At 37.8% G+C, this 72089-nt stretch overlaps 2 protein-coding genes and 2 non-coding genes across 4 annotated transcripts; 1 reads left to right on the top strand and 3 right to left on the bottom strand.

The window, feature by feature from the left end:
• The first annotated feature begins 24006 nt into the window (after positions 1-24006).
• Positions 24007-24113, top strand: LOC141649998 (small nucleolar RNA R71). Its single transcript, XR_012546064.1, has one exon. It is a non-coding gene; the product is annotated as a small nucleolar RNA R71 (small nucleolar RNA).
• Positions 24114-28530: 4417 nt separating this feature from the next.
• On the bottom strand, positions 28531-28637 carry LOC141650267 (small nucleolar RNA R71). The gene has a single exon (XR_012546310.1). It is a non-coding gene; the product is annotated as a small nucleolar RNA R71 (small nucleolar RNA).
• An 18601-nt stretch (positions 28638-47238) lies between these two features.
• LOC141648899 (uncharacterized) lies at positions 47239-48552 on the bottom strand. The gene has a single exon (XM_074457607.1). The coding sequence runs from the start codon at positions 48550-48552 to the stop codon at positions 47239-47241; it is 1314 nt and encodes a 437-aa protein (XP_074313708.1).
• A 1026-nt stretch (positions 48553-49578) lies between these two features.
• Positions 49579-50070, bottom strand: LOC141648901 (uncharacterized). The gene has a single exon (XM_074457608.1). The coding sequence runs from the start codon at positions 50068-50070 to the stop codon at positions 49579-49581; it is 492 nt and encodes a 163-aa protein (XP_074313709.1).
• Between the last annotated feature and the right edge of the window lie 22019 nt (positions 50071-72089).

The following is a 72089-nucleotide window of genomic DNA, read 5'->3' on the forward strand; positions in this document are numbered from 1 at the left end:
CTAGAACAAGTCTTTCCTTAGATTCAATTAGGAGTAGATTAGAATAGATTGCTCTTTAATCTTTCCACAAATTACACATTAATCTTTCCTTAATTATTGTTCAAGTTTGTTACTTTTGGGTAATTGAAGATTATTGGGTTATTATTGGAGGATTGACAACCCTTTATCAATCAATCAAGTTCTCTTCTTTTATTCTTTGCTTTATTATTTTGGAATCTCCATAGGTATAATTCTCTTAATCCTTGCTTTAATTTTTGTTAATCTTTATTACTTGTTCATCATGTTTGGCTTTGTTAGTATGATTGACAACCTTATTAACATGTTAAACTTGATCATGAGTGAGTAGTTACTTAACTAGGATAAGTGGGTAATTTGGGGAAACAAACATTGGATTAATCATGCTTAATCTAATATGTTCACATGATTAAATTGCTTGCTTGTTGTGATGTCAACTTTATGCACATGTTATGTTTGATGAAATGCTAAGCCTATGAATCCTTGCATTGACAACCATCTCCTATCTACTCAACTTGACTTGTAAGATATAAACCAACTCGAGTCTTGTTAGACCATGCATAGAAGTTGAATAGGAGGAAAGTAAGTCGACTTGTAGGTGTTGTACAATCTAATCGATTCGGCTCTGGGACCCAACTCTTCCTATGAACCGTAAGACATAAACCAACTCGGTTCCTCCACAATATTAATTGCTTGCAACTTTGTAAACATGTTTGTATGATCAACGCCATGAATCCCCTATGACCCCATGACATCCTAGTGCCTTTAATCATTTGTTTGCATCTTTCCTTTTATTGCTTGATTTATTTTATTGCTTTTATTAGTCTAGAACACAACTACAAACTCCATCAATTGTGACACTAGCATAAATTGAGATAGATAGACTTAGAACCCAAAGCACACCGTCCCATGGATCGACCTCGACTTACCGCTAACTAGTTGTATGTTGAGTATTATAAATGTGTTTTGACTGGGTGTGACCCGACGACACCGCTTCCACATCAAAAATGGCGTCGTTGCCGGGGATGGTGCTATGTGATTATGTTCTTACTTTTTTGTCTATTTTGATTTTGCTTTCACCTTGAGGAACTTGTTCCTCAAGGATTGTTCTTACCGTTTTGTGTAGTTTCCATGCTTGTAGTTGTTTCCTTGTCTTAGCTATGATGGCTCAAGACTTGACATATGGAGTATGTGGTGGATTCTTTGAGTATGACTATGGGTATGGGGAGTTTGAGGAGCAAGTCAACACAAACCTACCTTACTATTTGTGCAGAGAAAATCCTAACAACTACCCCAACTTTTCCCACCAAAATCACCACATCCAATATCAACAACAACCACCCACCCAAAACTCACTTTGCAACCAATTCTAAATGCCACAATATGAGCACTTTCACACCCACCCACAACAAAAAGATGAGCCTAACTTTGACATCCAAGATATGGTTCTCCAAATGATGGGAGACCAACAAAATTTCTTCACACAAATTCTAGAGGAGAGCCAAAATAGGAACAATGTTCTCCAAAGCATTGTTACCCATGGTGAGGAGTTGGCAATTAAAATTGCCCAAATGAAAGCAACCCAAACAAACACTCCCCACCAATCCTTGAGTATTGAACATGAATGTGAATTTGATGCAATGACCTTTGATGAAGAAGATGTGAAGTGGGAAGAGCCAATCTCCTTGAGCTCTTGTGAGTATGAAAGTGTGGTATTTGATGATGAAGACATGAGGTTGAGTAAGCCAAATACTCTTACCCTTTGTAAGTATGAGAGTGTGTCCTTTGAAGTGAATGTTGAGAAATTGGAGAAAGAGTTAAATGAAGCCCCTATTTATGATTCTTATGAAGATAGCAACAATGATGATGAGCCTAAAGGATGGACTCGTAATATCACCTTGCTTGAGGAGCCTATCCTTGAGACATTTGAGATACCCTATCATGAAGAAGAACGTCCTTCCCCTATTCCTCATGAAGACTACTTGACACCTATCATGGAGCCAATAATCATTGAAGAGGATATGGTGGACCTTCTCCAAAAGGCCAAGGTATCATACAAAAGCTACTTGGTGAAAAAGCTCAAGGAGAAGCTCGGTCGTGAAGCTACTTGTGGAGATTTGGCACCCACAATGTCAACTTCTAAGGAACTCGATCATCAAAGCCATGAGAATTCTCCTCCCACCTCGGAAGGATTGAAAAATCAAAATGCTATCATCATCACCGGAATTGAAGAAGAAGTTGGTGAGTGTAAGTCTACGGATGAAAATGAACCATACTTCATGCCTAGTATTGACAAGAATCATGGGCTTGTTTATTGGAAACATTGAGAAGGCTCTAATGCCAAGGACAAAGCAAAAGAAAGAGCATTTTACAAGCTTCCTTGGCCAAATTTCATGTTCAAATGGAGCAACCCATACTTGTGTCTATTTGGAGCTTGTTCACAAGCTTTTGATCTCTTGTTAAGAGCCTTGAGTTCTATGGACAAGAAGTTCTACAAATTGAACTAGTTTGGTGGAGTCCTATCTCAAACCACCATTTGTATGATATTTCTTGGACCCTTTTTCTTTGTATAATATTGTACATTCTTGCATTTGCATTTGGTTTCTTGCATGAGAGTAGTGAGAGAGAGGGTCATCTTACGTTTTTATTGAGCAAATTTCAGAAAAAGATAAGGAGGAATAGCAAATCAATGAAAGGGCATGATTGTGAAAGGAAAAAGAAAGAAGAAGAAGAAAAGAAGCTGAAGACGGCCGTCCCGAGGCCCGGACGCTCGTCCAGGGCCCTCGTCAAATAACTGGTTGGCACTGTCTCAGAATCCGGGCGAATTCACCACGAGACGCCCGTCCTGAACGAAGGCGCTCGTATTCTCCGAGGGCCGCCCGTCCTGAATGTCATCTGAAATAAGGTTTTGAAACTGCCAAGAAATCTGAGCGTATTTCGGACAAAAAGCCCGTCCCGAGCAAGACGCCCATCTCAACACACAAGACGCCCGTTTTCTTCCTGCTCCCAAAATTGCTGAACCCCTGTCTTAGAATCCGCAAGGCTTTTGAAGGAAGACGCCCGTCTTCTAATGGCACAAGACGCCCGTCCCGCATGAAAGACGCCCGTATTTCTGCCTTTTTCTCGAATAATCCGGCCGGGTCCCACCCTTATCCGCTCGGATTCCCCCTTCTTCTATAAAATCACCCCCTTTCTCCCTCATTTCTTCACCTTATCAAACCCTAAAACACTCATCTCCTTCCTCAACAACACTCCCCTCACATCAAAAGCCAACAAAACCCTCATTTCCTCAACTTCAAGATGATGAACCTCAAAGGCAAGGCCAAGAAGTTGGTTGAATCCACCGGAAGGAAACGCAAGGGATCATCCTCCTCAATTCCGCGAGAGGTAGCGCTACCAAGGAACTTCCGTCTCTTAATGAGAGGAGGAATTAAACAACTTGAGTACTTCCAAGAGGTGCTTTTTGAATCCGATGACCACCGCAAGAACTTTGTCAAATTGCTAGGTAAGAACTATGAACCCACTCAATTCATAGATACTAGGGTGTTGGAAATCCTTAAGATAAGGTACCCTACCGAGAAGTTCTTTGATGGCCTTGGGATTGGAAAACTTTTCCATGCCTATGAGGAGACGTACCTTAGTCTCAACCTTGAATTTTTGAGTAGCTTTCGCATTGTAACGAATACTCGTACAACTGTGGGCATGGAGTTTAGGTTGTGCAACCTAGACTATAGTCTTTCCCTTGATCAATTTGCCTACATTTTTGGTCTTGAAGTGCCCACCAACTATACCGATAAACCCGATAATTTCGATGTGGAATATCTTTGGAGGGCTATTTCCGGGAGGAATTTTACCGGTTTAAAGCAATGCTACACCTTCGCCATCCAACATCCGGTGATTCGAATCACCAAGCGCTTTGTGGCCGGTACCATCAATGGGAGGTACGAACAAGAGATAGGTGTACCCTCATTGATTTAACTTTTCTTGAGTCCTATTTGAATGTTCGAGGGACGAGGCGCTATAACTTCAACACTCCCCTTGAGATACTTACTAGGTTCAATGATTTTGCTCAAGGGACCACCCAACTCAAGACCTTCGTAATGAAAGGTCTAATTACTATTTTGGCCAACAACCTTTGTCCCGGGTTCAATGCCCAAGGGACCTATACTCCTCTTGAGGGGAGAACTTTGATTGATGAGCACACCGTCTTCAACCATCACCGGTGGTGTAACTACACGCAAGACGAGAGTGTAGAATGGTACACCAAAGGATGCACCTCAATCATCCTTGAGGGTTGGAAGATACCGGGGATTGACCCAAGGTTGAGTTCATACTCGCCTCCACCAAGCTACCTCCTTGACATCCAAATTCTCGACAATCCCCCTCAAAGGGAGGAACCCCCCCGCCAACAAGTACCTCGTGGGACACCGGGAAGACCTATTTGCCCACCCTCCTATGTACCCATCCCACCATACCCTACCCCATATACCGAATTTGAATCGGCAATCCCCAATACCCCGGGCATTAATGATTTGATGGCGCTCATGAATAGAGTGGACCTCGGGGTATATGAAGGGAGGGTCGACAATTACTTGGCCCTTTATCCCCAATACTATAACATGGCTCAACAAGGGTATGTTGACCCCAATGGTCCTAAGCCCTCTTGGGCCCAACCACAACACTTGTTCCCCAATCAAGGGAACCAAGCTTGGGATCGCGACGGCGGAGGGCATTCTAGCCAAGGTGGAGGGTACTCGGGTCAAGGAGGAGAATTTGACCAAGGAGGGTATTGGGGCCAACAAAGAGGGTATGACCAAGCCGGGAGCTCTCACCAATATGGCTACCAAGATGAGGAGGATGACGAGTAAAAGAGGCCTACCTCACCACCTCCATTTGTATGATACCCATCTCTCCCTCTCTCTTTTGTATATACATTGCATTTAGTGTAGTTTTCGCATGCAATTGTATCATATTTCATTTGCATTAGCTAGTTCATATAGTATAGTTGCATTGTAATATATTTCACATGATTCATGTAGATAGTTGCATATAGATTAGAATTCATGCATAGTTACTAATGGCCAAACCTATTCATTTCTACACTAGAAATAGTGTTTAAATCGGTTTGGGGAGGTTTGATCATAGGTGACCATAGTAGATTAGAAAACATGCATCATATAGTATAGTTTAAATTGCATTCATTTGTTATATATATATCATATAGAATTGCATTTAGCTAGAACATGCATTCATTCATATCATATCATTGCATTTGTACTTTATTTCAAAAAATCAAAAATCCAAAAACATGTTTTTCTTTTTCATTCCTACTCCTACATGTACATTGAGGACAATGTCCAAAATAAAGTGGGGGATGGGAATCTATATTCCAAATGCATAAAAATTGAAAAATTTCGAAAAAATCACTAAAATATGTCTTTTAATTTCATAAAACAAAAACCCATAAAAATTTGAAAATTTGAAAAATCAAAAACATGTTCTTTAATTTAGTAGTGTAGAATTGTATATAATTGTGCTTTTGTTCTCTTCTCACATAGATACAACACTACATTTGAGGCATTAGCAAGGGAAAATGAAGACCGCTTGGTATGATCGCTCTATTCTCTATTTCCCTTCCATTTCTTTTTCATTATATGAGGAGGATGGGCTTACATGTCAAGGAGGATGTGGTGTAGGGTTGTTGCGGTTTGTGTATCTATGTGTTGTTAGGAGTTTCATTTAGTTTATATGGCATACTAGTTGGTAGAAGCATATGCATTAGGATGTTTATATGCTAGTTGCATCATGGCATGTAGTTGCATGTTAGAAAATTTTGTGAAACCGTCTACTTGGGAAGCTTGACAAGTGTATATAAGCCCTAGTAGATGCTTTTTCTTCTTAAGACTTTGTTTATTAGAATACTTGTAAAACACCCTAGGAGGTGTCATGCTAGTATCCTTTGACCCATGGATTAAGGCCTAGTCAAGAGTACCTTGTGGTGTGATAACTCCTTGGCTACCGTTTATTCCAAGGTGACCCTTGAAACCATGCATCCATCCATCCATGTTCTACCACATTTTTGTCATCAAAGGGAATGGGCACAAAAAGAAATCAATTTGAGTTCAATGAAATGAAAAGTGAAAGAAAGTTTGCAAAAAAATGCATCAAATGAAAAAAGGAGCAAAAATAGAACTCCTAAAGCTTAAAATATAAGCCACCCTCACTACATATGGGGTGACTTTGAAAATGTTCAAAAGAAATGCAAAGAAAAGTTGAAAGTTGTCAAGAGTTGAAATGACAAAAATCAAAAAGAAATGGCCAGAAAGTGTTCTCAAATGTTATATGCCACAAGAAATTGGGGGGAAAAAACAAAAATGAAAGCAAACTCCCAAAGTGAAACTCAAATATCTATCGAACCCTTAATCCATCGTATCCATTTTTGTGCATGGTAGAGAGGGGACGACCCTTCTTCTTGTCTAGGCAAGAGGGGGAATTCCGCGATCCTCCAGTGTTTCTAACACCATAGGGAGTCTATTCTTGACAAAAGCATTTAACGATTGAGGACAAAGGTACCCTAGCTCGACACAACTTGGAGGTGATTTATTGGTATCCTTCTAGGGTTAGTAGTTTGAAGAAATTGCATCTATGAAGGAGTGTGTACCCTTATATTACTTCCCTTGTAGATAATTTCTGCCACTTATATGAGGAAATTGGCTATTCTTTTGTAGATGCATCCATTACTTGATTTTGTGTGCTTAATGATTGGATGTGTCGCCATTTTGGCAAGACCCACCTTGCCTTGCAAGAAGGCATCCTACCTCATGGTTCTATTGTTGTGAGTTGAAGGGGCGGAGTGAGACCCGCTAATTGTCTCATATCGGTTATATTAGTAGGATAGTTTAAATAAAGGTCTAGTTTTTGTCACCTCTTTACTCGGGCGAGTAAAGGTTTGGTTTGGGGATATTTGATTTGAACATTATATGCGCACATTTAGTCCCCTAATTTAACTTATTTTTGCATACTATTATAACATTCTTTGGCCATTCTATCCGTCAAAACCTTCCTATTGACTTTTCTATCGCATTTCATATGATTTGTACGAAAGAAGATAATAAGGCGGAAATTCCCGTCTTTCGTGCGTATTCGGAAGCTATTTGACGATGTTTGATGGAAAAGTATGAAGAGGAAGCAAGAACTAAAGACCAATCCCACAAGAATAAAAAGGAAGTGAAGATATAGGATGCTGCCACAGAAGTCGAGCGGCTTACCCACAAGACGCCCGTCCTGAAGTGACAACCCGTGCGTCCCAGCCACAAAGACGCCCGGATTCCTCCAAAGAATCCGACCGGATTCCCACGAAGACGCCCGGGCACCACCTCAACAATCCGCCCGTCATCCTCCTTGGACGCCCGGATTCCCTTACAAAAAATTTCGTTTCTTCAAGCTTCAAGAAAGATGCCCATCCTTCCAAAAAGACTAGCGTTTCCCTGCTCTAAACTCAAAAGTGTAATTACTAATTTAGCCTTAGTTAACCTAATGAAATCCCTACTATAAATACCCCATTTGTAGTAATTAATGGGGAGATCTCTCTTAGCTAGAACAAGTCTTTCCTTAGATTCAATTAGGAGTAGATTAGAATAGATTGCTCTTTAATCTTTCCACAAATTACACATTAATCTTTCCTTAATTATTGTTCAAGTTTGTTACTTTTGGGTAATTGAAGATTATTGGGTTATTATTGGAGGATTGACAACCCTTTATCAATCAATCAAGTTCTCTTCTTTTATTCTTTGCTTTATTATTTTGGAATCTCCATAGGTATAATTCTCTTAATCCTTGCTTTAATTATTGTTAATCTTTATTACTTGTTCATCATGTTTGGCTTTGTTAGTATGATTGACAACCTTATTAACATGTTAAACTTGATCATGAGTGAGTAGTTACTTAACTAGGATAAGTGGATAATTAGGGGAAATAAACATGGGATTAATCATGCTTAATCTAATATGTTCACATGATTAAATTGCTTGCTTGTTGTGATGTCAACTTTATGCACATGTTATGTTTGATGAAATGCTAAGCCTATGAATCCTTACATTTACAACCATCTCCTATCTACTCAACTTGACTTGTAAGATATAAATCAACTCGAGTCTTGTTAGACCATGTATAGAAGTTGAATAGGAGGAAAGTAAGTCGACTTGTAGGTGTTGTACAATCTAATCGATTCGGCTCTCGGACCCAACTCTTCCTATGAACCGTAAGACATAAACCAACTCGGTTCCTCCACAACATTAATTGCTTGCAACTTTGTAAACATGTTTGTATGATCAACGCCATGAATCCCCTATGACCCCATGACATCCTAGTGCCTTTAATCATTTGTTTGCATCTTTCCTTTTATTGCTTGATTTATTTTATTGCTTTTATTAGTCTAGAACACAACTACAAACCCCATCAATTGTGACACTAGCATAAATTGAGATAGATAGACTTAGAACCCAAAGCACATCGTCCCATGGATCGACCTCGACTTACCGCTAACTAGTTGTATGTTGAGTATTATAAATGTGTTTTGATTGGGTGTGACCCGACGACACCGCATCCATGTCAGTCGTCCACTATCCAAAGTTTCTGAGTAAAAGGTGAAGGTACATATTGGGAAGCCCTTTAGTAGGACACCCAATCCCGCCCGCGGTAGCGCCCTCTACTGTTCGATCTCGGTTGGTTAAATGCAAAAGTTGATAAAATGGGTAAATGCTTGAATGCGCATCCACAAGTTTAAACCTAACATGTGAGCTTTCTATGTCGGTTGTTTATCCAAATAACAAGTAATTGTTGTCAAATTGGATTTAGTGTTGATTTGCATGCAAGACGGAAATTAAACATCCATTTACCGAGTTAGGTTTATGGTGCATAATGTGATCCATTTGTCTTAGAAAGGCGTTTTACAAATACAAAGTAAAAGGGCAGTCTTGCCATCTGATCCGTCATGTATTCGGGTTAACCGAAGTCGGGATCATCCTAGACAAGTGTTGGAAAGGAAGCAGGACCTGCATCATGCAGCCTATTGAGGCGTGAGCCATCAGGCGATGCAAAGGGGCATGTCATGGTTTGAAAACTAGAAAATAATTGGCCTGTTTAGGCGTGAGGCAGCTGACTGTCCAAAGGACGTCTTCTGACTGTTGAAAACGTTTGTAAAATGGTTTGTAAAGGGGGTGTTTGAACCCGTCTTTGTTTGAAAAGGTCGTTTTGACCGCTTTTGTGTTAATGTTGGAACGGGACTCGAATAATCATCATTGTATTTGACGATATTCGATGTCGGGTTCGGTTTATAAGCTTGACATGAATAGTTTTGACAAATGATTATGAACTAATTGTATTAAGTTCATTTCTTTGTAATTAGTCAATGTTTATCATCGTAATTGGGTTTAAAAGCGACATGGAATGTGGAACCAAGGGTGAAAATGATTTATGGTTAAAAAGTTTATCATAAAAATGATTTGAAATGGTAAAAACCGGTTGTAAAATTAAATGAAAATGGAAAGAATGAACTCAAAGATGTTGAGTTCTGACCTGGACACCTCATTGAGGCGCGAGGTACCTAGTGATGACTAGGGCCTTCTGTTTCCGGTCAAAACTCGGTTTTGGCTCATACGATCCGTATTTTGGACCATGTTATGCAAGTTTTAGCATGTTAAGGTCATACAAATAGATAAAAATACATGAAAGAAGAGGATTATTACACCCTGATACTTATATGCTAGGTTTGAGACAAGAAATCGACGGAATTGTAACAACTTGTTAGGTCGGAAAACTCGTTTGAAAACCGTTTTTGCAATGTAAAGAGTGTTTTGTTTAGTTTAGTGAGTGTGTAGTTGGTCGAGATGGTCGGTTAATTGATTTAATGCACGATGACGGTACCAAAAAAATGTGTATGGCTTGTATTTTCGATCGGTAGGTCGAAAACACGTGTCGGTTTGTGACTTAAGAAGTCGTGTCTAGAATTTTAAGGAGAAATTAGGGGGCGGACACTCGAGTACCTTCAAATGGTGGAATTTGAGGGGTATTTATAGAATATTGGGTTGTGTGCGTTTTGAGCGACGTGGCCGCATGGGCTACCTGAAGAGGCGCGAGCCATTTCGCGGGTCTTCGAGCTGTCTTGTCAGTATCACGCAATTGAAATCATGATTTGTTCTATCCTAGGTTTTGGATGGCATGATTGTAATACTTGACCATTCAAGTATACTGGGTATACTTAACATGGAAGCTTTGTGATGTTTGTTTTTTGTGTTTGACTCGGTTTGACTCGTTGTTGGAGTCAGGGTTTGAATTTTGAGTCGGTTTTTGGTTTGGTGTCGGTTTTGACTCTAGTTAGTGTCATTACGACCCCGTCGTCGTGCATTAAACACTCCAGGTACTTTCGAAAAGTTTTTGAAATGTTTTGTTTTCGAAATCGTTTTGAGTTTTCCGACGTATAGTTATACAAAACTGTCGAATAAACGTATCGATTCCTAAGCATGTAGTAGTCCGATAATCATCGGGTGTTTGTTGGGGAATCAACAGATACTAGGTATCTACAAATTGATTGCCACAACTAAGTCATGTTCTTATACTTTATATTGCAATACATGTGATAACAAGACGGTATACACTTGTTTTCATCATATATGGTTACTAAATTCCTTAAGTATCATTCTAAACGGTCGTTAAGTTTATATAGTTGTTGATAATAATTTCAAGATAGTTATGTTGAGTAATCATATTTTCGTAATGTCACATAAACAATTATTTTACTTTTCACATATATTGGTTTCGTATCGCTACGCATAATCTAATCATTTTGTATGTTATTTTATTCATTGTACCCACATGCATACATGATATAAAAGTAATGTCAAAGAGGGTTAGATTTTACTTGTTGGTTTCATCATGTGTTGATTCATCTCGTAATGTCAAGGTTAGGTGATAGTTTTCATTGTTTTTCTTGTAATATTTCTAACTCGCCTTAAAGGTGAACTTCGGGGACAAACTTCCTTTTAAGAGGAGAAGAGTAATGTCGCTAGTGAAAAATGCCTAAAATATCGTCTTTTAAGTACTTCGTTGGTAATTTAATTGTTATTTCTGTTGTATAATTCAATTGTTGTTCAAGTAATTTAAATATTTGATTAAGTAATATAATTATTGTGTGAATGATCTAAACGAGCATTGAGTAATGTAGTTGGTTGTGATAAATTTGTATAACGTTGTATGTTGTTAGATTCGTCTGGTAAAATGGAAGTGATAGTTTGTGTTTGTGTATCTTTTAACTGTTAGCATGCGAGTGATGGCTTGGAAGAGGAGTTGTGTTTGATGGTCATATTCGTGGAAGTAGATGATGATAAGTTGTCGGCATGGGAAGTGAGTGGTATGTTGGGTATGGCTATAAGAGTTCTCCTCAAGTTAAGTTGTGTTAGTTGCCTTGGCTTACCATACACCTTAGGTTGCGGGAGATGATGAGTTGAACTTCGGGTATGATGTTCTTTTTAAGGGGGGAAGACTGTAATACCCACCCCGTTAGGGACCCGTTGACTAGTAGTTTACTGACCTTAGCCATATGGTAGACCTTTGAGAACCTTTCATACAAACGAACTTAGCACTTGGTGACCTTTAGATGTGAGGAACTCGATCTAGCTAAGGCTACTCAATCGAGTAGTCTAGTAACTCGATCGAGTAGAGGCCACTCGATCGAGTTAGTCCCATACTCGATCGAGTACGACGGTTTGAGCGGTAAGTTATAAATCGTGAGGTCGTAAACCCCAAATCAGTTTTTCAATTCTTTTCTTCCTAAACCTAATCGACGACACTTCTCTCATTCACCCACCTTCAACCTTGAGATTTCATTTTCACTTGGAGACACCATGGGGATGGATACTTGAGTCGGGTAGCGGTCTTGTCGCCGGAATGCCGAGTATAGGTAAGTCGTCATCTATCATCATACCAAGATTTTTTATGGTTATGGTTATGGTTGTTAGTAATAGGGTTTTCCCAACCGTTTTGATAAGTGTCTATGGTGGTTGCGTTGTCTTCATACGATTGTATGCGGTGTTTATGGTGATTGCTAAAGGTAGGTTTTCCTACTCAGTACTGGCGATTGTTTGTCTTGTGTGATGTATGGTATCATTGATTGTGATTGTGATGTTGTGTTTGTATACGGGGTGCGTCCTTGGCTAAGTGGAGTCATCTCGGTAATGGCTTCACGCCCATGATTTTCCCCTTGTGGTTCCAACCACAAGGGGGATGTGCACATTAATGGACATGGGTTATTTGCTCGATGGAGATGAGCGGGGCTTAGGTGGGAACGAATACGGTGCCCCACTAGCGGTGTGGAATATATGTTGCGATGGATATTCTGGCAGGACTTTACCTTCGGGTTAGTCAGATATTGATGGTTGATTGGAGTTGGGGATGGTTGTGTGTATGTTGTATCTTGTGTTGTCTATTGTTCTTCAGTTACTGACCTTGTGTGGTGTTGTTGTCTTTCTTCCTGTTATGTGTCTGTCGTGATCCATTATGGTGAGCAGTCAGTCTTAGCAGGTGCTGATATGTGGAGTTTAGCTGGGTGCTCTGGAGGGACGAGTCTATCACTGAGTCATGGCATGGATAGTATCACCGTATTTGATAGTTGTGGTTATCAGTTGTATCTTTTCTTTTTGTTGAGTTAAACTTGTAACAAACTTAATTGTTCTCTTATTGACGTTATGATAGTTAATATTCCTCGGGTAACCGAGATGATAATGCCCTTATCTGCTAGGGAAGGTCTTGGTAAGGCTCCTTGGTAGATGGGGGTGTTACAATGTGCTTTGGTTGTATTGACATGCTACACTTTGAGCTTGTTCGAACTCAAGCTATTCCGAATGATCCTAAATGGATACCATCTTATCAGCGCCGGACAACAAAAAGGGTTATAGGTCTGGAGAATGTGGGTCCCAACAAAGGATATAAGGGAATGCAATCCCTTGGATTTGTCAGGAAGCCTCTCAGTGATTTGAAGAGTCAAATGAATATTCCTGAAGGACGTGGTGTTCTTGTCATTAAGAGTTAAAAGAAGAAGCATGCTAAGGCGCTGGCAGCAAACGCTAGGGCTAATGTGGAAATGCAGCTAATGCAAGAAGCCATGGTAGCAGATATCAGGATCCAAGACCAGGAGGTCACAAAGAAAAAGGAGGAGGATACTATTATTGAAGCTTGTGTCAATGCCATCGATAAATTGAGTGATCAGGTGATGGGCGCTGATAAGGAAAACGAGGATTTAGGAGATTTCTTTGACTCTGAGTTGTACTTATTGGTGACTAATGCTGCCAAAGGAATTCAGCGCAAAAGGAGCATTGTCTGTAAGCTCAGAATCGCCAGGATCAAGTATCCCTAATTGTTTAATTGCAAGTAATTTTATTCATAATGACGCTCTTGACAGAGATTTGACCAACCAGGAGGTAAATGGGATTATTAAGGCTTTGTTCATAAGACAGGGTGTGGATAATGAACATTGTAAACCTTTATATATTAAAGTCAAATTAGAAAATCGTGTGTTTAGTAGAGTCTTAATTGATAATGGGGCTATTTATAACATTGTCCTAATTGTTATTCTTCAGTTAATTGGAAAAATAGAAAAGGATATAACTCCTTGTAAAGTGCCAGTGACTAGCTTCGTTGGAACCACATAATGTTGCGAGAGAACAATATCACTAGCGATTAAAGTAAGGTCGTGTACAAAAACGACGCCTTTTCACGTGGTTAGAAGCATAACTACCTATAATGTTTTGTTGGGGAGGAGTTGGTTGCATAAAACTTACACTATTCCTTCCTCATGCATCAATTATTGGTTATGTGGAATGGTAGAAAGTATGAAATCATTTATGCTGACATTCCTACTGTTGAAGTAAATGCCACTAACTTGGATAATGATTCTAAGGAACAGGTGTCAGATCCGCGGGTGGAAGCGCTTGATCAATGGCAAATAGTAGATATTGAAGAGCATAATCTCTTCGACAAAATTAAAGAAATTCGCATAGAAGAATTAGAGGACATTCCCGAAGAAGGTCCAGTAGTAGCAGTAGCAGACGCTCACGAATTGAGCCTATTCCCTTTTAATTACTAGAATGTAGTAATTGCTATGTATTTTCTTTTTCTACAAGTATTATAATGACTTTTGAATTCAATAAGAATTATAATTTAGAAAATAATGATTTTTCTATAGAAACAGTTGATGAATTATGTCCAAATAAAAATGGAAATGGTAGTAAAGATCCAACATTGACATGGGTAGAAAGACCATGGGTAAAAAATGATTATATTAGAAAGGAATTACAAGATCCTCTAGAGGGAGTGAATTTGGGAACCGAAGGAGCGCCCATGTCCACATATATGAGTCAAAATTTATCTTATGATGAAAAATAGGCAATGAAAACAATTCTGTTTGATTATAGAGATTGTTTCGCTTGCTGGGAGCGTCATGAAATGCCAGGCGTTGATCTGAGTATTGCTAGACATCGCTTACCGATTAAACCCGGTTCCAAACCAGTAATTCAACAACCTAGAAGAATGTCGTCAGAAATCATTCAGGCTGTAAAGGATGAGGTTGACAAACTCTTAAAAGCATTTATCCGTCCCGTAAAATACATGGAGCGGATTGCAAATATTGTTCCAGTCATTAAGAAAAATGGGAAGATTGCGGTATGCATTGATTTTCGAGATCTAAATAAGGCTACTCCTAAATATGAATATTCCATGCCTTTGGCTGATGTACACATTGATGCTACCAAAAGGCATAGATATCTGACCTTCATGGATGGATATGTTGGGTATTATCAGATAAAGATTGAAGAAAAAGACTGTTATAAGGCAGTGTTAAGGTGTCCTGGTTCTTTGGAAACGTTCAAATGGGAAGTTATGCCATTCGGTCTAAAGAATGCAGGCGCTACGTATCAACGGACTATGAATTGTGTTTTTCACGATTTAATATAGGATTCAACGGCCATCTATATTGATGATGTCGTTGTCAACTCCAACAAGTTTGATAAATATTTGTTTCATCTTAGACAGGCATTTGAAAGGATAAGAAAGTTTAATCTTAAAATGTATCCTTTGGAGTGCGATTTGGTGTCAGCGCTGAAAATTTCCTTGGTCTTTTTATTCACCGGCGAGGAATTGAAATTGACAAGAATAAGGCAAAAGCAGTAATAAATGCTAAACCGCCTTCTAATAAAACGGAATTGCGGCGTTTCTTGGGGAAGTCAATTATGTTAGACGATTTATTGCCAATTAAGCTGTAAAAACTAAAAATTTTCTCTGCTGCTACGATTAAAAAAGGAAGATGCTTTTGTTTGGAATAAGAGCCATAAGGAAGCGTTTGATCAGGTTAAGAAATATTTGATTAATCTGCCTGTTTTGATTTCTCCAAAAGTAGGCAAGATGCTTAGGCTTTATTTGTCGGCCGCTGACCAGTCAATTGGTTGCATGTTTTCTGAGGAAAATAAGCAAGGCTTTGAACAAGTGGTGTTTTATTTAAGCCGCGTAGTCGTGTTCCCTCGATGGGGTTTAGTTTTCGGTACTTGTCATTAGGAGCACCTAGACCAAAACACAATTTAAAACTTCACAAACAACTCTACAATTAGTAAAGAGACAAGTAAAGGTCGGATCCCAAGAGACGGGAATTGAGATGATATTTTCTATTGTAACTAGTGATGTCTAAGGGTGTCACAAATTGGGGTTTAAAGTAGAAGATCACTAAACTAAAAAGCAATGAAAGTAAACAAGCAAGATGAATTTAAAGGGATGTAAACAATTGATAAAAAGCACTAGGGTGTCATGGGGTCATAGGGGATTCCTGGTAATTGATCATACAAACATATTCTCAAATTATAAGCAAGCAATTATTGTTGTGATGGATCGAGTTGGTTTATATCTTACAATCCTAGGAAAGTTTGGGTCCCGGAGCCAAATCAATTAGATTGTACAACACCTACAAGTCAACTTAATCTTCCCTACTCAACTATATTCATGGTCTAATGAGACTCGAGTTGGTTTATGTCTTAAAAGTCTCATTGAAAAGATAGGTGATGGGCAAAAAATGTAAGGATTCATAGGCTCACATTTCATCAAACATAACATGTGCATAAGTTGAGATCACAACAAGCAAGCAAATAAACTATGAAAACATATTAATTTAAGCATGAATCATCCCCCATGTTGGTTTCCCCTAATTACCCATTAACCCTAGCTAAGGAAACTACTCACTCATTATCATGTTGAACATGCTAGCAAGGTCGTCAATCATACCAACAAAGTGAAACATAATGAATAAATGAAGATAATTAACAATAATTAAACAGGGATTAAGAGAATTATACCTACTAATGATTCCAATAATAAAGCAAAGAATAATAGAAGTACTTGATGATAGATTGGAAGGTTGTCAATCTCCCAATAATAACCCAAATAGTCTTCAATTACCCAAAGCAAAGGATGAACAAGAGAGAGATTAAGGAAATGAAACTTGTATTAAAACTTGAATAAATGTTGATTACAAGATTAAAGAGAGATTTGATTGATATTAACTACACTAAAGATTGCTAAGAAGAACATGCTCTTCTAATTAGACTAATGGGGTATTTATAGTGGGGATTAGTTGCATAAATTAGGGTTTACTAAGGGCTTAAATGACGATTAAGTCCTTGAGGAATCGCCGGTCTCTAGGGAGACTCCGGTCTCGTTTTTGCCGGTCTTAGAAATAGATGCGCATCCTTCCTTGAAGCTTGTAGTAGACGAAATGGCTGTAAGGGAATCCGGGCGTCTTAGGCACGGGACGGGCGGATTTGGGTGTTTCTAGACGGGCGTCCAGAAGGGGAAGACGGGCGGATTCTGGGCGTTTTGGACGGGCGTCTTGGGGACTATCCGCCCGGATTGTCTTACAGTTTCTTTCCTTCTTCTTTTCTTCCATTTTCTTCATAAAATGCTTGGGGATTTCCTCGGGGATGCAAGGATCTTTTCTCATCATTGCCCATCTACTATAGTATGTACAAAGGCCTTCTAATCTTGTCTTCTGTTTGATACTTGGTCATTGAATTCAATCAATTTAGCCTCATTTTGCCATGAAAATGCAAGGTTTGCACTCCTTTCCTACCAAGGACACAAAACCTCAAAGAATATGCAAAACAAAGGACTAAAGACAATAAATGACCCAAATATGCACTAAAAAGCATGGGAACAAGGCTAATTCGGGGACTAAATATGCTCTAATTATGGTCACATCAAATATCCCCAAACCGAACCTTTGCTCGTCCCGAGTAAAGAGGTGACAAAGACTAGGACCATTATTTAAACTAACCTAATAACATAGCCGATATGAGATAATTAGCGAGTCTTACTTCGCCCCTTCAACTCACAACAAGACAACCATGAGGTAGGATGCCTTCATGCAAGGCAAGGTGAGTCTTGCCATAACGGCGACACATCCAAACATTAAGCACACAAAATAAAGTAATGGATGCATCTACAATAGAATAGCCACTTTCCTCATCTAAGTGGCGAAAATTATCTACAAGGGAAGCAATTCAAGGGTACACACTCCTTCATAGATGCAATTTCTTCAAACTACTAAGCCTAGAAGGATACCAAAAAATCATCTCCAAGTTGTGTCAAGCTAGGGTACCTTTGTCCTCAATCGTTAAATGTTTTTGTCAAGAATAGACTCCCTATGGTGTTAGAAACACTGGAGGATCGCGGAATTCCCCCTCTTGCCTAGACAAGAAGAAGGGTCGTCGCCTCTCTACCATGCGCAAAAATGGATACGATGGATAAAGGGATCGTTAGATATTTGAGTTTCACTTTGGGAGTTTTCTTTGTTGTTTTTGTTTTCTCCCCAATTTCTTGTGGCATATAACATTTGAGAACACTCTCTTGCCATTTCTTTTGATTTTTGGCATTTCAATACTTGACAACTTTCAACATTTCTTTGCATTTCTTTTGAACATTTTCAAAGTCACCCCATATGTAGTGAGGGTGCCTTATATTTGAAACTTTAGGAGTCTATTTTTGCTCCTCTTTTCATTTGATGCAATTTGAAAACTTTCTTTGACTTTTCATTTCATTGAACTCAAATTGATTTCTTTTTGTGCCCATTCCCTTTGATGACAAAAATGTGGTAGAACATGGATGATGGACGCATGGTTTCAAGGGTTACCTTGGAATAACGGTAGCCAAGGAGTTATCACACCACAAGGTACTCTTGACTAGGCCTTAATCCATGGGTCAAAGGATACTAGCATGACACATCCTAGGGTGTTTTACAAGTATTCTAAAAGCAAAGTCTTAAGAAGAAAAAGCATATACTAGGGCCTATATACACTTGTCAAGCTTCCCAAGTAGACGGTTTCGCAAAAAATTTCTAACATGCAAACTACATGCCATGATGCAACTAACATATATACATCCTAATGCAAATGATTCTACCAACTAATATGCCAAATAAACTAGATGCAAGTCCTAAATTCACATTGTTATACCGCATCAATCAAAATAAAGCCATATAGTCATTAACATAAAGAGAAAAAAGGAGATTGGAAAGATCATACCATGCGGTCTTCAATATCCTCAAGTCTCGGATGTGGCGTAGTCAATCAATGTGAACAAGGATAGAGAAAACACAATATATATACAACAATATATACAATTCTACACTACAAAGGAAATGAACTTGTTTTTGGATTTTTAATTTTTTTCAAATTTTTGATTTTTTTCAAAACTTTTTTATTTTTTTGAATTTTTGAATAAAAGTTAAGTTATAATTTCCCATCCCCACACTAATATGGGCATTGTCCTCAATGGCCAAAATGATGGGAAATTATGCAAGCATGATGCATGAATTCTACACTAAATGCAAGCTATACTAATCTACACTACATGATGCATGGGTTTTTTTGTTTATGACGGAGAGCGTAATTTAGATTACCTACCGTTGCGTATGCATGTACTTCCCCAAACCGAGATAGACATTATTTCTAATGTCCTAAAAGTTGGGGTAGTTCATGCACACAAGATGCAATGCATGAAACTAAATTTGTCATTTTGGATTTTCAAAAGTGGGAACAATAAAATAAGAACACCTCAATGGGGCCGAGGTGTTAGTCATCTATGTTGCTAGGACTCTCCAACCATGATCAAGATAAAATAAATAAAACAAAGAAAGAAGTAGACAAACCTCAAGAGGGTAGGAGCCTCCAAAGTTTGCTAGTCTTCCACCATATCATCATTGTCATCATCTTCCCCAATAGAAGTGGACTCATCACCACTTCCCTCTTCACTTCCTTGCTCACTTCCTTCATCACCTTCTTCATTATCTTCATTAGCCTCCTTTTCTTCATTAACCTCTTCAACAATGCCCTCATCATCAACAACCTCATCACCGACAACCTCATCGTCACCCGGTCTCTCATCCTTAGACGCACTTGGAAAGAAGACTTCCATATCCGCCCAACTAGGCAAAGGACATGAAGGATCAAGTAGTCCTTGCCTAGATAAATGAAGGAGGGGTGGATATTGGGCTAAGTATGCATCTTCCCGATCCTTATAAGCTTGTTTGTGCATCTCTTGCATAAGTAGAGTCATGTAGTCATTGCCCACTTCAACACCTTCGGGCTTGAACTCTTGATATTTGCATGGGTAGGGTGGTGTGACAATAGAGGAGGAGGGCATTTCAATTTCACCCCTTTGTTGACGGATGATGTATTTGGCTTCCTTTGAGAGGGGAAGAAGGTAGTTTGTTCTATGAACACTCAAGCGGCATATCTTGGAAGGCAAAGTAAAAGACCTAGCATCATTGGTGAGCCACCCATATTTGGTGTCAAGAGGATTATGCTTGACCCACTTGTACTTGTTAATCATGGCATCCATGTCAATGAGATGACCCCCTCTTTTTGCCACATACTTGCTATCCTTGTTGAAATTCGGATCAAAGTACTTAGCCAAAAGAGTGACTAGACCTCCATTTACGATAAAAGCGGTGCCTTCCTTTCCACAATCAACATTGAGCCATCTTTCCACCAAAAGCCTTAGAGCATTGTAAGGCTTGGTGAATTCCCTTCCAATATTTAAGGCCGACTCAAGTAGAACACAATCGAGCTTGGTAAAGTGGTTAGTGTCTTTTCTTGCAATGATAGTATTCCCGATGACCTTGTGCCACACTCTAATGCCCGGATGGTGGACTAAAAGGGCGCGACAAGCATGATAGTTCTCAAATTTCTTCCCGGAAATCGCCTCCCAAAGAGGAGCGGGGTCATATTTTTCGGGCTTCTTGTAATAACGAGGTGTATCACTAAGACCTAATGCTTTACTCAAAACATCAAAGGTGATGCGCCTATTCACATTGGCAAGGCGAAACTCGATGTACTCTCTAGTCTCTACCTTAGTCACTTTTAATGAACTCAAGAATTCCAAGGTAAGGGAGGGGTATGTCAATTCTCTTGTAGTAAACAATTTTCCCAACCCCATTGCTTCAAAGAAGGCTTTTGTTTGCTCAAGGACACCCAATTTGTTCAAGGCATCTTCACATATGAATTTGGTGGGTAGAAAGGATTTCCTAGCATACTTGGCAAATGTATCCCTATGGGAGTTAGAAATGAAAATTACCTCCGGATAGTTTGATAATTGAGCAATTTCATGTGTTGATGATGTTGTTGCTTCCAAGGGAGGATTTTGTTGTTGTTGAACTTCCAAGTTTGCACTAGCAACCATCATAGCCAATGAGGCTTTCTTTGCTTGAAGGCATTGTTGCCTTGTTGAAAGTGCCTTTGCCTTAAGTGCCTTTGTTGATCCTTTTGTTCTTGCCATTGATGATTATACCAAGAAAAGATTGAAAATCTTCAATTTCCAAGTATACCCAAATCGATTTTAAGATGAAAGGCTTTGTCTTTGTATTTCAAAAATCGAATCAAAGGTTGAAGATTTTGGTGCTTGGATTGATTATTGTTGGAAAAGGAGTGATTAATTGTTGTTGAAAGGAAGTTTGGATTTGATTTTGTGGAATTTGGTTGAGGAAATCTTGTTTTGGTGGTGGAGAGGATGAGGGTTTTTGGGTTTTGGTAGTTTTTTGAATGAATGAATGAAGAAATGAATGTGGGAGGGGGTATTTAAAACACCCGAAATTTTCGAAACTGTAGGGGAAGATGGGCGTTTTTCCTTCGGGACGCTCGGATTCTGCCTATTCTGGGTTCAGGAATTCTCGCCTAAAGACGGGCGTCTTTCAGCTGGGACGCTCGGATTCTTCGACTGTGGGACGAGCGGATTCTTTCAAAGACGGGCGGATTTTGTTACAACAGGTTTTCTTATTTTGCACTGGCAAAAAGACGGGCGTCTTTCTGCAAAGACGAGCGGATTCTTCAAGACGAGCGTCTTCTCTGCTGGGACGCTCGGATTCTTCAACAGTCCCAAATTTTCTATTTTGCAGTTAAATTGGACGGAAGGATTCTGCCAAAGACGCTCGGATTCCCTAAAGATGAGCGGATTCCCCTTAAGGACGCTTGGATTCTCCCTGGTCTACCCGGATTCAGTTCCATCCGTGCACTTGCATGTCCCGTGTCATTTTTCATTCTTCAAATCTCGTGTTCCTCATTGTAGGGGCACTACTAAGGCATGAATAGCCTAGGCAATTGCTATCCCCACACTAAGCTAAAGTACTACACATCAATTAAAATCATTATTCCCTCCCTCACTTCTCTCAAAAATGATAATTACCTTGATCAAAGCATAAAAATCCAAAAATGACAAAAAAGCAATGTAAGAATTAAAATGCGAGTTAGAAATATTTACAAATGGTGGTTTAGGGAGGACTCCACCAAACTCTCATCCTTAGTGAGATGTCATGGGGGCATGTCCAAGGTGTTGTTGATGTTGCTCAACACCTTGAAAAAGTAGCCAAAAGCTTGTTCATTGTCATGATAAAGATCTTCAATAGACCTTTTCTCTTGTTGTCCTTCATGTTGGTATTTATGGATAGCATTACCAATATAGGGATTGAAAATCCCTTCAAACTCATTGTCCCAAAGACCACAAACTTCATCTACTTGATCACTAAAGATCTCTTGAGTTGATAGAGACAACTCTCCCACTTTCTTGTCTTGGCCAAGGAGTCCATCATCTTCATTGCTTGACTTTGGTGAGCTTTTCAAGCTCTCTTTGTTACAATTCACTTGCTCTTTGAATGGAGCATCATCAATTTTCTTTTTCCATTGTTATTCCGACTTCTTTCTGTCATCCTTCCGGCTATAATGATCAACCATAAAGCATGGTTCATGCAAACGGGGAGCTCTCATGGTCTTGTCAAGATTGAAAGTTATGCTCTCATCTCCCACTTCTAGAGTGAGCTCTCCATGCTTCACATCAATCACCGCACCCGCGGTGTGCAAGAAAGGTCTTCCTAGAATTATCGGAATATTGGAGTCTTCTTCCATATCAACAATGACAAAGTTCACCGGGATTAAAAATTTCCCAACTCTTACGGGAACATCTTCCCATATCCTTAATGGTGTCTTTGTCGATCTATCGGCCATTTGGAGTGTGATATTGGTGCATTTAAGCTCTCCCATCCCTAACCTTTTACTCACCGAGTACGGCATAACACTCACACGGCCCCTAGATCACATAAGGCTTTGTTGATCGTGGTGTCGCCAATGGTACACGGTATTGAGAAGCTTCCCGGATCTTTAAGTTTTGGAGGTGAACTCCCTTGAAGTATTGCACTACTCACCTTAGTGAAGGCGATAGTCTCAAGCTTCCGAATCGACTTCTTCTTTGTAAGGATGTCTTTCATGTATTTTGCATAGGCCGGCACGTGATTAATTAATTCCGTGAAAGGAATCGAGACTTCCAAATTCTTCACAATGTCCATAAATTTTCCAAGTTGGTCATCAAATTTGGGCTTGGCTTGACGACTCGGAAAAGGAAGTCTAATCACAATGAGCTCCTTCTCCTTGACCTTGTCTTCATTTTTCTTTGAAACTTCTTCTTTTGATGGTTCTCCATCCTTGGAGTTTTGCACACTTTCTTCTTTGTCACTAGTTTCCACAACTTCATCCTCAACTTGCTTCTTTGGTGCTTCATACCTTGTACCACTCCTCAAGTGAATGGCACTAACCGTTTCATGTCTTGGGGGATTACTTTGAGGTGGTAATTGCCTCTTTTGTCTTTGTGAGTTTGAAGATGCTAGTTTAGTCAATTGGGTTTCCAACATTTTGGTGTGGGCTAGGATGTTGTTGATGGTGATTTCCTTTGCTTGACTATCCTTTTGCATTTGAGTGAAAACTCTTGTTGATTCTTTTGCATTTGGAGGACCGCTTTTTGAACATCAAAACCTTGGTCATTTTGTTGATTGTATGGAGTTTGATTTTGGTAACCTTCGTTTTGGTTGTAAAAGGGTCTTTGTTTTTGGTTTCTCGTGGGAGGTGGGGTGTATCTTGGTTGAGGGTTTTGAACATTTTGGCTTTTGTATGAGAGATTTGGATGGAATTTGGTGTTTTCATTGTAATAGTTTGAATAAGGGGTACCACTCTTATATTTGTTCCCCTACATTCACTTTGGTCATATCCCAAAGTTCCACAATTCTCACATATCCCACTTGGGATTGATGAAGATGTCGTCATGGCATTAACATGATGCTTTGGTGATTTTGAGGCTTCTTCAAGTCTAGCCATAGATTTTTCAAACTTCAAATTGATGGTATCAATGTGAGCACTAAGTTGAGCACCTAATTGAGTAATAGAGTCCACTTCATGTTTTCCTCCTCTAGTAGCCTTGCGAGGTCTACTATATTGTGAGTTATGGACCGCCATTTCCTCAATTTTGTTCCAAGTTTGATTGTCATCAACTTCGGTGAACATTCCTTTTGATCCCATATTGAGAACGTTCCTTGAGTCTTCATAAAGACCGTTCCAAAATTGTTGTACCAAGAACCACTCGCTAAGTCCATGATGAGGACATGAGCGACAAATTCCTTTGAATCGCTCCCAATCTTCTTACAAAGATTCTTCATCTCTTTGCTTAAAGCCCATAATTTGAGCTCTTAGCATGTTAGTCTTTTCCGGTGGATAGAACTTTTTGTAGAAAGCTAGAGCCAACTTCTTCCAAGAATCAATTCCGAGAGTAGCCTTATCAAGGCCTTTCAACCATTGTTTCGCTGTGCCAATTAGAGAAAAAGAAAATAAGACCCATCGAATTTGGTCTTGAGTTACACCTGTTTGAGATATCGCATCACAATAGTCGCAAAAAGCCTCCATATGAGAGTGAGGGTATTCACTAGGCATCCCCCCAAATTGGCTTCTTTCGACTAATTGGATAAATGCGGATTTGGCAATGAAATTTCCGGTTAAGTGTTGTGGTGTGGGAGTACCATTTGGTAGGTTCTCCTCGGTTGGTACGGAATGTGATGAAAATTTAAGCATTGTGGGTTGATTTTGTGTTGGGTTCTCCTCACCTTCCCTTGCAAAAGGGTTGATGAACTCAATAGTATTTGGTTGAATATCTACAACCTCACCAATACCTCTCAAAGTTCTCTTAGCAAGTCTTCTATTGTTTGTCAAAGTCCTTTTAATTTCGTGATCAAAGGGTAACAAGTTACCTTGTGATCTTCTAGACATGCAAAATATCAAACAACTCGAAAATAATTAGAACAAACCTTGAGGAGTTTTACTTCCCCAAGGCAAAGAAAGACACTACTAATAACAATACAAGAAAATCTAAATCAAGTTAACACCGTCCCCGGCAACGGCGCCATTTTTGGTCGTGTTCCCTCGAAGGGGTTTAGTTTTCGGTACTTGTCGTTAGGAGCACCTAGACCAAAACACAATTTATAACTTCACAAACAACTCTACAATTAGTAAAGAGGCAAGTAAAGGTCGGATCCCAAGGGACGGGAATTGAGATGAGATTTTCTATTGCAACTAGTGATGTCTAAGGGTGTCACAAATTGGGGTTTGAAGTAGAAGATCACTAAACTAAATAGCAATGAAAGTAAACAAGCAAGATGAATTAAAAGGGATGTAAACAATTGATAAAAAGCACTAGGGTGTCATGGGGTCATAAGGGATTCATGGGAATTGATCATACAAACATATTCTCAAATTATAATCAAGCAATTATTGTTGTGATGGATTGAGTTGGTTTATATCTTACAATCCTAGGAAAGTTTGGGTCCCGGAGCCGAATCGATTAGATTGTACAACACCTACAAGTCGACTTAATCTTCCCTACTCAACTATATGCATGGTCTAATGAGACTCGAGTTGGTTTATGTCTTACAAGTCTCATTGAAAAGATAGGTGATGGGTAAAAAAATGCAAGGATTCATAGGCTCACATTTCATCAAACATAACATGTGCATAAGTTGAGATCACAACAAGCAAGCAAATAAACTATGAAAACATATTAATTTAAGCATGAATCATCCCCCATGTTGGTTTCCCCTAATTACCCATTAACCCTAGCTAAGGAAACTACTCACTCATTATCATATTGAACATGCTAGCAAGGTCGTCAATCATACCAACAAAGTGAAACATGATGAATAAATGAAGATAATTAACAATAATTAAAGAGGGATTAAGAGAATTATACCTACTAATGATTCCAATAATAAAGCAAAGAATAATAGAAGTACTTGATGATAGATTGAAAGGTTGTCAATCTCTCAATAATAACTCAAATAGTCTTCAATTACCCAAAACAAAGGATGAACAAGAGAGAGATTAAGGAAATGAAACTTGTATTAAAACTTGAATAAATGTTGATTACAAGATTAAAGAGAGATTTGATTGATATTAACTACACTAAAGATTGCTAAGAAGAACATGCTCTTCTAATTAGACTAATGGGGTACTTATAGTGGGGATTAGTTGCATAAATTAGGGTTTACTAAGGGCTTAAATGACGATTAAGTCCTTAAGGAATCGTCGGTCTCTAGGGAGACTCCGGTCTCCTTTTCGCCGGTCTTAGAAAAAGATGTGCATCCTTCCTTGAAGCTTGTAGAAGATGAAATGGATGTAAGGGAATCCGGGCGTCTTATGCACGGGACGGGCAGATTTGGGTGTTTCTGGACGGGCGTCCGGAAGGGGAAGACGGGCGGATTCTGGGCGTTTTGGACGGGCGTCTTGGGGACAATCCGCCCGGATTGTCTTACAGTTTCTTTCCTTCTTCTTTTCTTCCATTTTCTTCATAAAATCCTTGGGGATTTCCTCGGGGATGCAAGGATCTTTTCTCATCATTGCCCATCTACTATAGTATGTACAAAGGCCTTCTAATCTTGTCTTCTCTTTGATGCTTGGTCATTTAATTCAATCATTTAGCCTCATTTTGCCATGAAAATGTAAGGTTTGCACTCCTTTCCTACCAAGGACGCAAAACCTCAAAGAATATGCAAAACAAAGGACTAAAGACAATAAATGACCCAAATATGCACTAAAAAGCATGGGAACAAGGCTAATTCGGGGACTAAATATGCTCTAATTATGGTCACATCACCGCGTTCTCGAAGAAACGGAGCAGCTGATGAGTCATAATTATATGCATATTTATGCCTCCCCTTAGTTACTTTTGATACGGTTTCGTGCTAATTTATATTAACTACATGCCTTTTATGTTAGAATGTTGTTACTTCCGCTATTTGATGTTTAATGCAAGAATGATGTATTTGAGGAGCAAAGGGATGAAATGAGCATTGTGGAGTAGGCATGAAGGAAAACACGAAGCATGGTACGAGAATCTAGAAGAATAAAGGAAGAGAAGTTAAGAACACAACACGAAGAAAAGAGCTGAGACAGAGAGAATGCTCGATCAATCCCAGACAGGCTCGATCGAGGAAGTAGTGTACTCGATCGAGTACACCCAGGCTCGATCGAGTACACACTATTTTGGCAGTTTTCCGCAATTTCCTTAAGTCGGTTATATTTTACTATAAATACCTAATTTATACCCAATGTTTATTTACGCTTTATCTTACCTATCTACGTATATTTACCCTAGAAAACTCTCTAAAAACTCTTAGTTTAGTTTTATTTCTATTACTTTCGGATCTACAATTCATTCTACCTTAATTTGCTACGGTATTACTAATCTTTCTTCAATAGTTATTCAATTATTACATTGTTCATCTTTCATGTCTTTAATTATATCTTTTATTCATCTTATTGTTGTTTTTTCTAGTATGCGTAGCTAAACCTCTAACTAGGATGAATGGGGATCTAGGTTGTTAGAAGGGGAATAAACTAATGAATTGATAGTTAAATTGCTTATTCGTTGTTGTTCAGTTTATCGTTCTTCATCTAGTTAGTTAATTAGTGGCAGGATTAATTGACTAGTATAGCGAATTGAGTCTTTCACCGACCGGGTTAGAATCAATATAGGCTGCGATAACTGAATAGAGATAATTTAATGATAGCGACTGCATGTTAAATTAGATCTAAAGGGAATATTGAATCGACCGATCATAAAAGCTTAAACAACGTAATTAGCTCTGTTAATGAATTAAATCTGATCCCTGAATGACTACCTAGTGAACTTGATCCCTAGAATCTTTTAATATATTTGAATTCGTTTTATTTACCTCCCAATTAGACTTAGAAATCAAACAAACCCTCAAGAAATTTGTTACTTTAAGACGAACTTAAATATAAACAAACTAGAATAATTAAACTCGCCTCCTTGTGGATTTGACCCTTTCTTGTCACTAGCTATCAGTTAGTAGTAATTTAGGATTTATTTTGATAGGCCAACGACTGAAAATAACATTATCAAATTTGGCACTGTTGCTGGGGAGGCAACAATTTTTCTGTTTGTTTTTGTTTATTTTTGTCTTTTGTCTCAGGGAGCATCAGTTCCTTGAGAAAGTTTGATATTTTCTTCTTGTTTTCGTGTATGCCCAGGTTTGACAAGTCGGAGATTGTACCTTTTGATCCCGAGCCAGAGAAGACTTTTCGCTATAGACGAAAATTTCAAAGAAAAGTAAGTCAGGTGGAGGACTTGAGTACACTTGACTACGAGCGGTTTACTTTCGCAGAAGATTCATCATTTAAAGAGGACACACTTATTTCTGTGCCCGTTACTCCTACAACATTGAAGATGCCGACCTTGGCAATTCATTTCGAACCCACAATTGATTCTATTTTTAATGGTTTTAAGCTCCCTACCACTGATAAAGGGACTTTTGAGATCAAACCATCTTACATAAGCTTAGTAGAGAGGACTTTATTTGGACGAAAAGATAGAGAGGACCCCACCAAGCACAAGGAGAAATTTGTTACATATTGTTGTTCTATTTCTTTGACAGCTGGGGCAACTCAAGATCAAGTCAAACAGACTTTATTTTCTTTCTCTTTGATAGATGATGCAGCTAAGTGGCTACGTGATTTGGATATGGAGACCGACGCAATTACTAATTGGACTTCTTTAGCTCTTGCATTCTACAAGAGGTATTTTCCACCACAGAAAAATAATGCTCTTAGAAGCCAGATTACGAGTTTTAAGCAAGGTCACACTGAGGATTTCAATGAAGCTTGGGTTCGTTTCAAGAGGCTAGTTCGATCCGTCCCCCATCATGGCTTCTAGATTTGGTTTCTTTGCAACCAGTTTTACAACAGGTTGTATGATGATCATAGAGCTTTGCTTGATTCAGCTGCTAATGGGAGATTCTAGGATAATACTAATGACGTTAATGTTTGGAAGTTGATTGATCAGATAGTTACTCACACAGCTGAGTGTAGTAACCCCAGAGGTAGTAAAGAGGAAGTGGTTCAGATAACGCTATCGCAGCACAGTTAGAGGCCTTAACGGCTCAAATAGCCGAATTGAAGATATCTCAGTCTTTGGGTAAGGAAGAAATGGTTCACATGGTTCAACAAGAGGTGTCCTATGAGAGGTGTGGGATAGATGGCCACACTGCGGCCAAGTGTATGAGTACTATTGAACAAGTTCATGCTTTCCAATCTTTCAAGCAAGGTACTCCATATTCTAACTTTTTCCCTGAAAGGAGTCAAATGTATCATTCCTCCAAATCATCGTAATCAACCACAAGGGAATTTTGTTCGGTAAAATCAAGGAGGTTTTCAACACATGCCACCTCCTTCTCAAGTTCCAAGTAATGAGATGGCAGAGATGAAGGCTCTATTGCAACAAAGTTTGATGATTCAACAAAAGCAAACGGCACAGATTTCCGAAGTAATAGCTCACAGCAAGATGTTGGATACTCAAGTTGCTCAAATGGCGGCTCAAAATCCTTCAAAATAGTCCGGCAATCTTCCTCCTCAAGGTAAACAAGCACATGAACAAGTTAATACTATTTCTTTGAGGAGCGGTACTACTTATCAAAGTTCGGATGTGCCCATTGTTGAAGATGAGGTTCCTTACATGCATCCTAAGGGATTGGGTAGTCTTGAGCTAAGTGATGACAAGAAATAATTAAGCAAGGATCAAACACAGCATAAGAAGAAAAGCGAAAAAAAGATGAACAGCTTGGTTTCTCGATCAAGTAAGCACGGGCTCGATCGAGTACCACTTGTGCTCGATCGAGTACAACACGGGGTCAATCGAGGACACCCCCAGATGACAAATTTTCTCGTGTTTCAGCTACGGCATTGGAAGAAAATAGGATCCTCGATCGAGTTACCACTGGACTCGATCGAGTACACCCTGTAACTGATGATAATGTTTCCAAACCGACTTCTAAAGAAAAAGAAGTCGAGCCAATTAAAATTCAACTACCGTTTCCACAAAGGATGCAAAAATATAAGCTTGAACAACAGTTTAGGAGGTTCATGGAGGTAGTGAAGAATCTTCAAGTGAGTGTACCATTTACTAAATTGGTAACTCAAGTGTCGGCGTATGCTAAATTTTTAAAAGAGATCTTATCAAAGAATCGGTCTTTTGATGAAGTTGAGACGGCAGCATTCACTCAAGAGTGTGAGGTTGCATTACAAGCTAACTCACCACCAAAGCTAAAGGATCTAGGGAGTTTTTCTATTCCTTGTCATATTGGTAATATAGCTATTGATAAAGCCCTTTGCAATTTAGGGGCAAGTGTTAGTGTCATGCCGTATTCTATATGCAAAAAGTTAAATATGGGTCAACTACGTGTCACTAATATGACCTTGCAAATGGCTGATAGATCTTTAAAGAAGCCTATGGGTGTCTTAGAGGATGTGCCAGTTAGAGTATGGAAGTATTTCATTCCAGTTGACTTTATCGTTATGGATATGGCTGAGGACCCTTAAGTCCCTATTATTCTAGGTAGACCGTTCCTTCACAGTGCAGGAGCACTCATAGATGTTAGGGATGGTAGTTTGACACTAAGGGTTGGGGATGACACTGTTAAATTTGTTCTTGATAACACTTTAAAGCGTCCCCACTCAGTAGCTCCATGATATATGCTTAATGTTATTGATCCTCTTATTCATGATTCCTTTGCTTTATGTTTGGACAGGAATCCGTCTGACGCCCCTGCTGCTGTTGCGTTAGGACCATGGACCAAGGAAGTGGATGAGATAGAGAAGTTGATATATGGAGATGAGCCTCAGCCTGAGCCAGTTTATATGTTTGATGACAATGTTGATATAGAAGCTTAACTGAATGCCTTGGAGGCCGAGATTTTCAAAGAGGAGCCCGTCAAAGTTTTTGATGAAGCTTCTATGACGGATAAAGTGCCCTATCTCCTTCCTTATAATGATAACTTGAAGAGCGATGAACATACTTGCTCATATTTTATATTAGAATTTGAGTTTGATGAGCCATAACTTTATTCATTGCTTACATTCTTTGCTTGGACTATTTATTAGTGCTACTTATGTCTGTGTGTAGCACATGAGCTTCTTTTTTATTTACTATTACCTGTTTTAAGTTGTATTGATTGTGATTTGTATGGGCATTTGTTTTGAATGCAGAAATTGTCCGTTGGAATGAGTACTCGATCGAGTCCAGCCAGGCTCGATCGAGTACCCTTGCTTTTTGGGTCAGAAACGTAGCTAGCTTGTTTAGGAATTGCACGGTTGGTCTTTCTCCCCTATTTTTGCAGCTGGTTTGGGGAAACTCCTATGCTCTTACCCGGTACTCTCTTCCCTTGTATCTACTTTTATTGTATTATCTCTAGTTATTTCTCATTCCTTCTGATAGATGTGTCCTTTAGTTTGCTGGAGATATGTGTGATTGCTATGCTGTAGGCGTCATAATGAGAACAATGTGACATTTAGGTTTGGGGGAGGAGTTTAATTATGTTGTATGTTTTACTTTATGTTGAGTGCTTTTATATAAAAAAAATCCAAAAAAATTAAAAATTTTCAAAATACAAAAACATGTTTTTACTTTGTTTTAGGTCGAGTCTTAGTGAATTAGATAACAATGATGTTAAATTGCATTGTTTTTTAATTTGAATCCCATATAGTTGTCCATGTACTTTGTTTTGACCCATTATTCATGAAAACAAAGCTCATAACTTGAGTCTTGACCATATTAACATGCCGTATGCTAATTAGATTTGACACAATTATGTTGGTAAACTTCTTAAATTCTGAGGTTTATAGAGCTTCCTAGGCCAGGAACATCAATAAACTGGTCTAATTGTCAATTAGTCTTGAGTGTGGTTTCTCCTTGTGGAATGTGTAATATCAATCTGCATAAGTGTGACATTCAAATAAGTCATACATTATCTTTTGTTTAGCCCGTTTGAAACCTTGTAGCCAACTTTAAATTACATCCAATGAGCTACAATCCCAGAATTTGCCTACCTTTTCGGGATAGTCGCAGTTGCTTATTTTTCGTGTCTACTTTGCTATTATGGTTGGGATTGGGTCTTATTGTCATGTGGGTATGGCAACGTAGTTATTAGCAATTGTGTTGTATCATTGTGTTGGAAAAAAGAAAAAAAATATGAAGCAAAAGAAAGGAAAGAAAATCGAAAAAGAAAAAATCGAAAAAGAAGAAAAAGAAGAAAAAGAATTGAAAAGAAAGAAAAGAAATTGATTGCTTCATTTTGGTTTTGTCAAGGATCTAAAGGATGTTTACTAGAGTCTAATACATATTTGGAGAGTACCTCATAAGCTCTCATGTGTTGTAAAGTTGAGATGATTTCTCTAGTTGGGTTGTAATCATGCTTACTTTTTTCTAGAATTGGTTTTGGTTTAGCGCTGCGACTACCGTCTTAGCTCCACATATCCATAACGTGCCTTGGCACAAACCCTTTCTACCCTTTCCCATTTACCATCCTTATTGTCCTTGATACATGTACTTTTGTCTACATTGTAAATGCATATTAGTTGGCGAAATCTCTATCACGTTAGATTGCATACATGTTTCATAAGTTGAGTGAGCGTTTCTACTTCTTTCTATCTTCACGTATAAAACACACATACTTATGAGTGCATAAGTGAATCTGCGAGACTCCGACTAAATTGTCTTTCAAGATCGAAAAGTATTTGGCATTTGTCTATAGTATGGTGACATGAGAGTTGAGCTACGTTTTCTAATACCCGTTCCTTTGAATTTGTTTTATTGGGACACTTTGGTCATTGCTTTGTTACAGTTATGGATAGCTTGGGATTGTATGTGCATCAACATTAGCTCTGAGTTATTTGTTTGCCATTTGTATGATTGCTTTATGTAATGTGTGATGCTTTGCTTGAGGACAAGCAAATAGATGGTTTGTGGGAGTTTGATAAGACATAATTACATGCATATTTATGCCTCCCCTTATTTACTTTTGATACGGTTTTCGTGCTAATTTATATTAATTACATGCCTTTTATGTTAGAATGTTGTTACTTCCGCTATTTGATGTTTAATGCAGGAATGATGCATTTGAGGAGAAAAGGAATGAAATGAGCATCGCGGAGTGGGCATGAAGGAAAACACGAAGCATGGCACGGGAATCTAGAAGAATAAAGGAAGAGAAGTTAAGAATACAACACGACGAAAAGAGCTGAAATAGAGAGGATACTCGATCAATCCCACACATGCTCGATCGAGGAAGTAGTGTACTCGATCGAGTACACCCAAGCTCGATCGAGTACACACTATTTTGGCAGTTTTCCGCAATTTCCTTAAGTCGGTTATGTTTTACTATAAATACCCAATTCATACACTATGTTTGTTTCCGCTTTATTTTACCTAGCTATGTATATTTACCCTAGAAAACTCTCTAAAAACTCATAGTTTAGTTTTATTGCTATTACTTTCGGATCTACAATTCGTTCTACCTTAATTTGCTACGGTATTATTAATCTTTCTTCAATAGTTATTCAATTATTACATTGTTCATCTTTCTTGTCTTTAATTATGTCTTTTATTCATCTTATTGTCGTTGTTCTTTCTAGTGTGCGTCTAAACCTCTAATCTAGCGTGAATGGGGATCTAGGTTGTTAAAAGGGGATTAAACTAATAAATTGATAGTTTAATTGCTTATTCGTTGTTGTTCAGTTTATTGTTCTTCATCTAGTAAGTTAATTACTGGCCAGGATTAATTGACTAGTATAGCGAATTGAGTCTTTCACCGACTGTGTTAGAATCAATATAGGCTACGATAACTGAATAGAGATAATTTAATGATAGTGACTGCATGTTAAATTAAATCTAAAGGGAATATTTAATCGACCGATCATAAAACCTTAAACAACGTAATTAGCTCTATTAATGAATTAAATCTGATCCCCGGATGACTACCTAGTGAACTTGATCCCTAGACTCTTTTAATATATTTGAATTCGTTTTATTTACCTCGCAATTAGATTTAGAAATCAAACAAACCCTCAAGAAATTGGTTACTTTAAGACAAACTTAAATATAAACAAACTAGAAGAATTAAACTCGCCTCCCTGTGGATTCGACCCTTTCTTGCCGCTAGCTACCAGTTATTAGTAATTTAGGATTTATTTTGATAAGCCAACGACTGAAAATAACCTTATCAATAGCGCTACTGTTATTTGGAAAAGGTGTGTTTAAGTCTTTATGATGCTTCGCTTAAGCTTCGGCATTATTTCATGGCTCATACTATAGATATAATATCAACAATGGATGTGATCAAACACATATTGTCAGAACCTTTATTAAAAGAATGTTTAAGTAAGTGGAGTATTCATCTACTTCAATTTGATTTAGTTTATATTCCGCAACGGGCGATGAAAGGTCAGGTATAGGCTAATTTTCTTATCGAGCATCCTTGTTTTGATATAGAAACAACTGATAATAATAACTATACTCCTTGGAAGATGTATTTAGATGGATCATTCACCTCGAATGGCTCGGGTGTTAGTGTCTTTATTTCATCCCCTATGGGGAGAGAATGGATGTTAACTGTGACTTTACACGGTCATGGTACTATTAATAAAGTAGAGTACGGGGCGCTTGTTATTGGTTTGCAGAAGCCGATTGACCTTGGCGCCCTCCACGTTCGAATCTTGGGAGATTCTCAACTTGTAATTAACCAAGTTAATGGTTTGTTTAAATGTAATTGCCATTATCACAATATCTTCAGAAAGTGGAAGATTTGTTAAAGCATTTTAGAAAAATTGAATGCGTTCATGTGTTAAGAGATTAAAATGCAATGGCCAATCAATTGGCTCAATTTGATTTTGGGTATAATTTAGAAGAGTTTGATGTGTTGACAAATATGGAGCACTCGTAAAGAAATTTCTTATAAAAGAAGACATTGTCATAACGGAAGTTTGTAAGGTTGACATTTTGGAACAGCCTTTGGATTGGCGGACTGACATTATAAGTGTTCTAAAAACCCGTCTCAAAAAGGATTGAATCCTACGCTTCGAAAGCAAGCATTTGGATACTTCTTAATTGATGACATCTTGTATAAGAAGGATCATCAAGGTGTAATGTATTATTGAAATGTGTAGGCGCTGATGACGCTTTGCTCTTCATGGCGGAGGTCCATGAGAATGTATGTGGCGCTTATCAGTCTGGGCTAAAGATGCGGTAGTTGATTCATCGTCATGGTTTTTATTGGCCCTCTATTTTAGAAAATTGTGTAACATATGCAAAAGACTGCAATTCATGTCAGCGTTATGGACAGATTAGTAGGGTCCCAGCTAATGATTTAAAGCCTATTATAAAGTCAAGGCTTTTTCGTGGCTGGGCAATGGATATGGAAACCTTACCTGGAAAGGCAAATCACCAAGATCGTCACAAACAGCTATTCAAAAACGCTCCTCTACGAAATCACCTCCTATAATCACACAATCATATTATTACACTATCTAATAATCACCAAACTCCCAAAATCCCCCAAAATACCCAATTAGGGTTTCAATCAAAAACAATGAAACGATATAAAAAATCATACTAGAATTTTACGCACGATGCGACGGTCTCATCGGCGTAAAGAACACAATGATCCGACGACTCTAGCCCTTAGGATTCGATAGCAATGCGAAAAAGACAGCAACGTAACTTGTTTAAGCTTTGTGAAGTTTTAGAAAAAGGTAAAAGTGAAAAAGAAACTAACAGAAGCGTTTATATATCTTTCTCGCATTGCTAACAAAACCCGGCAAAATAACCCGTAAAATCGACTTACTCGATCGAGTACCCATCAGCAGTACACTGTTTCGAAATCACAACTCACTTACTCGACAGAGTAAGCCTTCCTCGATAGAGTACCCAACAGTACAGAAAATCATAGTATTACAGTCTTCCCTCCTTAAAAATGAACTTCGTCCCCGAAGTTCAACCCATACTAAAAAACAAACATACTAACTCAACCATGACACAACAACGCAACAAAACCTCAAAACAAAACCCCAATATCAACTCAAACCGACTCAAAAACAACTACTAACTGTACAAAAACTGACATAAAACCACACCAAAACCTTATGCGACCATCTCCTTGTTGGAATATGTGTCCTCCGACAATAATGCGATCACAACTGTTGATCATAATGATCACATGTTTAAGTCTCATTTTAAAGAATACAATTGGGAAGTAATATTTTACTGTCAACTGGTCCACACATATCAGTAATGATTGGCTGACTAGAGTTTGACATTCTTGTCGTGAGACGGTGGTGACAGATTGATCCCCTTAGGTCATACCTAAAGGGTAACACTCTTAATTGATCATTTAATTGATCGTATGACGATACGGGTCAATTAAATTACTTAAAATTGACGGACGATTTTGGAAGTAATATTTACGTGTCTCATTGTAATTTGATTAAATAAGATACGGTCTAAGTAATCGAATTGTTTTATTACTTGGATGAAATTATTGTTTAAAGAAACAATTGCATTTGAATGAATAATTTATTGTAAATATAAGATGTTGTGATTTATATTTGGTAAAATATTTTGGTACTAGTAATTACGAATTACTAAGTCGATTTTTGTATATGACGTATTTTTATTAATGCGTTTATTTTTAATATGTTAAAAATACATAACAATTTTATGTGACATATGACATGTGACATATGACAAATTGACAATTTGACAAAGATAAAATGGAGTCCATTTTATCCATGTAAACCAAAATAATGGGAGGTTTAGGAAAATATTAGGTTAATTATGTTAGTGGTAAGCATAATGATTTACCTAAAAACTAGCCATGCAAACCTAGTGGTCATTGTGAAGAACACTTTGTTCATGCATTGGCCCTCTTCCCTTCCCCATTCCACCCGGTTTTTGAGTGGGTTTTTCTCCTCATTTTACCTAATATTCACTACCTAAAACTTTTTAGATTATTCATTCATTATTCATCTAAAATTAGAGTTTTAGAAAGATAAAATTCTTCCTTCTCTTCCTTCTCTCTAAACCGAAATAATAGAGAGTCCAATAATATTTTTGGGTCAATTTTAATACAAAATTAGTATTATTCTAGTAATAATAATATTACTTTTATTAAGTTGTTATCTTGGGTATAATACTTTTGGGAGGGATTCTCTTCTTGAATCCTTGTTCATCCACTAAGGAAAGCTCAAGAACAAGAGAGTAGGAGAACTCTCTTGTGCCCATATAAACCGAAATATCAATGTGAGATGATGATTTCTTCTTTATTTATTTTGTAGTTTGCATGCATAAGATCACCTATTAATTTTATGACTAAATTAAAATTATAACATATATGAATATGTTGAGTATATAGATCTAGATTTTAAACAAGCGATATCATGAGCTTTGGTTGTTTGCATGCAAATCGGTTATAGTTTTTCCGAGTTATACGATTAACATATAAAACTTGTAAATTTGTGTTATTATGATATATCACGATATAATTTATGCATGTTAAAGTTTCTGGGCCTAAAATGTTTTTAGGATATTTTGGTTAATTTATGGATTTTTATTGTTCATCGTATATGACAATGGCATTAAAAATATGATTTTATGATTAAAATGTCATTTTCGTACTAAAATTAGCTTAACTTCGAATTTTCCAGTGATTTTTGGATATGTTATCACATATATTATTTTGAGATGACCTGTAAATGTTCATAATTTTTGGAGTTCTTATGCTCGAAATTTGGATTTTTCATGATAAAAATCGAATTTAAATGAAAAATAGGTTAATATGAGACAAATTTCGAATCTGGTCATAGAAATTTAGTATGTTGTCACATGAAATTTTACAAGATGTATATAAAATAATAGCTTATATTGAAGTCTTTATGCATGATTTATGGATTTTTGATGAAAAATAGCATAAATAGTGACTTAATTAGTGAATAATTGCTAAAACATACTCTATAGCTAAGGAAAAACGTCACATGTTGCATTTTATTATCTTTTTCAGATCTAAAATTGAAAAGTTGATGAATATAATTTTTCTCATGTTTTTATGATTTTTATTGATAAATCCAATAAACCGCAACATAGTTTTTCCGATAATTTTACGAAATTTTAACCTAAGTTTTTGAACATTATGAGTGTCATGGTATTTTTCCAGAATGTTCATAAGTTTAAATTTCAAATTTTGAATTTATTTGGATTTTTGTGATTTATTTGAAGTTTATAGCATTTTTATTATAATTTTAGGTCCATTAATGAACAATTTTAGAAATATGAGTTAATTATGGTCAAATAGTTAGTGGAGACTAATTTTGAGTCCTAAGAGGTTAGAGTAATTAACTTATGCATAAATATGAATTTATGTATTTTATTGTGATTTTAAAAGGTTGAATCACGCAAATCCGTAAAAACCGTTAAATATACGATATTGGCTACTTAAAGGCGATTTAGCATAAAATTGGGCATGTTCATACATATTATAATGCTGCATTTTATTTATGATTGTCATAATTTTATTTTATGTAATTTTTGAATTATGTAATTTTACTTAGTATGGCCTTAGTTTTTAATTGGTATTACCCGAAATGTATGGGAATATCGATTCGGTTGTAATTTATTGTGATCTCGTATCACCGTTTTGTAATTTAATAGATTTATTTTATTTTATTTTAATTACAATTGTATAATAGGAAATTATGTAATTTGTTATGTAATTTATTTATTCCGGAGTTACTTGAAGACGGTATCACTCAAGAAGGCGATACATAAAGACGGTGTTCCCTCGAGATGTGTGTCATAACCGAAGTTCAAGGGACCAATGGAGTTGGTTTCCGAATTTGTAATAGTTAATTAGATTTTCTATTTTTAGGAAGGCCATACTAGGATTTTTTTTATGCTTTGCATTTTATTTATATGTCGCATCCATCGCTAAATCGCCATAACTAAAACATGCATCATCTTTTAATCGAGTTTATCGACCGTGTCAATTAGAATTATCGTAATTCACCGCTTTAGTTCACTTAAAACGTGATAGATAATAAATTGACATGACCTCTCGCTAAAACAATCAATTGAGACATAGCCTTACCAAATAGTAGAAACCATGAAAACCTATTTCGCGAGGGAGTGCACTCGGTGCTACCAGGGTACAAAACTTGTTACGTAGGGGAAGTGGATGATAAATGTCTATCCACCGAATTCATGTTGATAAGGGATGAATCGGCCCTACCGTGCCCAAGTTGATGTGGATTTGGATCATGGACACATTTATTCGAAATTTGGATTGAGCTCAACGGAAGTATTCGTGACCGTAGTCGCATGTGTTCCGGGCTATAGATAAACATTAGAGTAATTTTATCGACCAAGAGTTCTAAAAGTAGAATCGATTAAGCGTTAATCCACCGAGTTATATTGATAAGGGATGAATCGGCCCTACCGTGCCTAAGTCGATATGAATTTGGGTCTTGGAATCATTTATCTAAGTTGGGTAGAGGTCACTAGATAAATGCAATAAAACTTGTTTAAACTTATTTTTACGAGTATTATTATTATTAAAACGACATATGTTTTATTCCTTCTATGTTGTTTTGTAGACCGCTCTTATTTCTCATAACAAATGGCAAATCCAAACACCAACGCCACGCCTCTCACTAATACTTCATGGCTCCGATCCTTTATGGATCGATGTAAACTTCAAAAGAATGGGTTAAATTTCTCCGATTGGGATGCCCAACTCAAACTAGCCGCCCAAGGTGACGACAAGCTTCGTTACCTTACCGAGGCCTCTCCACCCGAACCTAATACTAAGTCGACCGCCGCCACAAGGGAAGCATATGAGGCTTACCATAAGGAGTCTGCCGCAATGAAAAACGTGTTGATCTTTGCGATGGAGGCGGATCTCCAAAGGAGAGCCTTTAATATGGGCACCGCTAATGAGATTTACTCCAAGCTTGTGACAATGTTTTCACAAACTCCGCGGATCGTCCAATATGAGGCGGCCGCGACATTCTTTGATCTTGACTTCAAAGAGGGCCAAAAGGTTAGCCCTCATGTGCTCAAATTAATGGAGCTAGTTGAGACCTTGAAAATTCAAAAGGTTGAAATCCCCAAAGAACTCATTGTAGATAGGATTCTACACTCCTTATCCAAAGTCAAGGCATATGTTCAATTCCGGGTGAATTTTAACATGCAAGACAAGGACGTGTCTCTTGAAGAGTTGCACAAGTTACTTGTGCAAGCCAAAAGGGACATGGGGTTAAATGTGAACCCACCAAAAGATGTGCTTAACATAAGCACCAAAAGCAAGGGGAAGCTCAAAAAGAACGGGAAGAAGGGTAAGAAGCAAGCTCCCACTTTCACCAAAGCTAAGACTTATGAAGCTAGCACCTCCAAGATCAAGAAGGATCCTCTTGATAAATGCCATTATTGTAATGGTGTTGGACATTGGAAAAGAAATTGTTCCAAATACCTTGGTGATATTAAAATTTGGAAAGATCACTCCAAAGAGGTAAATGACTATCCTTTCTTTTATGTTTCTAATTCAACTATGGCATTGTGATACAAAGTTGTGATAATGTATCCCCTTTTTATTGTAAATAGGGCCTCCACCAAGCAAGGACAAGGGAAAAGAAAAGCAAGCTTGAGAAACCATCGAGAAGCTAGGAATAGCTTCCATGAAGCTTCGCTTTTTATTGTCTTATTTTAATTATGTTTTGGATTTTAGAACCTTTTGATTTCCGTGTTTGACATGGAAATATATTTTGGATAATTGGTTGTATTTTGGATAATGGTGGCTTGGTTTGCAACCCAAGTCACCCGTTTTATCATTTTTATCCTTGTTCTAAAATTCGTCTATACATGCTTGCTCATAGAAACATATGATTATTCACTTAAAGTGATCTAATTAACAACTATAATGATGGGATTCATTATATAACCACAAGCTAAAGACTTGTGTATGATCATTTACAAAGTGATATTGAGTTAATGAACTCTCTTAAAGGAAAGTTAATCACCAAGTACACTTACAAAATCTAAAACAATTAGTCAACCTATGAGATAGTCCTCCTTATACTTCAAAAATCATTATTTGTGTCTCATATACTATCTTTGAATCTCTAGTGTATTTATTCTAAAGATAGAGTGGGAGAAAAATGAGGACACAACACCAAGATAAATCTATGTACTTGTGTAAATGAGATCTACGCAAGGGAGAATGATTTGAATAAAGGTATATCTATTTATCTAGTATGCCCAATAGATGAGATCTATGGTCTCGAATAGATCTACATGACAAAAGAGACCAAGTGAAGTAATCAAGAGAATGTTTTCTCAAGATAACTACACGAGGAGACCAAAAGAATTTTTGGAAGAAAATGACTAATGTAAAGTCTTAACAAGAGCTTTGACTAGTTTATGATAAATTTTGACCAATAGTTTCAACATTGATATTTACTTAAGAGCCTAAATGAATCAAAGTTACATCCTAGAAAATAAATGAGATTTATGACTAGAGGTTGCAAGGATTGATATACCGATATCCTTAATAGCTAAGTTAAGTATTAACCACGCAAATGTCATTACTTAACCTCATTATGAAAATGAAATGGTTAAACCTTCTTCCGAAAAGGGTATTTTGAAGGACATGTATTAGATATTATTTATATTTAAACAATGACATTCTACGCATCATTATGATATGAATGAGTTAGAGATTAAAATCTCTTTCCATAAGGTTAAGATGAGACCACTTCAAAATAAGTATTTTGAAAGGATATGATGGGAACATATATGGTTTTATCTCAAATAACTTAAACAAAGAAATATATATTTTAATTCTTGAAATGTCTCAATTGAGGAGTCAATTGCGAATTATGTGGAATTAAGTGGGAGTTGGAAGCTATCATGTGTAGACATGGAATTTAGTGGGAGCAATCATCTTGTAAAATTTATAACTCATCACTCATTGAAGAATGATGAGCTAATACCTTCCTTCACAAAGGAGTATTTGAGTTTTCAATTCTGGATGAAAATGGACTATGATGAATCCAATCACATCATGAGATGTTGGATAAGTATAGAGACATACACATCGAATCAACAAGTAACGTAGGTTATTCATGTAAATGAAAATGGAAAGGCCATTAGCAGTCATGGTCGTTCCTTGAACCTAAGAATAGTTGATGACATGATTAAAGGTTACTAATGTTTCTGCCATTAGAATAATCATGCACATGTCCAAAATATATCATATGCATAAGAGCATGATGGATCGTTGGCAAGCCATACATGAAACGTCATGAATTCTCGAGGAGAATTTGATGAGCGATTTCAGTGTTTGACAAGAAGACTCTGTTGTGTGTCAAGAGGTTGCACATATTGCAGTTCGAACACATGTAAGGATTTATGAAAATCCTAAGCTCTTACGCTAAAAGGAGAAATAGGAAGTTTGGAAAGATACTTAGTTGAATAAGAAGTTACTCAAAACTAGTTTTTCCTATAATGCTAGGACTTGTGAGAAGTGCTAGGCTAATCATCTTGATAATTGTTGCAAGATTCTACAAAACATATACCTAGTGCATTGTGTGTGGGTAGAGTACTTGATCAGTACAAGTTATATCATTCACCACAAATTCGTTTATTATGTGATAATCGACAAGGAAGTTCTCTCAAGATAAAGAACCAAAACCGAGGTTGGGAACCTAGATGTGTACTTGGTAAGGTTCATGCTATGAGAAGATAACATGAACGTAAAGGAAAATGCGATTATAAGAAGTTTGAACTCATGGACACGTGGTATGTTAAACTTCTATTGCAATCAAACAAGTGTTTACACACTTACGATATGCATCACAAGGTTGTAATATGGTATTGACTACCGGAATGTGATGTCGACATTTGTCGTTTGAGTTATTATTAACTCACCTTATACTTTGTTACATCCAAACGGGTTGTAGAGACAATTGAACCCCGTTAAAGTGAACACGGATTAGCATTGTATTTGCCCATAGTTACTTACATGAGGTGACGTCTCGAAGTGACTAGAGTGTGATGCGATTGATGGCAAATTCAAGTGCCATAGAGTCATATGAGAATGACTAGTCGATCACATAGGCAGACTGTTAGGAACATTTTGTCGGGCCTTATGACCGCTTATAGAGTTCTGGCAAATTTATATAGCCTGGTCGTGGCGAGAGCTACTATAGTATTCGAATGAGTCGATTCTTTTGACTAAAGACTATTCGCCTAAGATGGCACAGTTTCAGATTAACTTTGATTTGTGTTACTATGACCTTCGTAAATGGGGTCAAATGGGCATATTTTGGGTTATGATGGTTGTGGCTAGTCGAAGGGAATGAGTGCGATTGGAATTTTCCACCCCTAGTCAGGGTTATAACAACATCTCAGGGCCACTCGAGGAGTAATGAACTGGAAATGCGTGGCCACGCTCGGAATGTATCCATGGTGGATAACTCCGGTCAATCAGTTGTTCTCCAGATCGAGGAAACCACTCTCGATATGATCACTTGCAAGTACGACCTGAAAGACACCTTGCATTGAGTGGGAGATAGTAATTGGACAGGAGAATTGGTGACGGACACTTGTCGAGGACAAGTGGGAGATTGTTGGAATATGTGTCCTCCGACAATAATGCGATCACAACTGTTGATCATAATGATCACATGTTTAAGTCTCATTTTAAAGAATACAATTGGGAAGTAATATTTTACTGTCAACTGGTCCACACATATCGGTAATGATTGGCTGACTAGAGTTTGACATTACTGTCGTGAGACGGTGGTGACCAGTTGATCCCCTTAGGTCATACCTAAAGGGTAACACTCTTAATTGATCATTTAATTGATCGTATGACAATATGGGTCAATTAAATTACTTAAAATTGACGGACGATTTTGGAAGTAATATTTACGTGTCTCATTGTAATTTGATTAAATAAGATACGGCCTAAGTAATCGAATTGTTTTATTACTTGGATGAAATTATTGTTTAAAGAAACAATTGCATTTGAATGAATAATTTATTGTAAATACAAGACATTGTGATTTATATTTGGTAAAATTATTTGGTACTAGTAATTACGAATTACTAAGTCGATTTTTGTATATAACGTATTTTTATTAATGCGTTGATTTTTAATATGTTAAAAATATATGACAATTTTATGTGACATATGACATGTGACATGTGACAAATTGACAATTTGACAAAGATAAAATGGAGTCCATTTTATCCATGTAAACCGAAATAATGGGAGGATTAGGAAAATATTAGGTTAATTATGTTAGTGGTAAGCATAATGATTTACCTAAAAACTAGCCATGCAAACCTAGTGGTCATTGTGAAGAACACTTTGTTCATGCATTGTCCCTCTTCCCTTCCCCATTCCACCCGGTTTTTGAGAGGCAAAAACCATGGGTTTTTCTCCTCATTTTACCTAATATTCACTACCTAAAACTTTTTAGATTATTCGTTCATTATTCATCTAAAATTAGAGTTTTAGAAAGATAAAATTCTTCCTTCTCTCTAAACCGAAATAATAGAGAGTCCAATAATATTTTTGGGTCAATTTTAATACAAAATTAGTATTATTCTAGTAATAATAATATTAATTTTATTAAGTTGTTATCTTGGGTATAATACTTTTGGGAGGGATTCTCTTCTTGAATCCTTGTTCATCCACTAAGGAAAGCTCAAGAACAAGAGAGTATAGAGATCTAGATTTTAACATATATGAATATGTTGAGTATAGAGATCTAGATTTTAAACACTCCTACCTCCCCCCCCCCCCCCCAAAGAACACATACCTGACAGATACCGCTCCCTCATAGCCTCTTCCGCCTCCCAAGTAGCTTCCTCAACCTCATGATTAGACCATAGAACCTTAAGCAACACCATTTCCTCGGACCTATTTTTCCGAACCTTGCGATCAAGAATCTGTTTTGGCACCTCAAGATAAGACAAGAAGTCATCCAACTCGATGTTCTCCACCTCTAGCCCATGGGAAGGATCATTCACATACTTCCGTAACTGAGACACATGGAATACATTATGTACCCGATCCAAAGCTGGTGGTAAAGCTAACCGGTAAGCAACCTCTTCTACACGATCCAAAATCTCATATGGTCCTATGAACTTCTAGCTCAACTTCCCTTTCTTACCAAACCTCATAACCCCACGCAAAGGAGATACTTTCAGAAGAACCTTATCCCCAACCTGAAACTCTATGTCACGGCGATGTAAGTCTGCATAACTCGTTTGACGATCCTGGGCCACTTTCATATTTTGTCTAATCACCTTCACTTGGTCTATCATCTCCTATACCATCTGCGGTCCTAAAATCACTACCTCAGCTCTATCATCCCAGTAAATTAGACTCCTACACCTCCTCCCATACAGAGCCTCAAACGGTGCCATCTCAATACTCGTATGGTAGTTGTTGTTGTGAGAAAACTCGATCAAATCCAACTTATCTTCCCAACTACCTCCAAACTCCATCACACAAGCTCGTAACATATCTTCCAGAGTCTTGATAGTTCTCTCTGTCTGTCCATATGTCGCAAGATGAAAAGCAGTACTCATCTTCAAGCTAGTTTCCATCATCTCCTGCAACTCTTGCCAGAACCGAGAAATAAACCTCGCATCTCGATCTGACACAATGTCCTTAGGGTCTCCATGTAACCTCATCACATGCTTCCTGTACCCATTAGCCAACTGAACCTTACTCCATGCATCTTTCATAGGAATAAAGTGAGCTGCCTTAGTCAAACGGTCAACTATCACCCATATCATGTTATTACCTTGTTGGCTCCTCGGTCAACCTACTATAAAGTCCATAGAGAGAGATTCCCATTTCCACTCAGGTACCTTAAGAGACTGAATCTTACCTTGTGGTCATCGCTGCTCTCCCTTAAACTCCTGACATGTCAAACATCGAGCCACGAACTCAGCTATTTCCCTTTTCATCCCAGGCCACCAGAAAGTCTTCTTCAAATCTCTATATAGCTTGTCACCACCTGGATGTACTGAATACGGTGCGCAATGAGCCTCTGTCATGATCACCTTTTTCAACTCCTCATCACTAGGAACACACCATCACCCATCAAACCGAACACTCCCATCTGTATGAATAGAGAAGCGAGACACTGTCTCTTTCTCTACTCCCGCTCTCCACTCCTAAATCTTAGAAACAAGAGCCTGCTTCTGGCGAATATCATCATAAAGATCGAGCTCTACTATCAAGTCCCCTCTACCATCCCCTTTTGTATCACATGTATCCCCATATTTCCCACCTCATCTCTCAATCTCATCAAAGCATAGTTATGCATAGAGAATGCACACTCTTCCTGCTCAGCGCATCAGCAACCACGTTTGCTTTCCCTTCATGGTATATTATATCCATGTCGTAGTCCTATATCATCTTCATCCACCTCCTATGTCTCATGTTCAGCTCCTTTTGAGTAAAGATATACTTGAGACTCTTGTGATCTGAAAACACTTTAAAGGTCGCCCCATAAAGATAGTGCCTCCAAATCTTGAGAGCAAACACAACTGCACCCAACTCTAGATCATGTGTCCAGTAGTTCTCCTCATAAGGCTTCAATTGCCTAGAAGCAAAGGCAACTACTTTCCCATTTTGCATCAACACACATCCCAACCAATTCTTTGAAGTATCTATATATACCTCAAAGTTCTCACACCCTTCAGGTAAAGCTAAGTCTGGAGCTGTGGTCAAACGCTCCTTTAATGTTTGGAACATCGTCTCACAACTTTCATCCCAACGAAACTTGTTCTCTTTCCTCATCAACGCTGTCATAGGTTGGGCGATCTTTGAAAAGTCTTCTGCGAACCGACGATAGTACCCTGCCAAACCCAAGAAACTTCTGATCTACGCCATATTCTTCGGTGTTTCCCACTTAGACACTGCCTCTATCTTTGTTGGATCCACAGATACACCATCTTTAGAAATCACATGCCCCAGAAAGGCAACTTCCTCAAGCCAGAACTCACACTTAGACAACTTTGCATATAGCTAATTGTCACGCAAAGTTTGCAACACCAACCTCAAGTGCTCCTCATGCTCCTCCTTAGTCTTAGAATAGACTAAGATATCATCTATGAACACCACCACAAACCTGTCCAAAAACTGAATGAAGACCCGGTTCATCAAATCCATAAACAGTGCTAGTGCATCAGACCCAAACGGCATCACCACATACTCATAATGACCATACCTCGATCGAAAAGTTGTCTTTTTTTTTTGGTAAAATGTAAGCTTTCATTAAAAATAATCAAAGATACATCAAGGATTACAAAGTTCTAAGGCCACACATAGTATCCTGCCAATCAGTAGAGGATATCTAAGTGTTGAGCCCAATTTTTGTCAATATTCAAAACTGGATATACAAGTAAATGTTACAGTCGAGCATGAACCAGCTTTTGAATCTCCTTTACAATGTAATCAGGTCTAGTGAGCTTCATTTTAATTCGACATTTGTTTCTCTCGAGCCAAATATGATACCAACAAGCAAGTTTAGCCATTCTACAAGTATGTTTCTGCAGGACGGTCCCTTGAATGATGCCCTGGTCCAGTTTGAGATGCAGCCAGTCTTCAATCCTTTCTATTATCTGCTTGCTATAAGGACATTCAGAAAAAAATATGCATATGAGTTTCACTACCTTTTCACATAAGACACAACACTCAGTGGCGGCTAAGTGGGGTTTGTAAAGAATTTCCCTAGTATTGAGTGCCTCATATTTTATCAACCATCCAATAAACGAATGTTTTGGGACACACCAATTATCCCAAATCTCAGAGTACCATGGCACAGAGGGGTGCATTCCCTGCAGCCATAAGTAACCAGATCCGACAGAATAACCCTTAGGATCAGGCATCCAAGAGTAATTCACATACCCAGCATCCATCCTTACCCTTACCTTGCATATGTTTCTCCAATTCCAGTTAGAATCAGCAGGAGGAACATAAGTAGCCCAGGCAGCTCCTTTCATATAGATATGATCAATCCACTGAACCCACAATCTATCAGCTTTATTATAAATCCAGCGCACCAACTTCCCTATAGTTGCTATATTCCATAATTCAGCATTTTTTATACCCAAAACTCCCAACTTCTTGCTGCAGCAGACTTTATCCCATGCCACCAGTGGGGCTCTTTGATATTCAATACCCCCATCCCACAAATAAGTCCTATATATTGCTACAATCCTATTAATAACCATTTTAGAAATAAGGAAAATCGATGACCAGTAGTTATTTAAGGTGTTTAACATAGAGTTAATCAGTGTCAATCTACCAGCATAGCTCAGTTTTCGAGCTCCAATCCCCCTCGCTCTTGCAATTACTTTCTCCTCAAGGATGTTACAATCCTGCCTTGTCAGTCTCCAAGCCTGAATTGGTAAGCCAAGGTACCTGAAAGGTAACACCCCCTCTGTAAACCTTGAAATCTGAAGTATATCCTGTTTCACTGCATCTGATACTCCAGCAAAAATAACCTCGGATTTAGATACATTAATTTTCAAACCAGATGTAGCAGAAAAAGTGGGAAAAGCTCTCAACATCAACATTATAGAAGTAGTATCCCACTTACAAAATAGCAGCATGTCATCTGCAAAGAGCAGATGATTCAGTCTAAGCCCCTTGCAGAGAGGGTGATATTTGAATTCCCATTTTTGTGTTACAAACTCCAGAACTCTTGATAAATACTCCATGCAAATGGTAAAAAGCAAGGGGGAAATGGGATCCCCTTGCCTCAAGCCCCTCTTACCAGGAAAGAACCCAAAAGTTGCCTCATTGAGATTCAAAGAAAAACTGGAGTAGTCACATAAAGCATAAGCAACTTCCTAAACTTCTCAGGGAACTGTAATGCCACCAACATCTTATTAATGAAATTCCATTCTATAGAATCATAAGCTTTCTGAAGATCAAGCTTAAACATACATCTAGGTGAACAATTCCCTCTATTATACATTCTCACCAAGTCTTGGCAAATCAATATATTCTCAAGGATACTCCTGCCTTGAATAAAAGCCCCTTGATTCCTACTAATAAGGTCAGGAAGAATAGCAGCTAGCCTGGTGCACATAAATTTAGATATTATCTTATAAATGACATTATAACAGGCTATGGGCCTGAAGTGCTTCACATTTTCAGGTCTATCAATTTTTGGGATAAGTTTAATCAAAGTAGCATTAATTTGGCTTAGCATCTTACCACTATCAAAAACATTGAGCACAGCAGCACACACTTCTTCACCTACTAAGCCCCATGCATCCTTATAGAACTGAGATGTATACCCATCAGGACCAGGAGATTTGTCTTTGGGAATACTGAACAAGCATTGTTGAACCTCTACTGCAGTTATTGGCCTGTTTAAGATCTCCCAGTGTGCTGAAGTACAACATTTCCCTCTCCTAACCACCTGAGTATTAACTGAATCAGTGATGCTATGAGTTCCCAGCAATTCAGTATAGTAATCTAAGAAAGCATTTTGAATCTTGTCCCCATCAGTACATAAATTGCCATTATGATCTTCAATACTCAGAACCTTATTCTGTAAAACTCTCTTCTTAATATTATTGTGAAAATATGCAGTATTAAGATCCCCTTCTAAAGACCATTGTATCTTGGCTTTTTGCATTAGGAAGCTATCTCTAGCAGTAAGCAATGCCTTTAGTTCCTGAGACACTTCCATCTCCTGTTGTATCAGATCCATGTTCCCAGGATTATCCATCAAGCTAGTCTGGATCTGAGAAGCAATTCTTATTTAAACTCTTTAAGACTGGCTTTAGAGCTTTCATTTTCTTCACCAGTTGGTACATTTCTGTACCAGAGTACCTTCTCTCTAACACACTCTTTACACAATCCTTAAAATGTGGAGATTGCCCCCACATGTTAAAGTATTTAAAACTCTTTCTACCACTCAATTCAGTTCTCTTATGCACAATAGTACATGGACAGTGATCAAAAATTCCCTCTGGGTGAAAATGAACCATATAATCCCCATACTCCAGCAACCATTCATGATTGCCCATCCCCCTATCCAGTCTACTATACACCCTATGAATTGGTTCCTTCTTATTGGACCAAGTAAATAAAGCTCCAGTTGCTTGTAAGTCCTCTACACAACATAAAGAGACAGACTCCTGGAAGTGTTCCATCTCAGCATCAGTTGTGTTGCCACCCAAACATTCTACAGGAGTGAGCACAGTATTAAAGTCTCCTGCCATATTATATCAAAAATGAACATAACAAAGAGCTCAAATAAAGCAAGACATAATAAATACGGGATACAAATCACTTGAACAAATAAGCTTGGGATCATTCATGTTAGGATAATAAGAGAAAGCGAGATAGGATAGCAAATGAGCATGTCGTAGGCATATTTAAATAAGTGAAGTAAAGGAAAGAACATAGATACGGTTAGTTAATCACAAGCACGAATTCCAATGAAATGTGACATATGCAACTATCCAAATTACACAAAACTAGTACTTAAGTCATGTGAGATAGATAACCGAGTCGTCAATCATCGCAATACATATAGTTAAAAACCATAGCCATTACTTTGGAAATTTTCTAACAAACATTGCACGGGACGTGTCTATTAACGTCACATGCGCACTCATGGCTTGCATCTCACCATGAGAACGGATGGGAGCATCAATCCCGGCAATCATAGCGCAACTAGAAGGCTTGCATCTCACCTTTAGTGTCCGATAGGACCAAGACTCTTTCATTCAACCACATAAGACGTAAATTCTTGTGAGAAAGACATATGCCAATGACCATAACCAAGCAAGATATTTACTACTCTTAGACTAATTTTTTCCTGGAAAAGACTAAGATAAAACTCACTTGCCAGAACAGCACAAGTGACCAAAACCGTACATGCCAGAACAACACAAATAGCGAAAATCATACTTGCCTGAACAACACAAGTAGCCAAAACCGTACTTGCCAGAACAGCACAAGCAACTAAAATCGTACTTGCCAGAACAACACAAGTAGCCAAAACTGTACTTGCCAGAACAGCACAAGTAGGCCAAACCCGTACTTGCCAGAACAGCACAAGTAGGGCGCAAATATAAGTCAAGCAAGAAGGCATAGCATTATGGCATTTTCACAAGAGTACGACTCATTACCAGTAGTTACTTAGAATAAATCACTCATACTTGAAATATGATAAAAACGTGAAAAGGAGCAAGTAATAACCCATAAAATATACTAAGTCATTTCATACTTGTATAACATGGCTAAAAATTGTATTTCATATTTACAAGTTAATTACTTGAGCTTAAAATAGAACAAGTGATAACAAATGAATTAAGTGATACGAAATACGAGGCAAAACGTAAATAAACAAATGAGAACTCAAATATGAAGTATATAGTATCATTTCATACTTTTCTAACATGAATAAATATTATACTCCATATTTATATTTTAATTAAACATAGTATAAACAAACGATAACAAATGAATTAAGTAATGTAAAACGCTAGGTAAAATCTAAACGAATCCAAACCGAACCGCATTTAAACTTAACAACCAAAACCAACGTTTAACATGTGAATTAGACATAAGCAAGGAGCTCCAATGATAAAAAGGTGTCAACACACCATACACAAGCATTAGAACCAAGGTTAAGATGCATACCCAACAAGAAACGTAAAACCCAATTTATAACAAGTTTAGTACTCGACTACAATAAAGGTCCACTTCAAACGATTATAACTTGAGTTCTGGACACAAGAATGAGGTGAAACCAATTGGAAATGATATCGTATCCTCTTAAGGTTCTAACGGTAGGTCATAAACACAAAACAAATAAGTAACGAAGGAGTTAGGGCCATTTTATGAAAAGTGGTCAGGCTGAAAGCCGCACTACGGGCTGCTTCCCACGACACAAACAAGGCATGAACTTCATTCCCAATTCAATTTTATGGTATATTCACAACCCCATATTAATCATATAAGCAAAGACCATCGCAACTACGACATACCCACCATATCTCAACAATAAACACCTACAACATGTAGCAAAGATCGTCGCAAACTACAAGATACATACAATAGCTAAACAACACCCCATTCCTCACAAACCAACTTTACCCAATTGATATTATTTTCAATAAGTCATCTCAATAACATAAAAATACAATTAAAATATCATCTAACATTAATAATCCAACAAAATTCATTAATAGCATTAAAGGTAGTAACTTTACTAGCTAAAAACTAAACTTTAACAATTAAAGCATATAATTTGATATAATACCGAGTAACCCATCACCGTTACCTTTTAGCTCTTCAAGGACACGATTCTGACTCAATACTACTCCGAAATTCTAAAGCTTCCACCTAGAGACAAGTTTAAGACAAAAAAGGTTAGAAACCTCTTCTCACAAAAAGATGGATTTTCTAAAAGGTTCAAAAGTTAAGATTTTTTTTACATAGAAAGAAGGAGGAGAAGGAGAGGAGAATATTGGTACAAAAATCATAAGATTTTGTTGAGAAACGAAGAAATGGAATCTGTCTTAAGGTTTGAGTTTTTGAAGGTTTAATGGTGGAAATCTCTTCTTTTACAAGGGAAGAAGATGAAGGGAGATGCTGAAAAATTAGAAAGGAAACCCTAACAAAAGGGGGTTTTGTTAACTAAAAGATGGTCCATAGGTTTGTTTTGGCCCAATAACAAAGGCACCTGGTTTGTGACTCGGTTTTGCACTAAAAGGACCCATATACGACTTTTAAGGGGTTACCGGGTTAAAATAAAACCAAATTGATTTTTATGAAACTAAAGCACGATTTTGAACGTATAAAACTAAATAAATAATGTGCCAAATAAAATTGAGTATTATAAAATTAGTGATTTTAATAAATTACCCATTAAGTTAAAATCGCGGGTGTTACAATGACCCTACCTTCAAAAGTTTCATCCTCGAAACTTGAAAATAGAAAACAAAAAGTATAATACCACGGTTTTCTAAGTCTGTTACTCGGCCGAATATGGCTTACTCGGCCGAGTAAGGGTGTCGTGTGTTTCTGGACAGTTTACTGCCCAGGAATACTCAGCCGAGTATTGGAATACTCGACCGAGTAGAGGATACTCGGCCGAGTATACTCTCTACTCGACCGAGTATCCGGTCTTATGGGTATTAATTCCGCGGCTTGATTTAGAAAGGATTAGAGTTATTTAAGATGCGTTTTACAGTTTCTAATCACTTTTACAAAACCTAAACAATACAACGTAACTCTAATCCTCCCCAAATCTCTCTCAAGTGCACGGATTGTTCATGAGTCTAGTTCATCTTTCGTTGCATCGATTATGTCGGTAAGCCTTTGATTTCTTAAATTCTATTGATTTATCTTTTAGGGTTTGCCCTAATTTGTATTTGTGGGAAAGGGGTTTTGCATATGGTAATTGGAATTATGTGATTGTTGTTAGGTTGAGAATTCGTAGAGGAGCCTTTCTAGCTTACTTGTGTATCTAATTGCAGTTGTGCTAAGGTAGGGTTTCCCTACTCGGTTTACTGTTAATTGATTTAAGATTGTATTGTGATTGTTGTACGATTGATATTGTGATATCTGTTGATTGTTGATTTGGAATATATATTTGTGTTTTGATGATGTCAAGAGTGCTTTACTCTTTATATACTCATTGCGCATAATCGTTTGTTTAGTCCCTTCAGATTAGACTTACTATATATCAAGCTTAGAAGATTGTGATGAAAGTATACAGGATTATGTTATGATCAAGCCCTCAATTACGAATCAAGATTATGGAAGAGATATTCAAGCATTATGAGAAGACGAAGCTCGTCTAAAGATTAATCAAGCTTGGATGGTGAAGTAGACTATACTCGAAGATCTCCTATGAAGATTAGAATATTATAGGTGATTATCTCGTAATGGTAACATAAGAATGAATTTCTTATACTGGTAAAGTTATAGCTTGACAGCTATAACATTACTTGTGAAAGTGCTTAATGTTATAGCTCTTCTACTATAACATTGAGATGCTGAGTTTGTATTAACACACGACTCAAGATGTTTTCAAAGTTGCTTTTGAAAAATGTTTTTGATTCTTTTAAATGTTCTAGCAAAAGTATTTATTTAATACGGAAGCTCATATTCATATAGAGTGTGGTTTTATTTTAAGCCTTTGGTTAGTAATTATGTTGGATCAACTTATGAGTTGAGCCATATTACTAATTAGGGTTTTAACAAAGCATACTCTTAAACCCTAAAATCTGACCTAACTTCAAGTTAGGATTTTCACGAAAAACGAGGCATATGGGCCGTGTTTGTTCCGTGTAAACCTAAGGGATAAAAGCTATTGTTGTTAAGATTTTATTCTCTTAACATATCTTTTATGTTTTAGCTTGATTTGGCAATTTATGATAAAGATATTTTTGTTATGGAAAATCTTATCATATCTTAAGATTTAAGGAAAGAATAATAGGAGAATATCTTATGAATTATCTTTTGGAATATTCTCTATTATCTCTTAGGATTTTAAGGAAAGAAATAACAAATATATGATTGTTTGCATATCTTATATTTCGGCCATTAGGGTTTCTTGTGAAACCGTGTGCCATGCTCCTTCCTTGCCTATAAATATTTTGCCTTTGCAACATTTAAAAGTAAGACCTTTAAGCATAAAATTGATTTTATTTTTAAGAGCAAAAACCATGTATTTCAAAACAAGAAAACCGTTTTGATATTTTTGAAAAGGTCGTGTGTTTATAAACTTGTGCATTTGTTCTTTAGTTATCATTATAAGATAATAGTGCTTAATTGATTTCTTACTCGTTCATTAACGTGAACTTTTAGTAGAATCATTAGTGCTTTATTATTAGCGTAAGTTAGTCACTCGACTATTTAACGGTACTCATTTGAGTTACAACTAGGGTTAGTTGTACGAGTTGGGTTAGTAAATTTGTAATCTGTAGAAAGGTACTAAATTTATTAATCGAGAATAGTGGACGTAGGTTTCGATTTGTGAAACTGAACCACTTCAAAAACCGTGCGTCTCTCTCTTTCGTTCGTTTGTTTATTTCGTTTTTATTCGTTAATTAGTTAATTAGTTAATCAATAAACTTTAAATAATTAATTATACATTTATAATCGAAAAACTAGGTAAAAGTTTTTAAATCCTCAATTCCCCCCCCCCCCCTCTTGAGTATTTCGGATGGATAGACTCTTTAATTGGTATCAGACCCTCGTGCTCTTGATTGCCTAACCGCAAAGGGGCTGATCTGTCTATCTTTATTTATCTTATCGTTTTATATTCCGATGCCTATCACATGATAAATGGATTCCAAATATCTCAAGTGTCCCGTCTTTGATGGGAAGAATTATGGATTATGGAAAAACATGATGACTCACTATGTGAAAGGTCTTGATTGGGAGTGCTGGAAGAGTATCCAAAACGAACCAGTTAAAATTTTGGTTACTTCCAGTGAAGGCACTACTTACGAGAAAAAGGAAGAGGACTATATCGAGGCCGACTACAAGAAGGCTGAAAAGAATTCCAAAGCTATAAGTCTATTGCAGAATGGCATAACTACTAATGAATTCGATCGGTTCTCTTCGTGCTCGACGGCCAAGGAAATATGGGACGGCCTTGAATTAGCTTATGAAGGTACTTCCATTGTTAGGAAACACCGCATAGATCTGTTAATGCAGAAATATGAGCTATTCAGTATGGAGGCAAATGAGTCCCTGGATAGTATGTTCGCACGTTTTTTAAGTATCATAAATGAATTGAAAAACCTAGGAAGAAAGTTCAACAACGAGGACATTGCTAGGAAGTTTCTTAGGAGCCTGACTAAAAAGTGGCGTGCCAAGGTCACAGCAATGGAGGAATCGCGAGATCTTGAAAACCTATCCTACCAAGAACTCATTGGTGCTCTCATGGTCCATGAAATTACTCTAAATGCCGATGACGCTGAACCAAGCAGAGGTAAAAGTATGGCCTTGAAAAGTGAAGATGTTAATTCCGACATAGAAGATGAAACCGTCTTGTTTGCACGCCGTTTTTAAAATAGAGTCTTTCGAAACAAGCAAGCAAAATCGTCTTATAACAACAACAAGTCGTTTAACAAGAAAGCAACAGAATCAAAATCATCATTTCCTAACAGAGGTTGCTTCAAATGTGGAGAATCTGATCACATGATTAAGGATTGTCCAACATGGGAGAAAATCAAGGACAAGGCAAAACGCGAGAAGACAAAGAAGGAGTTCAAACATGTAATGATGGCTTCATGTTGGGGTGATCTTGATTCAGAAGATGATGAAGGATCTGAAGATGACAAAGTAGCCAACCTTTGTCTCAGCAGCATCAGTCTTGACCTAATTTTCGACAGCGACGATGATAGCACAAATTCTCAATCAAACTATTGTTTTCTAGGAGAATAAGATGAAGATGACGACAATGAGGTTAGTTATCTTGAACTAACGAAACTTGTTAAGAAATTGTCCAAAAGTGCCCTAATTGAATTCTTTGAGCAATCCCTCGATAAATGTCATGAACAGGATATGGAACTAAAGGATCTAAAGGAACAGATTCTTGATATTGCTGAGGAGAATCACACTCTAAAGGCTAAAGCTAAGAAGTTGAAATCTAAAGTTATAGCTGATAAAGCTACAACATTAGATACTGCTAATGCTGAAAAGAAGGAATTAGAATCTAAAGTTATAGCTAATGAAGCTATAACTTCAAATCTAAAGCTTAATATTAAGCACCTTCAAGCCAAAGTTATAGCTAATGAAGCTATAACTTTAGAACTTAGAAAAGCCAAGGAACTTCTAGTGACTAAGATTACATTTGATGAAGCAGTGATCTTAGAACAAAAGAAAAAAATCGATTCTCTCACAAAACAATTGAAAGAATCTAAGGCTGAGTTTATCACTGTTAAGAAACAACATTCAGATGTTGTACTTATTCTTAACAAAAGGTTCCAAGACTTTCGTGATAATTATAAGAAGGATAATGACATAGATCACACGAAATGCCTTGAAGAAATCAAGAACCTAAAGGACTTACTTCTACACGCAAGGAAAGTCCATGATAAGTGGGAAGGTAGCACAAAATTCTTAAACTTCCTAACCGAACAATATGACAATAATATGAAGATGGGGTTAGGATATGAATGTTACAGCCGTAGAGATCACTCTAAATGCAAATCAACACCTTCTGATTACGATTTCAGAAAAATAAAATATGTTGATCTCCTTGAATATTTGATTTGCAATTATTGTGGTCATACGGGTCACATCCAAGACAATTGTGTCAAACGTGTACATGATATATGAAAAAATACCAAATTTGTTAAAACGGTTGACACAACAGTCGAGGACGAAAAATCCCCTACAAAAGAACCTAACGAAGAAAGGAACAATAACTTTCGTTGGTTCTATGATATGGCTTTCGATCGCACAAAAAAACCTATCCCTTCACAAGCTCCTTCTCAATCCAAACAAAGCAAACCTAAACACAAGGAGAATGGCAATGTGAGACCAAGAGATATCCCTAAACCTTGAACCCCTCCTAGACAAAACTACCTAAGGTTTAAAAATACGACCGTTAGACAAGTTTGGGTACGAAAGGATTTAGTATATAGAGTAACTAATCATAAGGGACCCAACTTAGCTTGGGTACCTAAAAACTGTATCTAATACTTTCTGCAGGTAATGGTGAAAGAAAACAATCAATGGTATCTTGACAATGGATGCTCAAGACACATCACCGAAGATAAGAATTTGTTTCTTTCACTCAAGCCTTTTAACGGAGGAAAGGTGACGTTTGGGGACAACAAGAAGGGTAAAGTGATTGGTGTGGGCAAAGTTGGAATTTCTAAGTCACATGCAATCAGTGATGTCTATCTAGTAGATGGTCTCAAGCATAATCTGCTTAGCATATCTCAACTATGCGACAAAGGTAACAAGATTGTTTTTCATACTGATAGTTGCCACATTATAATTGAAGGTATAAGCAATGTTATTCTTGAAGGCCATAGGAAAAGGAATGTGTATATGGTAGATTTAAATGTCATGCCTACTAACTCTTTTACATGCATGAAAGTTACATTTGATGATCCTTGTTTGTGGCACAAACGTTTTGGTCACATTAGCTCACTAACCTTGAACAAACTCAAGAAATGGGACTTGGTTGAAGGATTACCTAAGATCAAGTTCGACCAAGAAAAAATGTGTGGCACGTGTGCTAGGTGCAAACATGTGAGATCATCGTTCAAACCTAAAAGAGTTGTAAGCACAAATCAAGCCCTGGAACTGGTATACATGGATTAATGTGGTCCTATGAAGGTAAGACGTAGAGGAGGATCCAGATTTGTCTTTGTCCTCGTAGATGACTACTCAAGGTATGTATGGCCTATCTTTCTTCATTCAAAAGATGAGACTTTTGATGAATTTGATTGTCTTATGAAACTTGTTCAAATAAATATAAGACTAGCCTTGTGTCTATTCGTATGGATCATGGCACTGAATTTGATAATCAAGCCTTTATAGAATATTGTAGAGTTAATGGTGTAGGACATAACTTTTCTGCACCAAGAACTCCTCAACAAAACGGTGTCGTTGAACGTTTGAATAGAACACTAGAAGATATGGTCCGTACAATGCTCTTATATAGTGGTCTACCTCGTAACTTTTAGGCTGAAGCTATTAGTACTGCATGTTACATCCATAATCATGCTATGATAAGACCTATCCTTAAGAAAACTCCTTATGAACTTCTAAGAGGTCGCAAACCTAATATCTCCCATCTTCGTTGTTTCGGAAGTAAGTGTTTTGTACATAACAATGGTAAAAATAGGTTAAGTAAGTTCGACCCTAGAAGTGATGAGGCTATTTTTATAGGTTATTCAGATCATAGCAAGGCTTACAAAGTCTTCAATAAAAGAACACTTTGTATTGAAGAAAGTATTCATGTTATTTTTGATGAAGATAACGTGTTTGATAAGCCCTTACAGGATGAGGAAGAAGACTTGGACGAACCTGACTTTCGTCTTTCCAGAGATGATCCCCCAGAATTAGAAACGGAGGATAATGAGATTAAAGGAATAAATGGTAAACTTGATCATTCTTCTAAAGAACAAAAGAAGAAAACTAAAGTTATAGTTGATGATACTATAACATTGTCTCAAGATAAGGATTCCCAATCTAATGTTATAAGTGATGTTACTATAACATTGAATCCAAATCAAGGTAATGAGTCCGAAGTTATATCCGGCTCTACTACAACACCAGGATTGGATTCAGGGGGAACGTCCTCAAATTCTGACCCAAATGAAGTTGGGTCAAGGTCAAATAATGATGAAGAGCAAGTACTTTAACTAAATGGAAATACAAGAGTTCACATCCAATGGATAATATTCTTGGCAATATTAAGAAGGGAGTTCAAACGAGACGATCCTTGAAAAACGTTTGCTCGTTCTATTCATTCCTATCCACGATCGAACCAACAAATATCAAGGAAGCTCTTGCAGAATCAGATTTTATTATAGCTATGCAAGAAGAACATCAACAGTTCAAACGGAACAAAGTTTGGCACTTAGTTCCTAGACCCAAGGATCGATCTGTTATTGGAACAAGATGGGTATTTAGAAATAAGCTAGATGATGCCGGAGTCATTATTCAAAATAAGGCAAGATTGGTGGTACAAGGGTATAACCAACAAGAAGGAATAGATTATGACGAGACTTTTGCACTTGTTACTCGTCTTGAAGCTATTAGACTTCTGATAGCTTTCGCAGCTCATAAAGGAATGAAGCTCTTCCAAATGGATGTCAAGACAGCATTTCTAAATGGGTATCTATAGGAATAAGTCTTCATAGAACAACCCCCTGGATTTAAGGATAGTAAATTTGAAGACCATGTCTTTAAATTAGACAAAGCACCGTACGGATTGAAGCAAGCACCAAGGGCTTGGTATGACAGATTATCAAAATTTCTACTTGACAGTGGATTTAATAGAGGATCTGTTGATAAAACCCTATTCATAAAATCCGAGGGTACTGACCTTTTGGTTGTTCAAATCTACGTTGATGATATCATCTTTGGATCGACCAACCGTAGCTTGTGCAAATATTTTTCGGAGTTGATGACTTCTGAATTTGAGATGAGCATGATGGGAGAATTAAAATTCTTTCTAGGTCTTCAAATTCAACAAACTGAGGAAGGCATCAAAATTCATCAACAAAAATATATCAAGGAATTAATTCGAAAGTTCGGAATGGAAAATTCCCATGATATGCCTACTTCGATGGTCGCAGACAAGAAGTTAACTTTGGATGAAGACAGTAAGCCTGTTGATGAAATAACTTACCATGGGATGATAGGGTCGTTACTATACATAAATGCAAGTAGACCAGATATCATGTTTAGCGTATGCATTTATGCGAGATATCAATCATCTCCCAAAGAGTCGCATATCACGGCCGTAAAAAGGATTTTACGATATCTTATTGGAACGGCCAAACTATATTTATGGTATCTAATAGAGTGCAATTTTGATTTGATCGGATATTCAAATGCAGATTACGCAGGATGCTCTCTAGACAGAAAAAGTAAGTCAGGTGTTGCAACATTCGTTAGACCTTGCATTATCACGTGGGGTTCAAAGAAGCAGAATTCAGTTGCCCTTTCAACAGCAGAAGCCGAATATATTGCAGCAGGACTGGTATGTACTCAATTATTATGGCTTAAGCAACAATTACGTGATTATGGTGTTGACGTAGGTTGTATTCCTACTTTATGTGATAATACGAGTGCTATAATAATTTCCAAAAACCCCGCGCAGCACTCACGTACCAAACACATTGAAATTAGACACCATTTTATACGAGACCATGTTGAGAAAGGGAATATAAAACTTGAATTTTGTAGTACTGAGAAACAATGGACATACATTTTGACAAAATATTTAGCTAGAGAACGTTTTGAGACTTTACGGTTGGAAATTGGTTTAATCACTGGTACCTAAGCTTCTATATATGTTTAATCTCTCAATGATTGATTAGTAAAGATAAGATTGTATGACTATATCCGTATATTGCGTTGCATGAATATTTATGTTTATAGAAATTTATTTATCATATATATTCTATTTGTATTTTAGAATTAGGTTTACATACAAACTTTATCTTTTACCAAAATTGAGATACACCATAATTCTTTTATTTTCCAAATTCTATCAAATCTTTCCTATATTTCTATATAAAATCTCGTCTAAGTATCCTATTCCAACTCCTATATTATTTACTTACCATAATTGATCAACTACCACTTGTTTACCAAAACCTAGACTCAACCTAGACTCCTACCCTATAATTACCTCTAACCGTGTACGATTGACGACACAACCCCACTTGCATTAACTTTTTCTCTTTACCAAATCTTCACTCAATCTCCATAATCATCATCATCTTCAATCTTTTACCATGACTCCTCCACATGCAACAACACGGTTTTCAACCCGTAACCAACACCAACGAAACCCGTGTAATCAACCACAACAAAAACCATCTCATCATCCTAATTCCTCCACTTTTACTTCACCAAACCCACAACCATCACCTCCCCTGTTTCGTGGTCGGGATGATGCGGTTTCCGAAGGTAAAAGGCGTCGGCTTTTCAAGGGTAAGAATAAGGTTATAGTAGATGAAGTTGAGGAGGCTAGTGAACCCGAAATCATTGTTAGGAATGGGATTTCAAGAACTCTGTTTCGGGAAGCTTCAAAAAGCGTGACAAAGGTTGGGTTGAACCGAGCTCGGATGACAAAAGAAGAGAGTATTCTTGTTTCTCGGGTTTTGCCATATTCAATCCATGGAGGAAGGTATTACCCTAAATCTTGGTTGACACAAATTCCTTCTCTTAAGTTTTTTGTCGACTTTCTTGATTTTCAAGGATGGGGTGATGTGAGTCGGTATTCGAGTCCTACATACCCGGTTAAGGTTGTCCAATTTTTTGTCTCAGTCAAAGTTAAGAATGGTGTGTTGCATGCAATCGTTAATGGTGTTGATGTGACCGTTTCTATTGACGATTTTCGTTCGGCCTTTTCGGTTCCTCATGATGGAATCGATATTAATCCAAGTTTGTAATGGTCTAATGTGGATGATGATAAATAATTAGTTATTAAAAGTTATTTTGATGAGGTCGGGTCGGATAGTGGTAATATTGTGGTCCGTCCTCTCTCGGCAAAAATCAAGTTTCTCTTGAACTTTTTGTGGAATACGGTTGTGCCGAGAAGGGGTGGACGGGATAAGGTGTCAAGTTATGAAGCGGTAATTGTGTATTCTTGGTTGGAGGGTCGAAAAATCAATTTGGCTAGTCTTGTTCTAAACCGTATTTTTCAAACGAGTCTAACCGTCACCAAGGAGAAATTTTGTACCACGATATGGGATGTGGATATCAAGATTATTGGAAATAAAACAAGTTATGGGACGGGAAAGTTACGGTGTTAGTACGAAGGATAGCATGTGTGATCGTGTAATCAAATTAATGGGTCTCGGGTTTGATGGACCCGAATTGGTATTTGCTAAGAATGTTGAAAAGAATTCTAGTGATGTTGGTTTGGTAGCTATGGAAGCTAAATTGGAAAGTTTTATGGGTTCTTTGATGGCAAAATTTGAGGAGCAATCCACGGCATTAACCACGGCCATGTCTCGGGTTGGGCCTTCACGGTCCTCGAATAGTGGATTGGATAGTGCTCGGGTTTATGCGCGGATGGACGAGGTTGATAAAAGGCTTACTGGTTTTGAGAGGGAGTTGAAGGCAATTCGTGAGGAAGTGTTCCAACACGGAGATCGTATCTATTTTCTCACTAGTCAAGGAGGTACGTTGGTTATGCACGGGAAAGCAATGGCGGCCGATCAATGTCTTACTTTGGAGGCGACAAAGGCTTTGTCTTTGAAGGTCCTCAACTTTGAGCGAAGTCTTCAAGCTCAAACTACACTTGTGAGGAGCTCTTTTGATCATCTTGATGCTTTGGAACATCGCACTCGTCCCGATTATGTTAACCCGTATAAGACCCGCCAAATTTAGCCTTGCCTTACCGCTCGTCTTTTTCGCACATTCCTTTATTAGCTTTAACTTCTTTTGATTTTCTAATGGTGTATTTTGCACAACTCTACCATTTGGCCCATTTTGGCAATCTACTTGTGGTTATGGCCCAAGTAGTTCTAAAACATGTTGTTATTCGGCCCATTGGGCTTTAGACATGCTCTCTTTTAGTTTGTGTGCTACTTTAATTTCTAGGTACTTATGTTTATCTATGGTCTATTAATTTCTTATATCGTTCATATCTCTTGTCTCGTCTTATATTATTCTAGTCATTTTATGTTTGTTCTTATCTTTTCGATGATGTCAAGAGGGGGAAAGAACGTCTTTGGTAAGCATCTACCTAAATTTGCTCCTTGTCAAGACCGATTGTCTCTTAAAGTCCTTTTAAGTTTCGGTTTTGTGATAATCGTCTTGATCTTACGTTGATCTTTATTATCAAGATGACGGTATTATCTTGAGGGGGTACTACATACTTAGTCACAATTTTAGGAGACTTGCAATCATCAAAAAGGGGGAATTTGTTGAACCATATAGAATATATGTTTGTGTTTTGATGATGTCAAGAGTGCTTTACTCTTTATATACTCCTTGCGCGTAATCGTTTTTTTAGTCCCTTCAGATTAGACTTACTATTTGTCAAGCTTAGAAGATTGTGATGAAAGTATACAGGACTATGTTATGATCAAGCCCTCAATTACGAATCAAGATTATGGAACAGATATTCAAGCATTATGAGAAGACGAAGCTCGTCTAAATATTAATCAAGCTTGGATGTTGAAGTAGACTATACTCGAAGATCTCCTATGAAGATTAGAATAGTATAGGTGATTATCTCGTAATGGTAAAATAAGAATGAATTTCTTATACTGGTAAAGTTATTGCTTGACAGCTATAACATTACTTGTGAAAGAGCTTAATGTTATAGCTCTTCTACTATAACATTGAGATGCTGAATTTGTATTGACACACGACTCAAGATGTTTTCAAAATTGCTTTTGAAAAATGTTTTTGTTTCTTTTAAATGTTCTAGCAAAAGTATTTATTTAATAAGGAAGCCCATATTCATATAGAGCGTGGTTTTATTTTAAGCCTATGGTTAGTAATTATGTTGGATCAACTTATGAGTTGAGCCATATTACTAATTAGGATTTTAACAAAGCATACTCTTAAACCCTAAAATCTGACCTAACTTTAAGCTAGGGTTTTCATGAAAAACGAGGCATATGGGCCGTGTTTATTCCGTGTAAACCTAAGGGATAAAAGCTATTGTTGTTAAGATTTTATTCTCTTGACATATATTTTATGTTTTAGCTTGATTTGGTAATTTATGATAAAGATATTTTTGTTATGGAAAATCTTATCATATCTTAAGATTTAAGGAAAGAATAATAGGAGAATATCTTATGAATTATCTTTTGGAATATTCTCTATTATCTCTTAGGGTTTTAAGGAAAGAAATAACAAAGATATGATTGTTTGCATATCTTATATTTCGGCCATTAGGGTTTCTTGTGAAACCGTGTGCCATGCTCCTTCCTTGCCTATAAATACTTTGCCTTTGCAACATTTAAAAGTAAGACCTTTAAGCATAAAATTGATTTTATTTTTAAGAGCAAAAACCGTGTATTTCAAAACAAGAAAACCGTTTTTCTATTTTCGAAAAGGTCATGTGTTTATAAACTTGTGCATTTGTTCTTTAGTTATCGTTATAAGATAATAGTGCTTAATTGATTTCTTATTCATTCATTAACGTGAACTTTTAGTAGAATCATTAGTGCTTTATTATTAGCGTAAGTTAGTCACTCGAGTATTTAACGGTACTCATTTGAGTTACAACTAGGGTTAGTTGTACGAGTTGGGTTAGTAAATTTGTAGTCCGTAGAAAGGTACTAAATTTATTAATCGAGAATAGTGGAAGTAGGTTTCGATTTGTGAAACTGAACCACTTCAAAAACCGTGCGTCTCCCTCTTTCGTTCGTTTGTTTATTTCCTTTTTATTCGTTAATTAGTTAATTAGTTAAAGTTTAATCAATAAACTTTAAATAATTAATTATACATTTACAGTCGAAAAAGTAGGTAAAAGTTTTTTAAATCCTCCATTCCCCCTCCCTTGAGTATTTTGGATCGATAGACTTTTCACCGTTGTTGTTTTTATAAAATCTGTGGCGATCCAATCGGGGATGGTGAGCAGATTATGACAGGTGATGATGTTTACTAGCTATGGGGACGAGATGGGGAGTCATCACTCAAGTCTAGCTTCCGCTGTCATGAGATTTATCATTCAGTTTTTAGTTGTTGAACATTAGTAACATTACTTTGGTTTTTGGATTTTGGAACATGTAAACATTAATCAGTTATACTTTAATAATTGTGTTTTGGATTGTTAACTTTGATATACTAACCTCGGGCAACCGGGATGGTGACGGTCTCTCATGCTAGGGTGGTCCTGGTAAGGCACCTTGGTATGTGGGGGTGTCATAAAGTGGTATCAGAGCGATGATTTTGGAACCTAAAACTAATGAACCCAATGAATATAGGGAGTCTAAATAAAATGAACCCGGGGAGAGTTGTTTGGAGCTACCGCAAAGACTTGGGAGACGTCCCAAATTCACATTAAGGCCCTTACTATTTCAAGCAGGTCACATGGGGAAGTCTTGGGAACTGTTGTATGTTGAGTCATGTGTGTGTAATACTTGTAACTTGAATCTTGTGAAGTTGTTGGATGAAATGATGAAAGAATTGGAACATGGTGGTATATGAAAGGTGAATTGCGAAATTTTATATGATAGATCTTGAGCATGAAATATGTTGAGCATGTTATATGTTTAACACGTGGCTTTTAAAAAGGGGTAGTTGTGCATGTGTATATATTGATAGAAAAGCATGTTTATGTATGATAGCAATAGTTTACAGGTCGTTTTTTACATGACTCGGCCAAGCAGGGCGGGTACTCGACCGAGTATGGGGTACTCGGGCGAGTAACCAGGCACTCGACCGAGTGTTATTTGGGGTATAGGTAGCAGAAGCTACTGGTTGTGATCACTCGACCGAGTAATAGAGCATACTCGACCGAGTGAAGCATGCTCGACCGAGTATCACCCATACTCGACTTAGTAAATTTTTTGTGTTTTTGAAGTTGGCTACTGGAGTGGAACACTCGACCGAGTATGAGTAATACTCGACCGAGTAGTCCAAACTCGACTGAGTATCTCACCATACTCGGTCGAGTACTTCTTTGGCGAAAGGTCATGTTTATTTTGAGCCATAGGCTATGTGCTTACGCTTCCTTGCTTTTATTAGCTCAAAATGCCGCCAAAGAGGTCAGCAGCGTATATCCAAGCATCTGAGATGACCACATATGAGGTAGCCCGTATGATCGAGCAGCAGGAAGAACTCCTATAGGCTCTTAAGAATGTGTGTAAGGGGGCTGAGAAACCGGTGGATGCAACCCACTTGAGCATCATTATTGCCCGCTTCAACCCATCGACTTACGAGGGCACCGTAGAACCTAAGCTACTTGATAACTGGCACCGCGAGATGGAGAGTCTACTTGAGGTTGTGAAATGTCCACCGGAGTTGGCTGTCGAACAGGTGGTGTACTACCTGAGAGGTGAGGCTGCAGTATGGTGGCAGAACGTGAAAGAAGATGTCAAGGTATACTATAGGGATGAGGGGCTAGGTGCTATGGCGTCGGCAGGTCTGAAGAGCGCTATGAGGGAGTAATTCGTGCCGGAACACATCCGTCACAAGTTGAGATCCGAGTTTGACTCTTTCACTATGTCTGCTGACATGACGGTTACAGAGTACTATCACCGGTTCCTTGAGTTGTCACGCTACGCAGAAGACATGCAGCAGGGGCAGCGAGGTTTGGTTCTTCGTTTCGAGAAGGGGTTGGCACCCAAGATCATGAATAGGTTACCAGCTAAAGTTATTACCAACCTGAAAGAGGTATACTCGCGGGCTGGGCAAGCTGAGAGGTTTGTGGACTTGTCCAAGGAGGCTACGGAGAGAACCACCACTGAAAAGAGGAAAGCAGAGAGTGAGAGTGGCAATCAGTCGGGCCACAAGAAGAGCAACCACATCAGTCTAGGGATTTTTCTGGAGGATCTGGGTATTCTGGGGGATCTCGCGTATAGGGAAGAGGTGGAGGTTGGAGTGTTAGTGACAATTCCAACCTTACTTGCTTCAACTGCGGTGGAGTGGGTTACAAGAGGCACGACTATACCAGTGCCAGAGTTGGAGAGGTTTCAGGTAGGGATGGCAACAGATCCAGGATCCGATCCGGATCCGTATGATCCGGCCCGCATGGATCGGATATGGATCCTATTTTTTGGGACCCGTTGGATAAGGATCGGATCTAGATCCATCACTTATAAAACGGATATGGATCTGGATCTCATCACTCAGACCCGGATCCGATCCGCGGACCCGTTTCAATAAAAAAAAATTATGTTTATTTCCCAAATCACCTTACTGACTTCACAACTTCTAATTCCTAAACCCTGCTCTATCTTTCTCCTTGGCTTCAATCCTTCATCCCCTATACCAACACTCACTTGTCCGTGGAGCGGCCGTGGGAGCTCTTTACACTAGGCGTTATTCATCCTCTTTAACAGCAGCAATTGTTCAACCTTCTCCTCACATCAACGCCATCCACCATTCAATCGCCAACTAGCTTTAATGAAAAATCTTTCACATATCTTCAAATATGTTCAGATCTGTGATTTTTTTTCCTTTTTGATTTAATTAATCTTATATGTCTCTTTTTAGTTATGATTTTTATTTCGAATTTAGAGCCTTTTACGTTCATTTTCTATTTGAGTCAAACGTTTGTGTTCGAGTTTGTTCAGATTAGTCTTTTAGCCTATTCTTTTCGTGATAAATTACATGTATACTGAGCTGCCATAAATGGAATGCTTCTATTTCTCATGGATCTTAATTTTAATCACAACCAGTTATTGAATTAGAATAAGCACTATTTTTGTAAATTCATTCACACGTTTTTGGTTTTAAGAGACAGTTGCAGCATTTTTTTGTTTGTTTTATTCACACTTTTTGATCGAAGAAGCATTTGTTTGTTTGAGTTATTGAAAGAATAAGCACTGGCTAATTGAAGTATTGTTATTTTCTTAATCACATTTGTATTATTGCCGGTTGTTTTGTTACTCCCTCCACACATTTTTTTTCACCCCATTTCTTTAATATATGTGAGGAGTATTATATTGAAATGGGGTGAAAACAGGTGTGTGGAGGGAGTATATTCTAGCCATAATTGCATAAGCAGAAGACTAATTGGAAGTGTGGTTAGGTAATTAGAATTGATGGAGAATAGTCTCAATTTACACATGCAAAGAATTCTTGTGGTTTTCTGATAACTAGGACCCGTGTAGGACCCGGATCCGATCCGGATCTGTTGGATATGGATCTGGATTTGAGAAAATTAGACCCGCTGGATCTGGATCGGATCTGGATCCGGTGTGGGAAATGCAGATCTTGATCAGGGTCCAATTGAATCCGGTCCAGATCCGGCACGTTGCCATCCCTAGTTTCAGGAGCTTATCAGGGGAGTTTTTCTCAAGCTCCGAGTCAGAATTTTACTAGAAACAAGCCATCTGGGTCTTGGGGAAACCGTGGAGGGCAGAACAACAACAATGGCGGTTTCAACCGCAACTGTGGAGGTTCCTATCAGTGCCCGAACAACAGTGTGACTCAGAACTCAGCAGCTAAGCCGGCTTCTTCGAACACCTTAGTCTAGGGTGGAGGCCAAAAAATCAGCGGGAAGCTCTTTATGATGGACAAACAGGAAGCTGAAAACGATGCTCATGTAGTTACCGGTACCTTTCTTGTTCATAATACACCGTCTTTCGTTTTGTTTGACTCAGGGGCAACCCACTCTTTTGTGTCTAAAGGTCATGCCTTGCTTATGGGTTTGGGGGAGTATGAGCTTGTAAAAGATGATGTATTTATATCTTCGGGAGAGTCAGTGTCTTGTGTTCAGTTATATAGAGATGTGTCCATGTTGGTTGGAGGGGTAGACTTACTGGTCAACTTGTTAGAGTTTCCTATGGGTGGGTTTGAGGTCATCGTCGGGATGGATTGGTTGGGTAAGTATGATGCTAAGATAGACTACCGACAAAAGAAAGTGTCTTTAAAGCGTCCCAAGGGTTTTAGAGTGTCTTATAAGGGGTTTGTTGTGAGGCCAAAGTGTAAGTTCATCGCTTTAATGACCTTAAAGTTATGTTTGAGGAAGAAGTGTCCCTTGATTCTTTGCCAAGTGAGAGATCGGGGCATGGAATAGCTGACAGCATCTGTTATACATGTGGTTGGAGAGTTTAGTGATGTCTTTCCAGATGAGATACTGGGGTTACTACCTAAGAGGGATATCGACTTCAATGTGGAGCTTAAACCGGGGATAGGTCTTATATCTAAAGCACCAAACCATATGCCACCTAAAGAACTAGAAGAGTTGAAGAAACAGATAAACGATCTGTTAGACATAGGGTATATCCGGCCTAGTGTGTCACCATGGGGAGCACCAGTGTTGTCTGTGAAAAAGAAAGATGGGAGCATGAGGCTATGCATCGACTACAGGGAGCTGAATTGTGTCACGATGAAGAACAGGTATCCTTTGAAAAGGATTGGTGATCTTTTCGACTAGCTGAGTGGCGCAGGGGTGTTCTACAAGATCGATTTGAGGTCGGGTTATCACCAGTTGTGGATAGCAGATGAGGATATTCCTAAGACAACCTTCCGGTCTCGTTATGGTCACTATGAGTATATAGTGATGCCTTTTGGTTTAACGAATGCACCAGCAGCTTTCATGGATCTTATGAACCGGATTTTTAGTCCGTTCTTGGACAAGTTTGTGGTCCTCTTCATTGATGACATATTAGTCTACTCTAAGACTAAGAAGGAGCATGAGGAGCATCTGAGGTTAGTTTTGCAGACTTTGCGAGATAATCAGCTATATGCCAAGCTATCCAAGTGCGAGTTTTGGCTAGAGAAAGTGGCTTTTCTGGGTCATGTGATATCTAAAAAGGGTGTGTCGGTGAATCCTGGCAAGATTGAGGCAGTGACCAAGTGGAAATCACCAAAGAATGTCACTGAGATTCGGAGTTTCTTGGGTTTAGCTGGTTACTACAAAATATTTGTGAAAGACTTTTCTACGATCGCAAGGCCTATGACAGCTTTGATAAGGAAAGAGACTAGATTTCGGTGGGATGAGAGTTGTGAGACGGCGTTCCAGGCCTTAAAGGAGCGTTTGACCACAACTCATATCCTAGCTTTACCAGAGGGAAGTGAGAACTTTGAAGTATACACCGATGCTTTAAAAAATGGGTTAGGATGTGTTTTGATGCAGAATGGGAAGGTTATAGCTTATGCGTCGAGGCAGTTGAAGCCATATGAGGAGAACTATCCTACTCATGATTTGGAACTAGGTGCAGTTTTTTTTGCTCTTAAGATTTGGAGGCACTATCTTTATGGAGCAACCTTTAAGGTGTTTTCAGATCATAAGAGTCTGAAATACATCTACACTCATAAAGAGCTTAACATGCAACAGAGGCGATGGATGGAGCTTATTGGAGACTACGATATGGAGATCATCTATCACGAGGGTAAGGCTAATGTTGTTGCAGATGCTTTGAGTAGGAAGAGTGTTCATTCGTTGTGTACAGCTATGTCTTTGCTGAAGCTGATGGATGAGATGTCCAGGATGGGGATCCATATGATTTGGAAAGGGGATACCGTCAAGGATTTGACAATCGAGCCAGATTTGTATGAGGATATCAAGAGGAAACAAGAGCTTCATCCTAAGATCCAAGAATGGAAGTCAAGGGTGGGGAGTGGTACGGTTTCCAAGTTTTCTATCCACACGGATGGGAGTGTTCGCTGTGATGGGAGATGGTGTGTTCCTGATGATGCATATTTGAGGAGAGTAATAATGACAGAGGCTCATTACACTCCTTATTCAGTTCACCCAGGAGGTGACAAGCTTTATAAGGACCTCAAGAAAACCTTTTGGTGGCCTAACATGAAGAGGGATGTGGCCGAGTTCGTGGCTAAGTGTCTGACATGCCAGAGGGTAAAGGATGAGCAACGAAGACCACAAGGTAAGATTCAGTCACTTGAGGTACCCGAGAGGAAGTGGGAGTCGATCTCTATGGACTTTATCGTGGGGTTGTTGGAATATGTGTCCTCCGACAATAATGCGATCACAACTGTCGTTCATGATGATCACATGTTTAAATCTCATTTTAAGAATACATGTGGGATGTAATATTTTACAGTCAACTGGTCCACACATATCGGTAATGATTGGCTGACTAGAGTTTGACATTAACGTCGTGCGACGGTGGTGATCAGTTGATCCCCTTAGGTCATACCTATAGGGAAATACTCTTAATTGATTATTTAATTAATCGTATGCCGATACGAGTTAATTAAATTGCTTAAAATTGACGGATGATTTTGTGAGTAAAGTTAACGTGTCTTATTGTAATTTGATTAAATGAGATACGGTCTAAGTAATTGAATTGTTTTATTACTTAGATAAAATTATTGTTTACGAAACAATTGAAATTGAATGAATAATTTATTATAAATACAAGACGTTGTAATTTATAATTTGATAAACCATTTTGGTACAAGTGATTACGAATTACTAGTGGATTTTGTATATGATATATTTTATGAGTATGTTGATTTTTAATATGTTAAAAATACATTACAAATTCACATGTCAAGTAACATGTCACCTATGTCACAATTGAGCAAATGACAAAATAAAATGGACCCTCCATTTTATTTTTTATGTACCGAAAAATTGGAGGAGTATTAGTGGAAAAATTGTGTTGATTATTTTAATAAGAGAAAACATAATGATTAAGCTTAATCTCTAGCCATGCAACCCCACAAGCTTTTGTGAAGAGCATCTTTTGCATGCATTGGCTCCCCAATAACCCTCCCCCTAAAACCGGTTTTTCCATAAGGAAAATACCATTGGTTTTTCCTCTACAATTATTCATTACCTTACTTAATAATTTTTTCTAGTGTGAGAAAAAGAGAACATTCTCTACAATTTGTGAAAACTTAGAGAAATAAAACTCACAAATCACTCCCCTCTTGGACTGAAATATTCAAGAACAAATTAATATTTTGT

Source organism: Silene latifolia, chromosome 3, assembly GCF_048544455.1.
Source record: "Silene latifolia isolate original U9 population chromosome 3, ASM4854445v1, whole genome shotgun sequence".
Taxonomy (NCBI): Eukaryota; Viridiplantae; Streptophyta; class Magnoliopsida; order Caryophyllales; family Caryophyllaceae; genus Silene; species Silene latifolia.

Coding starts and splice junctions, on each gene's coding strand:
- LOC141648899 (XM_074457607.1), bottom strand. CDS start 48,552: ATGGAGTATTTATCAAGAGTTCTGGAGTTTGTAACACAAAAATGGGAA.
- LOC141648901 (XM_074457608.1), bottom strand. CDS start 50,070: ATGGCAGGAGACTTTAATACTGTGCTCACTCCTGTAGAATGTTTGGGT.